General features: G+C 40.6%; 5 protein-coding genes across 7 annotated transcripts in view; 2 read left to right on the forward strand and 3 right to left on the reverse strand.

The window, feature by feature from the left end:
- The window catches only part of snx13 (sorting nexin 13), a 23,582-nt gene extending 4,909 nt beyond the window's left edge, over positions 1–18,673 (forward strand). Inside the window, exons 2-25 of one of the 2 annotated variants that reach the window (XM_067611188.1) lie at positions 5,255–5,367; positions 5,498–5,600; positions 5,736–5,825; positions 8,147–8,268; positions 8,411–8,529; positions 8,705–8,809; positions 8,932–9,020; positions 9,325–9,408; positions 9,586–9,724; positions 9,893–9,981; positions 10,233–10,332; positions 11,130–11,323; positions 11,462–11,566; positions 11,725–11,895; positions 12,062–12,131; positions 12,795–12,973; positions 13,122–13,229; positions 13,334–13,444; positions 13,614–13,775; positions 14,169–14,240; positions 14,341–14,486; positions 14,980–15,048; positions 15,138–15,250; positions 15,902–18,673. In XM_067611188.1, coding sequence (XP_067467289.1) covers positions 5,255–5,367; positions 5,498–5,600; positions 5,736–5,825; positions 8,147–8,268; positions 8,411–8,529; positions 8,705–8,809; positions 8,932–9,020; positions 9,325–9,408; positions 9,586–9,724; positions 9,893–9,981; positions 10,233–10,332; positions 11,130–11,323; positions 11,462–11,566; positions 11,725–11,895; positions 12,062–12,131; positions 12,795–12,973; positions 13,122–13,229; positions 13,334–13,444; positions 13,614–13,775; positions 14,169–14,240; positions 14,341–14,486; positions 14,980–15,048; positions 15,138–15,250; positions 15,902–16,137 — 2,889 coding nt within the window. In that variant the 3' untranslated portion in view covers positions 16,138–18,673. The remainder of the gene's footprint in view (positions 1–5,254; positions 5,368–5,497; positions 5,601–5,735; positions 5,826–8,146; positions 8,269–8,410; positions 8,530–8,704; positions 8,810–8,931; positions 9,021–9,324; positions 9,409–9,585; positions 9,725–9,892; positions 9,982–10,232; positions 10,333–11,129; positions 11,324–11,461; positions 11,567–11,724; positions 11,896–12,061; positions 12,132–12,794; positions 12,974–13,121; positions 13,230–13,333; positions 13,445–13,613; positions 13,776–14,168; positions 14,241–14,340; positions 14,487–14,979; positions 15,049–15,137; positions 15,251–15,901) is intronic. The other variant, XM_067611190.1, reaches the window with a different exon arrangement.
- Positions 18,674–24,834: 6,161 nt separating this feature from the next.
- On the forward strand, positions 24,835–29,193 carry btd (biotinidase). The gene is made up of 6 exons (XM_067611193.1): positions 24,835–25,521; positions 26,485–26,634; positions 26,809–26,960; positions 27,870–28,047; positions 28,145–28,720; positions 28,800–29,193. The coding sequence occupies exons 1-6, from the start codon at positions 25,309–25,311 to the stop codon at positions 29,070–29,072; spliced, it is 1,542 nt and encodes a 513-aa protein (XP_067467294.1). The 5' UTR covers positions 24,835–25,308; the 3' UTR covers positions 29,073–29,193.
- LOC137197783 (serine/threonine-protein phosphatase 6 regulatory ankyrin repeat subunit A) lies at positions 29,172–49,905 on the reverse strand. 2 transcript variants are annotated; one of them, XM_067611192.1, is made up of 29 exons: positions 49,613–49,905; positions 41,123–41,206; positions 40,218–40,296; positions 37,864–37,934; positions 37,102–37,302; positions 36,941–37,028; positions 36,626–36,768; positions 36,361–36,468; positions 36,166–36,270; positions 35,499–35,577; positions 35,185–35,299; positions 34,771–34,853; positions 34,626–34,689; positions 34,430–34,498; positions 34,107–34,247; positions 33,880–33,991; positions 33,680–33,706; positions 33,188–33,262; positions 32,844–33,045; positions 32,563–32,650; positions 32,293–32,410; positions 31,952–32,171; positions 31,754–31,841; positions 31,579–31,662; positions 31,326–31,474; positions 31,157–31,239; positions 30,804–30,886; positions 30,602–30,693; positions 29,172–30,497 (listed from the first exon to the last, which is right to left on the reverse strand). In XM_067611192.1, the coding sequence occupies exons 1-29, from the start codon at positions 49,637–49,639 to the stop codon at positions 30,199–30,201; spliced, it is 3,177 nt and encodes a 1,058-aa protein (XP_067467293.1). In that variant the 5' UTR covers positions 49,640–49,905; the 3' UTR covers positions 29,172–30,198. The 2 variants fall into 2 exon arrangements, with proteins under 2 accessions (XP_067467293.1, XP_067467292.1); XM_067611191.1 differs by lacking the exon at positions 49,613–49,905 and adding an exon at positions 43,196–43,883.
- A 735-nt stretch (positions 49,906–50,640) lies between these two features.
- Positions 50,641–56,913, reverse strand: LOC137197785 (zinc finger and SCAN domain-containing protein 31-like). Its single transcript, XM_067611194.1, has 7 exons — positions 56,653–56,913; positions 54,678–54,776; positions 54,210–54,362; positions 53,395–53,520; positions 53,208–53,240; positions 51,914–52,072; positions 50,641–51,829 (listed from the first exon to the last, which is right to left on the reverse strand). The coding sequence occupies exons 1-7, from the start codon at positions 56,840–56,842 to the stop codon at positions 51,093–51,095; spliced, it is 1,497 nt and encodes a 498-aa protein (XP_067467295.1). The 5' UTR covers positions 56,843–56,913; the 3' UTR covers positions 50,641–51,092.
- A 442-nt stretch (positions 56,914–57,355) lies between these two features.
- On the reverse strand, positions 57,356–60,183 carry LOC137197786 (progranulin-like). The gene is made up of 6 exons (XM_067611195.1): positions 60,031–60,183; positions 59,562–59,705; positions 59,135–59,431; positions 58,761–58,934; positions 58,161–58,304; positions 57,356–57,844 (listed from the first exon to the last, which is right to left on the reverse strand). Exons 2-6 carry the CDS (start codon positions 59,703–59,705, stop codon positions 57,716–57,718), a joined length of 888 nt encoding a protein of 295 aa, XP_067467296.1. The 5' UTR covers positions 60,031–60,183; the 3' UTR covers positions 57,356–57,715.
- Between the last annotated feature and the right edge of the window lie 4,093 nt (positions 60,184–64,276).

The following is a 64,276-nucleotide window of genomic DNA, read 5'->3' on the forward strand; positions in this document are numbered from 1 at the left end:
GGAGAGCTTTAATGGGCTGAGTTAACCTCTCGCCCAATGACCACCACACCGATCAGGCTTGCAGCTAAGCGCTTGTGCACTTGTGCACTTGTGCATGGGTTTCAAAAATAGAAATATCCACCCTTGAGCAGATCTTCCCATAAGTGTGTGTCTGGGTATGTACAATGCTGGAGTTGTGTGTGTGCAGTCGTTTTCAAGTTGTGCCGGGAAATCGCAATCTCCAAGACACTGATAAGAGGCTGCGTGTGTATGCCTTAATGTGGTCGAAGTCAAGGACATCGAACAGTGGAGTACACCTCAAAAAAAACTTGCCTCTCAATGTGGCAGCGCTCTTAAACATTTTGGTTATGCACAGTTCAAGTTGCTAGTCATTGCACGTGTGATAACGGGGAGATGAATATATTAGGAGTTAGGACATTAATCAATATTTTGATCAAATGTTTTAGAGTTATTTAAGTGTTCTACAGAAGGGAAATGAACAGTAAATATTCCTCTACACGATCCTTTGCTGTCATATCAACACAACTGAATTCTTTTAATAGAATCCTTTATCACTGTGGCTGGCGATCAGTCGAATTAATCAAGTATGTTTCAACATACGTTTTTGCATAACAAGTAAAAGGTCTGAACAACAGAATCAAGGTTTTGTTATAATATGAACCCATCTGTTTTCTTATCTGTCTCTCACAAACAATGTTTGACTCACGTCAGTAATATAAACTGTGATATAAAGACATGCAGACAAAGTTGTTTGAAAATGTTGATAAGCTAGTTCTTTAAAGAAAACAATGACAGCCTTGAAAGTTGGTGCTACACAAGTTTTTTATTAAATTAAACATGCATAAACAGGATGTTAACTATATTTATACAGTCAGGAATTGCTTAAAAGTAAAACAATTTTAATTTAAGCCATGTTGTCCAGCCTTATTTAAGAATAAATTCCTTATGAAACGTTGTACTTTTGTGTATTGTTAGGCTCGTGTGTCCATTTAATGTGGGTTGCGTAAGGAATTGCTTAGATGTTTATGTGTGTGTGTGTGTTCCCAACGGGCTCGGGTGTTAATCACTGGAACAGATGGTTCATGTTTAAAACCCAGTGTAAGCTGTAATGACTCAAGAGTGTCGGTTATCATCTCTCCTACAGAGCCAAGCCTCCACAGCCTCATCACACAGCCGTACCGATAGCCTCCACATTCACTGCTGCTCACTGGTACCATTGACGTCACACTGGAATTCCAATTCTCATTTTAAATACTTTTAGATAATTTATCAAGGAATGATTGCATTTTTTGTAGGATGGACTCTGACAATATTTCTTATACGTTAGCCTCCTACAGATGAAAATGAAAAACAAAAATATTTTCTAAAGGTTACACTTAAGCTTACTTAAACTTACTTCTCCTGATATAATTGTCCAAAGAAAAGTGTTTTTTGACTACGATATTTACTGGAATATATATACTAGAATTTGCATACCCCAGACTATTATATATAATATTCATAAAAAATTAGCTGTATTGAATAGTTTCTAGGCTTCATGGATAATCCGGACAGTTATGAGGCTGTTATCATCACACTGTTATCGTCTTTTTGTATAACAGAGTCACATGTTAGCATGTAGCTTTGGCCTGATGATAATAAATGTGTCAGTGATTGCAGTGAGCTGCTGAAAGCATCAGAACATTGCCAGCAGTGGAGCAGCTGCCTTTTTTCAATGACTGCTGCGTGGTTTGGCAGGTAAACAGAGTAGATGTGTTACTACAGGTCACGCTGTTCATTGAGGTTTGCGTGAAAGTCATTACCTCCGTGTTCTTGTAAATGGTGACAACTTTGTGCTGGATAAGTGTGTTATAGTTGCCTTTTAAAGTGTCAGAGTCCAGGACACTTTAAAGACGGTTAAAGTTTGAGGCAGGGTGTAAGCCAGTCTGTGAATAGATTTTCTTTGTATTTCTACCACTCCTCACTCAAATGTAATCATACGCCTCTTTTTTTGGCAAGCCCTATTCTCTTCCCAGAGTTGTAAACCTTACAGCTGGTTTTGACTTGGGAAAGAGGTCTAGTCAAGCCAGTTTGGACACATTCTGTAGCCTGGACACACATTGTGTTGACATCCACTAAATGCTCCTATTGTCTGCTTTATGCAATAACTTGATTTCTTAAACTTTATGTTAACAAGAAACCTGGTTTCCTTAATCTGGCGGGTTAAGCAATTGCCACGTAGTTTATATGCATGACTGGATTTTTTGCAAGTGCACATTTGCATGACAAAGACTTAAGACAAGAAAGTACAGCACAGAGTGATGCAAGGAAACATAAGCAATGCTTCCTTTTTGTCAAAAATAATTACATTGTAAGAAGGAAACTGAGATAAGTAAGTCTAAACAAGCTCATAGCCACAGCGAGAAAAACCTGTGTGCGCTCTCTCACTGTCGCCATCAGTCCAAATGATCTGAGGAAAAAAGAAAAACTTTCCCATTTACTGACCAGCTGCATGTACTATAAATGAGGGTTTTAGAGTAATTGGGTTATTGCATTGCATGTAAACATGTTTTAATATATCCTGCCATTAATCAGGTTAGTAAACTCAGTGACTGCCTACTGTGCATCATAAATTCCAAGGTGTGCTCTGAGATGCTGCTGTTCTCTGAGTATAAACCCATACGTTTAAAACCAGTTCTGCTGTCAGCCTACGCTCTGACAGGCCTTAACCTGTCTAGCAAGATATGGTTTTACAATGAGTAGGTAAAGTCAAGGTCACAGCCATCAGCGTCTGGTTTGAATTTTTCCAGTGTCCTGTGTAATCAGCTGGCGTGGTGACTGAGGATGTCACGAACTCATCTGCGAGATCTGAACGGAAGTCATTTTTTTTAATTGACTGGTACCAGCTATATGAAGCCTGAACTGATTGAGATCCTTTGTTTATTTTAACCCTTTGTGCTCCGGATGCACCATGAAGCAGCACGAACCATAGCGGCCAGTTGCGATAAAGATATCCACACAGCACAAAAAGCTACTACAACAGCTAGACTACAACAGCTAGTTTCATAAATGATGAGTCCACTTAATGTGTGGAATAAATAGGCTAAATTAAATAAAAATGTTGTAGTTTTTGTGGATATCAGGCTACTCTTTGTAGTATTTTAATAACAGTTACTTGCATTAAATTTAAAGTGTTGAAACCAGATGAGATTTTGAGAATGATTTATTTATTTATGTATATTTCGGGAAGAATTTTCATATGGTTAAGACACCTGTCCCATGCGCAGCCCACCAGTAACAGGATGACAGTGGGCGGCCTGACTGTGAATCCCACTGGTATTGGCACTTGGTATCAGCAGATACTCAATATAAAATGACTCCGATCAGAAGTGGACACAAAACCAACTTCAGGACATCTTAGTCATGAGGCTTGCATGTGCGCTTGGCAGGAGCTCAGCTCTGCCTTTAGACTGCCTTGAAATGTTCTCATCATGAACAAAAAACAATCCCGGTGAGTTTAGTGAAGCATTTTAGTAATGAAATTCATAATCATTGTCCTCCACAGTAGCCTTATGCAGTAAGCTGTGTTCAGTGGTTCTTTCAGAGGTATTTTCTAATCATAAATCAATTTTGGATTTGCATGTTGGTAGAGCTGCAAGTCACACTTCATTTACTTCACAAATTTATGTTTGACTGCATTCCTGTTAACCCAGCATTGATTCTGAAGCCTGCCTGTGTTTTGTGGTCATGCTATACATAGTAAGCTGGCTGGCCCATGTTTCTGAATGTGACACAGTTGGCAGCCAGTCTAATGTGTGTCATCCAATTGTCCATAGCTGGCTGTGGCAGAGAAAACACTTGTGTTAGTGTCTCCATCTGTGCCTCTCTGGCTCCGTCAGTGGAGTCGATTATTTAAGGAACTCTAGTATGAACGTATGGCCACCGGAAGATCATCAGCACGGATCATCATGTCATGTCAGCGTCTCTATCCAATGGCTCCAAAGTCTCAGTGTGAGCGTTGCGCAGCGTACAAGTGACTCAGGGAGTTTATCTCATGCCACCATGGGTTGTGAAGATAAATGCATTTTTCACATTATCTCATGACACTGCATATTTGTACAAGCAGCAACCCTGAGCATGTGCACATGTGCAAAAAACACTGAATCACCTGCTCTGGATGTCATGAGTGAAATATGAAAATGCCTGGGATCAATAAAATTTAGCTCATCTAATGCAGTGTAAAAGCATCAGCAGCTACGATGGAGGTCACTGCCAGTTTAAATACCTTCAGCTTGTATTGAGCTGACCTGAGTATTAGCCTTGCTGTCTGTGCCAGTGTTACTTACACAGTGACAGCAGCTTGGTCTGAAGCCTTGGCCTTTCCTCCTGGACTCAAGGATTCAATAAATAAAAATAACAACAAGTTTTCTACTGTTCTTATAAATGCAGTCGTTGCATCTGTGGCATTAGCATGGTATAATGGGATTGAACTTAGAATTGTCCCAAATATAATTAAAGAGCAACTCGAGTAACTTATGTGGAAAACTGGGACAGAGAGTTGTTAGGTGGAAACGAGAGCTTAGTTTCCTGCACTGACAATAACAGGAAAACCATAGGATGTGACACACGAGTATGCACACACACACTCAGTCTTCGTCTGATACTCTCTAACAATACAACACACCAAAGTGTGTGTCTTTTTAAATAATTGTTTCCTGTGCCAACTTCTAAAGTGAAGACCAGTGTTTTTTCTGCTCCATGGATGACGTCATTGTACAGTACAATTGTCTGGTCTGATTTTGTTTTTTTTTATGAGAAAGTTGCTGATTTAGTTCTCCATCACAATGGAGTGAACAGCAGAGTCCAAACAGTTTTATGTAGGGAATTTATGATGGAGCTAGGAGATAAAACAAGCCGTTTTCAGATAGAGTACTGATAGAGCCAATTCGTAAATTACTTTGATTATATAAATTATAGGTTTATTTACATAGATCTCTTGAATTTATCATTAGGATAGCCCCTTGAGATGTAGCATCTCATTTTCAAGGGGGTCTTAAAAAAAAACACAGCATTAAAAGTATAACACGTACATACAAAGACATTGCTACTTAACAAACATAGGCTACAATACAGATACACAGATACAGAAAGCTATCTTTAAATGATCTTCATACTCATTCAACTGGACTGTCATTGTCAGTGAAGTCAGTTAGGCTGTACTGGTTAGTATAAACTGAAATGGATTATTTAATCTGTGTTTTGTCTTTTGTTTCAGGCCAGTCTGTCCATCTGGGGATGGGGGGGTCTTGGAGTCGTGCTGTTCCTCGTCACCTTTGGACCCTTTGCCATATTCTACCTGGCCTTTTATATCTTCTGCTTCATTGGAGGGTGAGCAGAGAAAAGTTTCACGTCTTTACATAAACCTGTTCTCTCTCAGTAAACCACAATACTCTTAGAGCCTTAGATAGATAGAGCAGGTTTTTTCAGGTCTTCTCTTGTTCTCGCTTCTGTTTTCCAGGGGCTTTGCGGTCACTCTGCTCTATGGAAAGATCAACTCCGAGAAACACCTGGAAAAGTGCGAGCACTCTTACTTGCCACCCACTCAAATTGGTATACTGAAGGTAAACACACACATTCTGACCTCATCTACGCAAATGGATTAATTGTTAATCAACTGCCAATTAGCTCATTGATTCGATTACTCACATTTCACCACATGTCTCATCTCTGCGTCTATCTTTCTCCGTCTCTTTCAGACATTGGATGAGATGCGGCTAGAGATGAAGCCCATTAAGATTGACAGGAGACTGACTGGCTCCAGTTTCATAGATGAACCACTACAACAGGTGTGTGTTTCTTTGTTTTACATACCTGTGCATTTGGCGCCTGAGTCAAAGCGCCACCAGCTACATGTTTGCAACCTTGACAGTCAAAATGGGGAAACGCAGAATTGTTAACTCTCTTAACTCAAAATTAAAAAAAGATATCATGTGACTAGTGTTAATCATTTTTATATTTGCCTTTTTGAGTTTTTCTTGCCCCTTTATATGGTATCACCAGCTCAGCAAAAACATTTTTTATACATTTAACATATTGACTAACTAGTAAATTACAAATAAAACCTGAATCATTGGTTGACGCTGTCTGTGTTCACTCAGCTAGGAGGTGACATTCAGTCTGCACAGATGATAATGGGACAACAGCTAAAGAGAGAAGCAAATATAACCGGATTAACACTGGTTGATAAATAGAAACACTTCAGGCTTTTTGGACACCGGCCCACTTTAGTCACTGTCTGACCCATTAGCTGGTCCAGGCCAGCAACTTCATCACTGTCAAACACTGCTTGACCCCTTAAAGCCTCCGTGTCTCATGTTCACAGGAAGTCTGTTCCTTGTGTTTTGTGTGTCATTGGATTAATGCTGTGCAGGATGTCTGGTAACTGATATATACAGTCTGTTATCTGGAAAAACATGCATTTTTTTTTCCAACAAAGGAAAATATAATCAGAAAAAAACTGTAGCCGTGACAAATAACTAAATTGGTTAATAGCCTAATTAAATTATATTGTGTCACAAAATATGTTGCTGGTACACACTTGAAGAAGCATTCCTCCGTTCTGACTTGAATGAATCTCAGTTCCTCTCTGACATGTGTAGTAGGGTCAGGGGTGGGTCACTTTTTACTGGCTTCTGCACACTTTTTTTCTTTTTTTTTTTTTCTTGGTTAATTTCTTATGTTTGTCCTTGTGTTGGTCTGTAAATATCACTACTTTCTCTCTAGACATGACACAAAGAATTTGCTTTCAAAATCAGTTTTGTTAATTGTGTCACTTCTAACTAAGCACCGGACAACACAATGATTATATTTCCAACCTCCAAAAGGCCCAAACAAAATCAATTTTCCTTTGTATTAACTTGATATTTTAAAAAATGCATTTAGTGGGTAATATGTATTATACTTTATTACCATTTAAATATATATTCTCGATTGCTTAAATCATGGTAGCAGATAATGCTGCACTTATGTGAACTTCTGAAATCATATCAGACATATTGTACAGGAAAAAAAGATTGAGTGAAAACTCTGTTGTGACAGAAAGTGGAAGTGAAAGTCCCTGTGCTGTTACACTGTCAGTGTTGCACCAAATCTCTTTCCATCATGTGGTTTAAGTAAAAGACCGTTGCAGCGCTGGTTGCTCACTAGCTGTGAGTGTGATGGGGCTCTTTTTCAGTTTAACACATTTGTAAATAGATCCTCTAAACGGCAGTCAGGCTATCTGTCATTATTGCCGACAGAGAAGACAGGCTTACTGGCTTTTGTCTGGTGGTCAGTTTGTCTTTCCACGCTTTTCTGTGGTCACAACACTTCCAGTAGAAAACAAGCTTTTAGCATGTTGTCCACAGCAAAGCAGCGTAGCAGGCACAGTTAAGTGCAGACACAGCAGTTTGTGATGGTCAGATGACACTGCTCTACTATAGTGTATCTGTTCTCCCTTCCTCCCTGAGAATGCTGATCATTTTCAGCAGCATTTGTACTGTGAGATCTTATACAGCTAACGTGACATCATGTAAACCCGCGTCAAGCTCTCTGAAAGAAATTTGTGGGCTTAATATTTCATTTTGTTTCGTTTCTCATTTCTATTTATGAAATAACTGAACTGAGGTTTTAAAAGGAAATGACATTTTCATACTCTTTAGGAACAATGTCTCCGACTTGCTGCAGATATGATGAGAATGCGGCTCATACAGCAGCGGCAGATAGAGGCGGTTACATTGATTCATGTCTTGACATGATTTAATCATACTACTCAGTCGCATCCCCATTGTGTGTGACAGACTACAGCTACATGATTGATTTATCCAGGTTTCTGTGGACCTAATAGCCCAGTAATCTGTTCCCTGGCTGTTTGTACTAGACGTTGACTATCAACAGATTACATTTTCTTTCAGAGAAGAGTTATTTACTCATCTCACAGTCAACTTTGCTCCACCCTGCCTCTCTGTACTTTCCATCCCCCTCAATCCAGCTCATTGACTTGTTTTTACTAAATTTCCTTTCTATTTTTACCCTTGTTTCCGTTTCTCTTTCTCTTTCTCTTTCTCTCCTCTTTCCCTTCTCCTTCCTCGTCTATCTCTCACTCTCTTCCGACTCCATGTTTCTGTAGGTGATCCAATTTGCTCTGAGAGACTATATCCAATACTGGTACTACACTCTGAGCGAAGATGAGTCCTTCTTATTGGAGATCAGGCAGACGCTGCAGAATGCCCTCGTCCAGTTTTCCACACGGTACAAGACACATGCACTATTACTTAGAATTATTTGGAAAAAGTGACGTATTAACACTTATTTAAAGTTTTATATGAGCCAAATGTGTTCTGTATTTCTGTACTGGTTTTAATTGTCAAGTTTTGTGTTTGTACGTGCCAAGGTCCAAAGAGGTGGACTGGCAGCCTTACTTCACCACTCGCCTGGTGGACGACTTTGCCACCCATTTACGTGTCTTTCGAAAAGCCCAGGATCGCCTCGCCGACAGAGAGGACAAGCAAAGTGAGCACACACATTCACACACGCTTGCTTTCTCACTCATTTCAGAGTTTGGTGATCATTTGATGGACTGCACATTCAAATTTGATCGCAAGTGAGGCGTAGAGGTTAATGATAAAGTCAGATGATGAGATGTCAGCTGTGATGGTGACAATAAAGACGAGTTATGTCTGAACAGGGGACATAACAGAGGAGCTGGTGGACTCGTTCTTTGAGGCTGAGGTGGAGATGGAAAGGAAGATTTGTCGAGACGGAGTGTGCACTTCACTCAGAGATGAAGAAGGTAAACACACTTCTTCAACCTCTTGGGCCTTACATTTCACACTGTCACGTAGAACCCTTCCCACAAGTGTGTTACCAAACATAATCCGTGTGTGTGTGTGTTTGTGTGTGTGTGTGTGTCAGGTTTCCTTCGAGACTTGTGTGAGTTGCTTCTTTATCTGTTACTACCTCCTGGAGATTTCCACAACAAGAACATGAGATACTTCCTACGGGTGAGTGCACATAAGATACACAAATGCAAAATCTCACTCTCACTTTACACTTTACGTACAACGATCACAACTCATGTAACTGAAGTGGTCTGAATGGCAAATATAAAGTGCAAAAATCACATACTCATTCACACAATATGTCATACAACCCGCTGCCACTTTGGTTCCCAGCCAGCGATGAGTATTATTTCCCAACAACAGGCTCCAGAAAAGCCTACACTGCAATACCAGACCATGTGACTGCATGTTTGTATTGTAAATTGTTCTGAGTGTATGTAGAAAACGTGCTGTGATGTTTCTATAGGAGGTGCTGGCGCGTGGTGTACTGCTTCCTCTGATCAATCAGCTGAGCGACCCAGACTACATCAATCAGTTTGTCATCTGGATGGTGAGATTTAACACTCACATCAATCCATACCTCTGATCTATCAGCTGTTATTTGAACTAACATTTTGTGTGAACAATAGAAAACTATCTAAGCACTACTATATCTAAGAAACAATCCTGACAGAAATGGCGTTTGGTACTGGTATGTGGTTAAATGTAAATCTGAATGTGTGTGTAGATACGGGATTCCAGCTGTAACTATGAAGCCTTCATGAACATCCTGAAGCTGACAGATAAGCCTGCTGAGCTGGAGGCCGTTAAGGACAAGGTGCTGGAGGAGCTGCAGTACCTTCGCTCGCTGGACACTGCAGGAGATGGTTGACACTCAGTTTTTCCTCATTTACAAACAGACACACATACACACATGCAACTAATTTGTGATAGAGGAGGCACAAAGGACACCTGAAAATGTTAAAAATGTTAGCATAAATAAATGCACTGCTTTCATCTCCTCTCTCGTTGTCCTTTTGTTCTTTGTCCTTTAGACATCAATGTAATCAAGAACCAGATTAACAGTCTTCTGTTTGTGAAGAAGGTGTGTGAGACCAGGATCCAGAGACTACATTCGGGCAAGGTGAGAGACTGCTGCACAGCTCACATTGCTTATACTAGAGGAGCCATCTTTTAGCAGACCTTAAAAGACATATATTATAATATCATAACATATTATATCATAATATGTTTCTTAGCATGATGGTTTAATTTGTCTGCACAAAGTCAGTTTGTTTAAGTTTTATCTTTTGGCATCAGGTAGACTAAGAATACAGTTGTATCATTTCTGCTACGTGTACCAGACTTCACTTATCCTGTCCCTGTGTTGTGTAGGAGGTGGATGCCTTGAAACTGGCAGCCAACTTCGGCAAGCTGTGCGTTATCCCGCTGGATCACATCCTTGTCCACAACATAGCCCTGCAGTTCTTCATGGGTAATTCTGGAAATGCATCATCACATGTACCACGGATGCCAAACGTCACTGTCGTCATCCCGAGGCCTTAATCCTGAACATTTCTGTTAATCATTTTTATAATCCATAACTTATTCCATTCCTCTAGAATTTATAACCCCAACCTGACTCGTTAGGCGCACTCCTTTCCAGTCTCATATGACCTCGTCAGAATTTTTAAAAGGTCACTCTGTTTTACAGATCAGATTTCGATTTTTTTGTGTGTGTGTGTGTGTGTCTGTCTAAATGCGTTGTGTGCAAACTAGGAGTTACTCCAAGTTGCGTCAGAATTGATGTGGAAAATGAGCTCCGGCAAGCAGCCTAGACAGCATGGCTAGTTCTATCATTCTAGCATTTATACTGCTTTTTAATTAAAAAAAAAAAAGGAAAATAGGTTAAGTACACCAAAAGTCCAAAATTATAACCAACCAAAGGTAAAGAGTGGAATAGGTAAGGCCCCAGTATCATAACCGTATATCTGTTCTGTTCATGCTGCACTTACAGTTTCATCCCAATCAAAAATTCACAGCTGCAGTTTAGCATCACCTGTCAAAGACGAAACACCTGATTGACAAAAGCAAAGTTACATTTATGTTTTCATATTAACCAAAGCAATTAAATACATGTAACATTAGAGAGATATTTAGTTGTAAAATCACAAGCAGCCAAACATATTAGGTGCTAAATGTCAAGGTAGCAGTTCACTTACTGTGTATATATGTAAGAGCTACAGTAGACACAGACTGTTTGGTTCAACCGTTGTGTGTCTGTTGATCCAGATTTCATGCAGGCAGCGGGGGCTCAGGCAGAGCTGTTCTTCTGGCTCACTGTGGAGGGCTATAGGGTCACGGCGCAGCAGCAGCTGGAGGCGATGTACGGCTGGCAAAAAGATGGCAAGAAGCAGCCCAGCGCCACCAAGGGGCTGCTGAAGGCCGCTGCACTGGGTGTCTATGAACAATACCTCTCTGACAAGGTAGGAAGCATGTGAAGATCATCTGAGTATCATAAGTCATTTCGCCCGTAAATGAATTAAAGCACAGCTTTCTTATCCTGTGTAGTCTAATACTATGCGAGATGCACTGACTTCTATCTTCTCTTCTTTCTCCAACAGGCATCTCCCAGGGTGCAAGTAGATGATACATCAATAAGTCAACTAGGGGAGGCACTACAGAAAGAGGACCCCACACCTGAGATATTTGATGAAATCCAGAGAAAGGTACTAAATCTTTTCTGCAGACTTTTAATATGTATATGAGCTATGCCAATAATATGAGAAATGTTATTTCTTATCACATTTGCATAGCTTTTACTTTCTGTGTTTGCAAAATACATTTTTCTGCCTGTTAACAAATGGTTTCACCCGTTTTACCACAGGTGTATGACATGATGCTGCGTGATGAGCGCTACTACCCCTCCTTCAAGCAGAGTCCTCTCTACGTTCGCATGCTTGCAGAATTGGACATGCTGAAAGAGCCGAGCTACCGGGGATCTGATGACGGCGACGGGGAATCTTTCAATGGCTCTCCCACAGGAAGCATAAACCTAGTGAGTCTTGTCTTCACTTTTGTTACAGGGCTTAGAAATGCAGATGTAGAGACATGTCTGGCATTGTTTTTGTAGCTCATCATCCACAGTAAAGCAGCACTATATGTGTTCTTTTATTGTTGGCAAACTGCTTAGTTAATTGATGACTTGTTTCTTGTGATTTCAGTCTTTGGACGACTTGTCCAACTCCTGCCATGATGAAACTATGCACCTACATGCCTTCATCTCTGATACAGGTACGCACACACACACACACACCAAGTCTTCAGTACACAAAAAAAAATCACTGTGGTAGTTTCTCGCTTGGTGTTTGACATGCTTTTGCAAGTGTGAGTCTTAGATAAAGGGTTTTGAATAAAACATTAAGGATTCATGCTAGATCCTGGCAACTTGTGTGCATGTGTCGGATTTATGGACGTTTCATTTGACTTACGCTTGGTGTGGGATTTGGGGTGTTGTAACAGCTCATGTTAAAGAATGTTTAAATTTGTCCTGCACATCGGGTATCTCTCAGCCCCTTCTTGCTCCTCCCTGCACTCTTTGTTTTTTCTTTCAACTTTTCACCTCCAAGCTTCATTTGCATGTCTGTGTCATTACATACTGTTGTAGTATTCTTTATTTCTTTCATTCCATTACCTTCACCGTTGTTCTGTTTCTCCCATTTCCTTCCTCCTCCCTCCCTCACCTTTCCTGTCATTCTGTCACATTTTCCTCTCCTTTATTACCCCTCCACACCCTCTGCTCTGCTGCATTCTTTCTTGTGCTTGCTCTTCCTACCCCCCCCCCCCCGTCCTCTTTGCACCTGCACACACTTTTCTCTCTTTTCCCCTCTTTCTTCTGCTTTCATCCATCCCCTCATCCACCATCCCCCTTTTTGGATGTATTTGCGGGCGGAATAGCTGATGCTTGTCTCCCCGGCTTCTGGGGTGCTGCAGGGGTTTGCAACGACCACGGTAAGACCTACGCACTGTACGCCATCACTGTGTTCAAACGCAACCAAGACGGCAGCGAGGACTGCTGGAAAACCTACCGGCGCTACTCTGATTTCCACGATTTCCATATGAGGATCACTGAACAGGTGTGTGTGATTTAAAGTCTTTGTGTTGCAAATGTACAGAACTTTTTTTTTTTCTTGATCAGTGCAGCTGGTCCCAGAGGAAAGGTGACAAAAGTGATGAAGCATGCCACAACCGTTGTCTCCTTGTGTTTTCTATGTTCTCCTTTAGTTTGAGAACCTGGCGTCGATCCTCAAGCTGCCAGGAAAAAAGACTTTCAACAACATGGACAGAGACTTCTTGGAAAAGAGGAAAAAAGACCTCAATGCTTATTTACAGGTACCAGTTTTATATGATAGTGTTGATTAGGCATTTTTAATGTGCGTGTGTGCGTCATTTTGTCGTATGTATTTCAACTTTGTGTGTGTGTGTGTGTGTTTCAGTTGCTGCTGAACCCAGAGATGGTGAAAGCCTGCCCGACTCTGATTCCTTATGTCTATGACTTCTTAGAGAACAAGGCCTACAGCAAGGGCAAGGGAGAGTTTGCACGCAAGGTCACTTAAAGTTTTTATACAAAAATCTGTATTTCAGTGTCATTTATTTACTACCAGACAATTGCAAAGTATAATGCTTACAGTTAAGCTTTCGGTATGTAGGCATTTATGTTGTTATGAATACATTGTACAAACTCACTATTCTATCTCTGTTTCATTCCCACATCAGATAGACACATTTGTGAATCCTCTCCGGAGCTCCATGAGGAACGTGTCCAACGCGGTGAAGTCCCTGCCAGACAGTCTGGCTGAGGGCATGAACAAAGTCTCTGACAACATGGGTCGCATGTCAGAAAGACTGGGCCAGGACATCAAACAGTCCATATTCAAGGTACCACCATCAAATACTGCAAGTATTTTGCATCTTGTATCCGTGCTTTTGTTCTAGAGGAGAGGTGTCTTTTGTTTGATCTCAACATGTTTTGTTAGCTTTTCACACACTCACTTGGCTGTGGTTATAATTCATGTACTCCACAGGGGCACTAGCATTTTATTCAAGTGTTGTACAGCCTTTCATCCTGTAGCTTTTCAGTTTAACACAATTCAACTATTTATGAAAATCAAAAATCCTGGCACTGCATCTTCTCTACTACCATACACCTGTTTCAAACTCATGTAACCTGATCAAACCTGTCAGGCTTACGATACAACCTCTAAGAATAAAGTCTCTGATGATTTAGTTAATCCAACCTCTAACCATTCAGTGTCTTCTCTACTTTTCCAGGTGCCTCCACTCCTCCCCAAGTCCGACATCGACCCTGAACACTGTCGAGTCTCCGCCCAGCTTGATGATAACGTGAGTCATTGTGCCATCTGGGTGCTTGATGTTTGTTTCTTTTATTTCTTTGTGGCGTTTTGGGTAAAACGGTCATTTACACATGTGTTTGTGTCTCCAGGTTGATGATAACATTCCACTACGCGTAATGCTGCTGCTGATGGACGAGGTGTTTGACCTTAAGGAGAAAAACCAGTGGCTGCGCAGAAACATTAAGAACCTGCTACAGCAGCTCATCAGGGCCACATATGGAGACACCATTAACAGGTCAGAGACACACAAAGTCCTCATAGCAGACTGAAATACAGTCCATAGACTTGCACATGTGCCATATTTTGGCACATGTGCAATGTTTAATTTATTTAAATACCCACACACCAAACATGTCTATAAATTATCCCAAACTCAACCAAACCTATTAATAATCTTGCAGAATCTCATTTGGTTTAAGAGTGATTTGTTGTTTTTTGGCATTTAAATCTAAATATACTTGAAACAAACATCTCATGACCTAATATGCATAGTCTGTAACTCTGTATATTTACAGCAGAACCAGTTCCACTAGAACAAACAGCAGAATTAGAATAAGTTCACAGAACGTGTGCATACTTAAACTGAACACAAGCACACATGTCCATACTCTCAAACAGTCTCTCAGTAGACTTCCACATATCCACACAAAACAATGAGCACTGCATAATTAGCTTCACACACACACACACACAGCACAACCTGAATCATCTTTCCTTTGTCTCTGCAGGAAAATTGTGGACCATGTGGACTACATGACCTCACCGGAGCAGGTGGCAGATTATGTCAAGAAGTTTAGGTAACCCCTCCTCTTTTCTTGCAAATCATTCTCAGTGGTCAGATGAGTTTTGAGTAACCTTCAGTTGCTCCGCCCCCCCCCCCGTACAGGGATTCCTACTGGCCCAACGGTATTCTGGCTGAGACGCAACCCCGTCGGGACAAGAACATCCGCATGAGGACGCGAGTAGCCGCTAAGACCAGCCTGCTGGGCATCATGCCAGGTGAAAACACACACACACACACACACACAATGAACGTTTGTCTCCACCACATTAAATGATTGATGGACTGTTACAACACCTGGACGTTTTTCGTTCTGTCCCTGACAAAGTCTGATATGTTGTATTTTATAATATGTTCGAGAGTTGTCAGTAAACCTGAAAACTAAATAGTCAGTCCTCATCATTGAAGCCAAAAAATCTCACCTTGTGCGGCTTGTCCGAGTTTGTATTCAAGTGTGGATTGGGCTCATTGCTGGCCACTATGACTGCTGTTCTCAGCAGTTGTAATTGCATTGGGTGTTTACTGCCCTCTGGCTTCAGGAGGCAGTAATGAGCCCTTTAAAACTCTGTGGATCACATTCCAAAACTTACTTGGAAAAGCCACTTAAAGGTGAAATGTATTGGAAGTGTTTTTAAATTATGTTTTTCGGTTTTACAAGTAAAAAAGACGTCCACGGATGAGGGCTAAACTTGTTGGTTTGGTCAGTGCACTTAAATGCAGACAAGATTTCAGCCTCTTTTAATAGTGCCCCTCCTGGTCAGCCCTAGTACTGCAATGATTTGACATCAGGGAAAAAATAAAACCCCTGCCTCTCAGAGAATTTTGTGCACACCACTGATGTCTCCATTATTTTTCTCTCTCTGTGTCAGATGAGTTGAAGCACATCATCGGGGCGGACACCACGCGGAAGGGCATACTGCGCGTCTTCGACATGTTTCAGTACCAACCCATGAACCGTCGTCTGGTCTACGTTTTCCTCGAGGGTTTCCTGGAGACCATGTTCCCTCAGTACAAATTCCCCGAGCTCTTTGTCAAGTTGCACTCCCGCTCTCCACGCATACACAGATACAGCCAGAAACTCAAATCCTCCTCCCTCAAGAGGTGACAGGAGAGGACCGAGGCAATGGGACACGGGCCGACGAGAGACACACAAACTTGAGAGCTAAAAGTGAGAGTTTAGGGGGGAGGGGGGGGGCTTGATGTGAACGTTGAGGTATGTGTGTGTGATTTCTGCCCCTACCGCTTCCCTCACACACTCTTTTCGGTGAAAAACACTCCAATTATCCAGCTAATTATTTCTGTCAACACAGAACTGAAAGTTGAAAAACACACACACATGCGCAAACACAAATCCTGTAATTTGCACCAAGACTGAACACGACAGTCTTTCTTTTAATCTACATTATTTTCCCCCCTCCTTTTTGGATTTTTTTTTTTTTGTTGTTGTCGTCGTTGTTGTTGTTGTGCTTAGCTTTGGCTGGGCCAGTCAATGCTGCTTTCTCACGGTCCAGAGAGCAGACCACAAATACTGTATTGTTTTTAAACTGCAGGAGTAGATAGCATAGACCCACACCTTGCCTTACCTTTCCCGCTTCTGTCTTTTGGCCAGCACAGTCCCACCATCTCAGTGAGCTGGCCACTCGGCTGTAGTCAAACTTACCCTCATGCTGTAGACATTTTATCTGCAAAAGCTGCATACTTGTAAACAACAAACAATATTTTTGTTTTCATAGCAACCAAATATGTCAATAGCACTGGGTTAAGAGGCACTGTTTTTAAAATGTGACTGAACAAATATGGGTCGAAAGGATGATTTTAAAAAAAAAAAAATTTTGTTGATTTTTTTTTTTCTTTTTTTTTCCAGCCTCAGTGCTTCTCTTGAGACATGAGACTTCTTTTTTTTTTTCTTTCCAAAGTGTTACATCATCTGTGCCGCTCATGATCCTTAAAAAAAAATAGGCCACATCCCCTTTAACGCTACTGTCGTAACCCTGTGACAACCAAAGCCCATGCTGTTCATACGTGTGCGTGTACTGGTTTGACGTCAAGGATACTCTGAACATTACTGTGCTTCATATCGTTAATCATGTGAAGAAAAAAACAACGCAATGTTGACCTTTTTTAATATAAAAGGTGAGGCTTTGAAGACCCACTGAAGTGTGTTATAGTTGGTCCCTGTGGGAGGCTCAGCTCTGGCTGTCCAAAGCGCACTATCATGTACGCTTCAAAGAATGTACTCTCTGGTCTAGTCTGTATTTGGCTTGTGTAGAATTTTGAGTGAATGGGAGTGTGTGTGTGTGTGTGTGTGAGTGTGTGAGTTAAGCAAGCAAGATGCAACCCTCTTCAGTCAGAAACCGTGCCAGTGTGAGCTAGTGAACCAGCCTTAATACTATATACAGTATATACTGACCAAGAGACGCACGCTAGAAGTAGCTCTCCTTCACACGACCGAACACGACAAGGAAATCAAGATAGAGATATGGAGATATATCCCTAATCACTTTTATTCAGAGAAAAGGTCTTTAATTTTGTGCAATATATTTTTTTTCTTTAATGCATGTGCATTTTGAATCATTGTATACTGAAAAAAAAGTTAATTCATATTGTTTTAATAGTAGAAAACATGAAACGTTTCCCCAGAAATGTCTTCTTACCCCAACAACTTAACATTCCGTTGTTGTAAAAGTACTACATTTATTTTACAGACTTGTTTTATAAGTCTGAGTTTTTTTTGTTTTGTTTTGTTTGGTTTTTGGGTGTGTGGGGGGTGTTTTCCACTCATCCCTTACCCACTCGTGCAGAATCTGTGTTTTTGGGTATCGATTCAGGCAGTGGTAGGGTGTTTTTCTGTGCGGCAGCCTGATGATTAGCTCACCGGGCTAAAGCTAGTTCAGAGGCAGCCTCGAACAACTGCTTCTTTTTAACTCATAAGTGGTGTTTTACGCATTCAAGCCTGTTCTGTTGAGCGTGAACAGACCTTTTGTCATTATGAACTGACAGCCGGAGGGACTCCCCGCCCCCTCCCCCCCTCCTCCTGTCCAATAGGCTCGCCGTAGAGCCATGTCCTGTGACCAATGGAATCACTGCTAATGAGCACTTACCGTAGCAACTATGGGAGAGCTTCTCCCATCCGCTAAACGGAGCCCAATTCTGCTGCAGTCATTGGATGGAACTCCTTCGTCTGCTGTGATTTGCTTGCACTGAGCAGCCCTGGTGGACTCCGATTGGCTGAGTAGGAGGACATGAACTTGAACCTCTCGTACAGGGAGGTGAATATTTTGTCCCCGCGGTGGAGAAGGAGATGTCACCTTTAACTTTCTGCACACCTCTCCATACAGGAAGGCTTGTTTGTTTGTTTTTTAACCCCAGTATATATGAATCTATGATAATGAAAATTGTGCATATCTGTGTACAGTATGTGTTAATAGTGTGCCTAAATGTACTGTCAACTCTATTTTCATATTTTTCTTTAACCTCAAAAAAAAAAAATTCAATCAGAATGTCATGATCATTTTACGCGACTGAAAATGACTTTAGGGTGTTTTTTTGCATCATGCTTATCAAACTCTTCCTTGTGAGCAGTTGTGCTCAGATCAGTATAACACTAATAAAAGGTAACTCAGACTAACTGACCCACAGTGTGTATGGTGTCTTCAGTGTGTTTCTTGCTGCGTTTGCACATCCAATTTTATGGGAAATGTAGGTACTGTATATGTGGATAAAAACACTACTGAAGTGGTTGAAGTTCCTCTAGCAGTTTAAGGAACATCAGCAACATTAAAGGTTGTGTCTGGTGCACAGAGGCCCCGTTTTAGACTGAACTCTAACTACAGTATCTACAGTGCAATCCTAAGGTAGTTAGTTGGTGACACACTTTCTCTTGTGTTTACTCTGTATCAGTAGTTAGGGATGGACATGAGTACTCAATTTAGACGTCAGTATTCGTTCAATGTGTAGAGCAATAATTTTTTGTTTGTAAAAAAGAACATATATAATAAATATAAACATAAATTGACCCTGTTCTATATTAAAATTTTACATTTTTTGGATGGGATGCAGTGATGTAACTGCTATCTATGAATATCTGCACAGATCCATACAGCAAACATGATGGATCTGCACAGCCGCAGATATCGTTTTTGTAAGTAAAAAAAGAACAGTCAGTGTTTTTAGTCAGACATCACTCAATCTAACGTTACAGAATAATGACCAGGCATAAGAGTGATGTTTGGAGGTATTTTGACAAAATAAACAAAATGAATGTGCAGCACAAGCTATGTAAAGATAAACTTGCATACCCACATTTTCGCTGAGGTGTTCGTTTTGGACCCTATTCTTATGTTAGGTTTATTTTTTTTGCGAGTACTCTATAATAATTTAATGCAAGTACTCAAATAGTACAGATACAATTTCTAAGTACAAAGCCAAAACAATCAAAACTATATCAGTCCACAGATGTTCAGACTTTTTGTCGTTGCCTTCCACTGCAATGACTACCTTATATATAACTGCCTTGTGCATTCATCATTCATCATCATTCAACTTTATACCCATAAATAAAAAACTGCAGTACTGTAATTCACTCATCTGGTAAGATCAAATGTTATTTTCTGCAAATGACGGATATCTTTTTGTGGGGCAAATGCTGAGCAAGACCAAGCTGCTGTGAAATGGAGAAGCCTCTTCCAAGAGAAAAAATAATTTTTTTAAAATTCAATATCATGATGATAAAGCTATGTAAAAATGTCATAATTATTTTCACTTGGGTGGGAAGATAGAGTTAATATAGCAGCCCCTGAATAATTACTTTAACTGTCAGACCAGAGAGGCTTTATAATTGTTGTTCTGACAAAGGAAAAAAAAGATACTGTTGTTTTATAGCACATCCCTTCTCTGCTTCCCAAAGGATCTGGGAGGAAAAAACACTAGAGCAACACATTTTCTAAACTCAGATCCAGTTCTCATGATGTCTTTGTTTGACCTTGAAACAGTTTCATTCTATCTGCTGGACTGGCCTTAATGTTTATCACTGCTGTAATGCCTCCTTTTATATCCTGTCCTTTCTTTGTTACTCTTCAATCATATTTCTGTGTCTTTTCTGTGGCTATTCAGTCAGGCTAGTTTAAAATGAATAGAGGGTGACCTCATAATTTATACCAGGATTAAAACTTTTAAGGACTGCAATGAGGCATTACTTGTCTACTTTCATTATTTTAGAAGAGAACCTACAAGCCTCCCTTCATGATTCCCATGTCTCACCACTGTGTTCCTGCCAAACAACAAAAACCTCAGAGATCGACAGGCTAACATTGAACCACAGCAGGTAAGCACAGCTGTCAAATCGATTTATATTTTATGGTCAACAGTGAGCAAAGTATTGGAAAATCATACAGTTAGGTGATCTGTTTTACCATCTGGTTAACTTGTACCTGTATGTTATTATCTCTTTCAGATTGTGGCCCATAGACATTTTGCCACTGTTTGGCAGCGGAAATACAAGGTGGTGGCCGTGAAGGTTATCCCTGCAAGCTGAAAACATCAATTTACCACAGAGAAGGAGGTTTATGAGCTCACATTGATCAAGCATGCTGAGATTATCCACTTCCTGGGCACCAGGAGGAAATCATATAGTGGCAGTTGGCTCACATTCCTGCAATTTGCTGAATATGTGAGTGACAATCATTCATTGAAGGAAAATTAATTGTGCATTTTACTATTTTCTGAGAGATCAAAACCTATTAAAGGGAATAGGTGGACCAGGAAAAGGAGTCTGAGGTACATGCTTTGCAGTCATGTAAGCTCTATGGAGCTTTCAGTTCCCATTCAAATGTTCTGTTTAGGATAATTAGCTTCTCTTGTGGCCCAATAAAATTAGTTGCATGTGATACATTTTCTAGTCTACCACATCCTCTCACACTCATACTATCACTGTACACCTGAAGCTATAAATAATTAGTGTCCCTTTGATTTCAGGGTTCTCTCCACTCCTTTTTGTGCAAGCGCACCACCAGCTGGATGTTGTTGCTAAAGCTTTGCCTTTATCACAGGGACTTTCCTATCGCCACTCTGACCTTTACAGGCATGGTATTGGCCAGAATATCACTGTGAACATGTGTGTGTGTGTGCGTGCGCTTGTGCATGTGGCAACTTATCTACATAGACAGCACTACTGTATACAATCAGCTGATGGATTACAGGGATTCAAAGCCATGAACAAGAAGCAACATTCACAGTTCAGCAGTGCATTTGAATTATTCTGGTTCAGTGTTTCAACTATTGCGTTGTGGCTCCTAACAGCCACTAGCAGGCCGATATTCTAAATATAAGTGCATGAATGAATATGTTAGTCTTTCTTGATCTATAACACCTACTGCATTTCTAAATCCAAACCACAAATACAACAGAGACCTCAGCAGTTTCAATGTGCTTGTTGGAGCAGATGGTACCTGTGCCCTGAGGGATTTTGGCTGCTCCACCATCCCACGTTCATGTTCCGCGTCTCAAGAAACACGATTTAGTATTGCAAGATTAAAATATCTTAGAATAAATGAAAACATACAACATAACAGTTCAGATTTCTATCTGTCTGCAGGGTCATGCTCAGGTAGGAACACTGTGTTATATGTCCACTGAGATCCTGGAAGGCTCTGTAAAACCTACACAGCGGCTGGTGGGGACGTCTAATGCTTTGGGACTGCTGCTGTGGGAGATTTGGATGCACTGCTCTGATTTATTTGCAGGGAAAATTCCTTTTAGGCGTATGGATAACATCGTGGGGTAGCCTTTAGATCTGACCATTTTGAATTTTGTCTTAGTATTTCTAAAGTGGAGCCTGTCCAGCCACAAATGGGCATTTAATCAGGTGACATTATCAGAAAGGTGATAACTCTACTTTATGTTTATTATTATTGAGGTCATAACTGGGGTGCATTATATTGAAAAGTGTCCCTAATATTTCGTCCACCCATTAACATACATGAGGGGAGCAACATTTTAAAAAGCACCTGGTCGCTGATTTCACCATCAGTGTGGCATCACAAGAGGACATGTAGTAGAATGGTACCACTTTCCCATACAGGATCGACTGCCACATCACAAAATGGCCGCCGCTGCACACACTACATCTCCCAGGATGCCTCACCATTCAGGTGTAGGTGCTTAAGCCACCTAATTAAAGCAGGACTTGGGAACTTGACAGAGGGCAGAGGGACAGAGAACGCATGGCTGGAAGTAGCTGGGCAAACGCACTTGAAAAGACCACCTACATTCAGGAAAGTACCTTTATGACTAAGAACTGTTCAAGTGGAAGAAGCTGACACTTTATGTTGAGCATTTTTTGGAATTCTGTTGAATTTTTAAAGATCCTTTTTCTCCTCTGGGATGTTTTAAGTTGGTTCTTGGACTTTGATTTGGATTGAAGAAATGACCTGAGGTACCTGTACATAACTCGCTTACTGGAGGATAAAACTTCAATTTCTTTTTGAACCTTCTATTTGTGCCTCTTTTTTTTCAGTTATATTGCACTGCCCCATCCTAGCCTGCCCTGGTGACCTCTCATGACATTACATCAGATTACTTCTTTTTTTTAATGCGTAAGGAAAGAGATGGATATGCTACGTGCGTAGGTCCTGAAACTATTGTGCTGATAAACTGTTCTTAGAAAAATGTTTAGTTTCTGCATCAACAAGCATCAGGAAACAACAATTTACTGTAACAAGTTTTGAAGCAATTCCATAGTCAGGAACACTGAAAGCAGTAAACTAGAGCACTAGAGTAAGAAACCTGAAAACTCATTAGGTATCTGGACCAGAACATCTGGAGTAGACTAGATGTTGTGGATTCTGTTCTTGTGTCATTATCAGGAGTCATAAACATTTTTGCACTTAAAATGTTATCAGATGATTTAATAATGTAAACCTCAAAACCAGCCAACATCAGAGCAAATCTGATTCTTATTGGCTAAAATAAGTTCATTGCTGTAATGTATATTATGTAATATAAACATACTACTAGGCTTAGTAGGATCCTCGTATGTTTGTCTATTGTGTTACTAATCTTTCTGTTCCAGTTTGTGAATGAACATGCAATGATTTTAAGAAGGAAACATCATCCAATAAATGTGGAAGATTGTTTTTGCATTTCAATTTTTAGATTATTTGGCAGTATAGAACAACAAGCAAAAACTCTGAGATTCAGACCCTGCATGTTATATCTGTCTTGCGAGGATTCTTCAGTTCCATAATAATATATTATCTTGACAGTACTCTTTGTACCTTTTAACAGACATTAAATATAATTCATGACTGCCATCCCTGGATTGTTTTGTGCATAACATTTCAATGATAACACATTTTAAGAAGCAATTTTAACCAAATATATGATTTATTTCATCTTTAATTCAACTACTGAATAGCTTCCAATATTACAGGATGCTTGGTCAGTCCACACAGTGCCGACACAAATCAAACCTCACACACACACACACACATAACAGATCATGTTTTCTTTGACATCTCAACAGCGGCTTCCTTGGCTTGGTGTCATTACTGTCCCATGAATGACATCTTGCAGTCCATGTTTGAGATATTTTACACATTTATTATGCACTTATTTGTTCCAGAATAGTCTTTACGTCTTCCTCTCTGATTTTCCGACCGGGTCAGCGATGATAACAATCCCCCACGCAGCCAAACCTGAAACAGAAACACAAGTTTGTATTTCTTACTTTACAGTTGTTAACAGGTAACATTATCTGGATCATTCCATGGAAACTGTTCAGATTGGAATTTTAAGATTTTTGATCATAACCATGTGCAGAATTTTGTATTTCATAGCATGAAGAATATATTAGATCTGCAACAAATCATATTTTGCAAGCTCAGGCACTCTTAAATTTTACATTAAAAGCCTGTGGGGGGGTGGAAAGATTCAAAGTAATATGGCTGAGATTCTCTCTGTCAAAGCTAACACCGCACTTAGCATGCAGCTAAATGAAAATCAGATTTTATGCAAAAACACTTTGAAAATTTCATTAAAAAAATGTTTTCCCTGCGTTTTTTACGTGACGAGGTGGATATGTTATACTTGTCAGACAAGATTTTGAAAGAAAGATGTTCTAAAAGAAAAACAAAACTCACCATTGTTTGTATTTGTCTTCCTCAAACTCACAAACGAAAATCATGATTTAAGTTGGTTTGCAATATTGCTTATTCACTTTTTTAAGTTATATTTATTTTTCTGTCTTAATTTCTGTAGTATGTGTCTTTTTACATTGTACAATTTTATGTCTTGTGTTTTGTGATTATTTTTCTTTGATCTCTAACACTCCCTGTAAAGTTGTTGTTATTGTAATAATGTGTTTCGAAAAAAACTCTTAAATTATGACATTTCCTCTTAGTGATGTCAATTAAAGGAACAGTACAGTATTTTGGTGCAGAAATACATTAGTATGACAGGTGGAACATGAAACTTAATGGACACACATAAATCATGCTGTTTAAACTGAACAGTTCCACATCACTTTTCATGACTGATCTACATAAACAAGCTACTGAACTGCTGTTCAACTCACATGCAGCGAATGTAATCTGCGCCACGGTCCCCATAGATGTAGGGCCGCCTTGGCGCATCACTTTCCGGGCTGCGTTGAACACATAAGCCCCGGACAGGAGCAAACCACCGCCGGAGACGAGCCGGCAACTCCAGCAGTTCTTGAGCATCTGGTTGGATTTTGACACTGGGGCGTCTGCTCCTCTTGCTGCTGCTTCTGGTGCTGCTGACATTGTACTGCAGGACGTGAGCTAATGCTAATGTTAATGTTAATGTCAATACACTAATATAAGAGCATATGGAAACGTCAAGCGAGCTGGAAGTCTGTTTCTTCAAATTGTCCTTAAATGCTCAAACATTAAGCACAAAGCTCATTACAGACGTTTCTCATGCTGTTATAGTAAAGGTCAGATTTATAGAGTACTTCCGGGTCACATGCTTTATATTTCCTGTTTGGTATTTTCAATATAAAACGCTTTGTTTGTGTCAGCTCTTTTCTGTCCATTAGGCTTTGACAGTGCGACACAGAGAGATGTTTAACTACGACTGCATTAACACGTATGTGAACCCAGTGTAGTTACATCACCTCTAAACCAGGCAATGATTAAACTGAGTCAGCCTTTGTTGACTTCTGCCTGAAGAAGGACTTTGTTCTGACCTCTTTAGTAATGTGGTGTAACTCTAGTCAGGCTGGGTTACCCAATTTCTGTCCCTCAGAGAAGAAACCATGTTTTTCGTCGTCGCTGTGTGGGTCAGTTTGTTTGCCATTGGTCAAACAGAGCCTAGCAATGTGGACTCCTCGTACGTTGCTGCAGTGTACGAACACCGCTTAATCCTGAACCCGGAGCCTCATGTGCCCATATCCCGCCCCGCTGCCCTCCAGCACATGCAGAAAAACCTGGATATCTACCAGGAGCAGGCTGCCCTGGCTGCCCAGCAGGTATGGAGCAAAGAGACAGGAGCAAAGAAATGTTGCTCATTGCAATAACAACAGAGTTCATGGTGTGTCAGGTGCATAACAGCTTTGAAAATCGAGTTAATTGGCTTCCAATTAAAGGATAGGTTCACAAACGTTCAGGTGCGTCCTAAAACAACAGTCAGGAGCCCAACTGAACAATGATACACGTTTTTCTTGCTGCAATCATTCTTCCTCTTCATACTGGCCATCAAGAGATCCCTTCATTACAATGTAAATGATGGGGGGCAAAATCCACAGGCCTTCTTCTGTGCAAAAATGTATTTAAACGTTTATTTTGTATTTTAACGTTTATTATTTAATATGAGGCTACAGTCGACTAAATTATTCAAAATCAATTCAATATCTTTTAAAGTCAATATCTTTTTAGTGCCAAATTCCCTCTTTTTGTTATGGTCCTTCTACTGCAGCTGAACAGGAAAACACTGTCGAGACATAAAGAGGGACATTTTTACTAAAAGATATCCAAGGTATTTGACTCAGACGATTGAAGACTCGTATAATCTTCAGATTAACTTCCAAATGTCCATCTCCATCACCTACATTGTAAGTTCATTATGAAGGGATCTTCTAATGGTCAGTATAAACAGGAGCAATGATTACAGCAAGCAAAACGTGTCTTAATGTTCATTTGGGCACTTTAAAGTAACTCAATGTAAAACTCCTTAGAGTATAAAACAGTTTTTCTTGTCAAACAGTAAAACCACATTCCATTATTGTTTATTTTTAACTCAGCTGTTTCACTGTTGTGGTCCCCAAACCCTTTAAGTAATGACTCGGTTGCTATCTACTATAAATTGCAGAACATTAACTGTTAGCAATTGTGAGGTGTTTTATCTCTCTTAATGTTCACATAAAGAAGTGTGTTTAATACCACAGCAGGTAGGTTAAATTAATCTTTGCCGATCACATCTCTCTCTCTTTCAGGGTGCACAGATCCTGGTGTTTCCAGAGGATGGTCTTCAGGGTTTCAACTTCAGCCGTACATCCATCTATAGTTACCTAGAGACCATTCCTGACCCCCAGCAGGAGAGCTGGAACCCCTGCACAGAGCCGGGCAGATACGACAACACTGAAGTGCACACACATTCTTTCAGATTTTACATTTTAAGCATTTAGGTGATATTTGTAAGGTGGCAAGTATTCTGTCTGTTGAGTTACCTTGACATGGAGACACCATAGTCTGCTCTGTGCCTTGATTCATGCACAGTCAGAATATAAATCTCATTTGTGTGTGGTTGTGTCTCTCAGGTTCTCCAGCGGTTGAGCTGCATGGCTCGTCGTTACAGCCTCTACTTGGTGGCCAATATGGCCGACCTGCAGCCCTGCACCCTGAAGACGGACCCCTCCTCCTCCTGTCCCCCTGATGGACGCTGGCAGTTCAACACCAACGTGGTTTTCAGGTGCAATGCAGACCTTCAAATACACTTTAGAAGCATTTCAGCATGTTCAGCAAGTGCAAAAATGTGTCATTTCCTCCAACTAGTGTGATCCTAAAGCTACAGACAGAAACATGATGAATAATCTGAGGTCAGTGACATAAAGTAACTAAGTACATTTACTCAAGAACTGTACAATTTTGAGGTACTTGTACTTTACTAGAGTATTTCCATTTGATGCTACTTCATACTTCCACTTCTACATGTCAGAGGGAAATATTGTACTTTCTACTCCACTACATTTATTTGACAGCTTTAGTTACTTTTCAGATGAAGATTTGACACAATGGATAATATAACAAGTTTTAAAAATACAACACATTGTTAAAGACAAAATCAGTGGTTTCCAACCTTTTTTGCTTTTGATGTCTTACAAAAAGCAGTGTGTAGTCGGGGTCACATTTGTCTATGAGTTGCTGAAAACAGATTTGTGTATCAGAACTTTGTTTTTTCTTCTTTCCCATTAATCATCTCACGACCCCTCAGATTTATCTGGTGACCCTTTGGAGGGGCTCGACCCCTATGTTGGGAACCACTGGACTAAACTAGCAAACTGTATATAAAGTAGGTCAAACTAGCTCCACCTCCAGCAGCTACAACAATAAAATGCTGCTTACACACTGATGCTTCAGTATTAATGATCTAATGATGTCATATATAATAATATATCAGTCAGAGGGACCAAACCACTACTTTTATTTTAATACTTTAAGTATGTTTTGCTGCTAATACTAAAGTACTTTTACTTAGGTAGGATTTTTCATGAGCAACCTTTACGTGTAATGGAGTATTTTATTTTGCTGTATTGGTCTGAATATTTCTTCCACCACTACCGAAGGTTAAAAATCAATGCTTCCTCATGGTTTCATACAGCTCAGATGGCCTGTTGGTAGCACGCTACCATAAACAGAACCTCTACTTCGAGGACGCCTTTGACATGCCGCCACAACCAGAGATCATCACATTTGATACACCTTTCGCTGGGAAGTTTGGCCTTATCACCTGCTTCGACATCCTGTTCCACATGCCTACTGTTACCCTGGTGGAGAAGGTAAGAAAATATATACACACATCCCTGCTCAAAATGTATAACCAACTCTACACTCCTGTGTTTGGTCTTCATCTGCCCTGATCTAACTCTCTTTCAGGGTGTGCGTCAGGTGATCTTCCCCACAGCCTGGATGAACCAGCTCCCTCTGCTGGACACAATCCAGTTCCAGCGGGCGTTCAGCCTGGGTGCCAACGTCACCCTTCTTGCAGCTAACATTCGTGATGACCGACTGATCATGACAGGAAGCGGCATCTACACCCCTTTTTCTGCCGTCTACCACCACGCCCAGAGAGGAGACCCAGAGGAAGGCAGGCTGCTAGTAGCCAGGGTGCCAGTTTTAGACCCAGTGCCGGTGAGGCAGAGCGTGGCCACAGAGGAAGGGGAAGTTCCGAGTGAGTCCACATCATCTATAGCTACAGACTCAAGGTTCTGCCACAAAGACAGCTGTTTTGATTCTCCTCCTCCAGTCGCTCCCTCCTCCACCTTCACCTCATCCATGATGTACGACCCTTTTAAATTTATCCTCCTTAACGACACAGAAGGAGAACTGAATGTGTGTGATGGCACTTTCTGCTGTCACTTGCAGTACCAGCGCTTAAAGAGCAGTGAAGAGCTCTACGCATTTGGAGCATTTGCTGGAACACACATTGTCAACGGACGTTACGCTCTGCAGGTAGGGAATGAGAATAATTTGGGACATTTAAAACTGCTTTAAGTGACACTTGTCACATTTATCTTATCTCTGTCAACAGGTGTGTGCAGTAGTCCGCTGTGCAGGGTTGGACACCAGTTCCTGTGGACAGGAAGTGGAAGATGCAGAGACCAAAATGGATTTCCTCTTGGAGGGGAAGTTTGGGACCAAATATGTGTACCCGTCAGTTCTGGCTAGCCGTCTAGTCCTGGAGCAGCCACAACATCTGGAGAAAACTGCAGATGGCAGGGTGACTATGAAACATTCAAACATGACAGGTGGCCTGGTCACTGCCTGTCTGTATGGCCGCATGTATCAGCTGGACAATGAATGAACTGAGATACATCTGATTATTAAAAAAAAAAATTGTCTGACCAAAGTTGCACACATTTGTATTCTGTCACATTATTTGAAACCTCAAAAAAAAAAAAAATAAAAACAAATATCTTTATTCATTCATTACTCAATCTTTACAAACATTGCACCAAGTAGCGTTCATCCTCTGCCTGAAAGTTGCTTGTTCCTAAAAAGGCAATATTTATTAATTTCTTACTCTCTCTCACACTCACACAAACACACACACACTGTCTCACACACAGATACACAGTGTCAGCCACTTTTCCCTGTCTCCAGTACAGTACACAGACGTTAAGTAGTTACAGCATTGCAAGTTAAAAGTTCCTTGGGGCCGCTCATTCGGGTGGTTGACTGACTGACTCCTGAACTGATCAACAGTAAATAGTTCTTACATCCACCTGCTGTCAGAATCAGCTCCCGAGGATTCAGTCTCTCTCCGCTCAGAGTAAATTCATAGGATTCAATGATGACTTCCTCTTCTAGGAATTGAGAAGTGGTTCAAAAACAATGACCTGGCGTTACCAAGTCTCAGGCATCAGTGTCTGTCGTGACAGCTTGAAGAAGAACTCAAAAGTAAAGTAGGGAAAAGAGTTAATTTATCACCTGGTCCCATAAGATTGTCCCTCTCTTTTTCCCTTAGACAATCATAGTCCTCTGAGCTTTTCTTCAGTAAATGCTCTTGTATCAATAGTTGAAGAAAAACGGTGAAAAGGCTTGAAACAACTCCAAAAAGATATCAGCAAAGAGGAGCATCATTTAAAAAGAAATATGACATTGCTTTATATTTAAAAAGACACTGGTCATTTTAATGACCATCCAGTGATACTGTCTGAAAGAAATGTAGTGTGTATTCACCTTATTCTATATTTTAGTACATTTTCTTCCCCATGGGTATGCACCTTAAGGAAACAAACATCTGGTTTACAACATGGGTTCATTTCAGATTTGAAGGCTTACTAAAATAATAATAATCCGCACACACTGGCTCCTTTTTCTCCCTCTTTCCTCTCCTTTTGTCCCTTGTCAGTGATCTATTAAGGCTCCTGAGTGGCTGGCTAGCCTGCCAGAATTGTGAGTCTCTGTCCCATGGCAGGGGTGTGTCGTCAGTATGTCTCTGAATCTGAGTCATTCAGTTCATCATCACCAGAGATGGAAGACAGCAGGCGCTCCGGCCTGCAGTAGGACGCGTGGTCAGGCCTCAGAGGAGGCGGGTTGTCAAAGGCCACGCCTTTGGAGATGTGGTTGGAGGTGGGGTGATGGTTGATGACTGTTTGAGTAAGAGAGAGTGCAGGCAAAGTTGCTATGGTGACCATAGGTGAGGTGGGCATCATGGAGTTGAGGATGAGGGCCAGGCAGTCAGCAACATCACGGTTGGGAGCGCAGGCTAGAGCTGGAGTGTAACCTAGAGATGAGAGAGAAGCAAGAAAGAAACACTGAAGGAGTGAGTGTGTGTGTGTGTGTGTGAAGAGTGAAACATGGGATAAAGCAGTAAGAATGAATGCTGACCATTCTCATCCACTGCTAACACGCTGGCTCCTTTCCTCAGAAGTTCCTGGACAACCACCGTCAAACCCTTTCTGGCTGCGACATGCAGGGGTCTGCAGGGAGATGTGGGGAGATATACTGTTAAAATAAGGCCAACATGAGGTCAGTAGGTCACCTTGCTGTACAGCTGAGGGTCTGCCTGCAAACTGACAGGACTACGTACGTCCGGAGAGCAGCGTTGGTGCAGTTGATGAGGTTCCTATCGCTGATCTTCTCCAGAATCAACAAGGCACTCGTCTCATGACCCTGACAGGAGCAGAGAGCAACAAAGTGATGGACAGTGAAAAACGAAGTCTTGCATATCATAAAAGTACAGTCCTCCCTTCACCAACTTGGCCATCATTAATTATTGAGAACCACTTTTAAGAAGGTTCTGTTTTACCTGGAACATTTATCTTACTTTCCTTGTCCAACATGAAGGACAAGTTTGCTTTTCAGAACATTAAGGAATCTATAATTCAACATGACCAGTGAATGAAGGGGCATCTCTCTCCTCGGTATATGTGTGTGTGTTACCTTGCTGCAAGCCAGATGTAAGGCTGTGTTCCTGTTGTTATCCTGTAGTGTAAAGTCTGCTTTGGCACTGCTCACCAACACCTCTGCAACACATGAACAGAGATGGTTATATGTCAAAGCTTTAGAAATCAAAGACTAACAGTGTATTTGTGTCAGTAGGTGTACTGACCCACAGCGTTGGTCTGTCCGTTGAGAGCAGCCATCATCAGCGGTGTCCTGCGCGTGTGCGTGTCAACTACGTTGGCCTGAGCTCCGTGGCTCAGCAGCAGGGAGACGCACTCGACGTGGTCCGAAAAAGCTGCGGCATGAAGGGGGGTCCTGCGTCGACAAGAACATGGTTAACGATGTAAGAACGGAGCTTGTGCTCACCCTGAACAACTCATAAAAACGTGATGTCGTTTGAGTCTGTTTGCATCTCTCACCTGCCCTTGGAGTCAGTGGTGTTGATGATATTAGTGCCCAGGGAGTCAATTAACATCTCAGCCACTCCCTCGTTATCGTTCATTCTGAAACACACAACACATACTGTCACATACCCTCAAACCAGAGTCTATCTGCATTGAAAGCATTAATGAAAAAACAAACACATTGTCTTACACAGCACAGTGCAGTGGGCTGAATGCGTTGCCCTTAATCTTCTTGAAAACCTCCTGGTCTAACAACACCTCCACACACGCATCATATCCTAAAGAGAAAGAGAGGAAAAGATGAGAGAAGTAGAAAGAGCAGAACAGACATAAAATAGATTTCTCCTTCAGACAGAAACCCGAATGATGTTTTCAAGTGTTTCAGTACCGTTGTAGCAGGCCCAGTGCAGTGGTGTGTAGCCCTGGTTGTCAGTGAGGTGTGTGTGAGTGTGAGAGGTGCTGGTAGCCTGCAGCAGGGCACCAAGGGCACCGACCCGGCCGCAAGCAGATGCCAGGTGAAGAGGGGAGCGGCCCTGAATGTCCCTCACACACACACTGGCCCCCCGCTGGAGCAGGGCCTCCACACACTCCTCCTGGCCTGTCGCTGCCTGTGTGGAAAAAAAGGATCATGGAAAATACTCTAAATGGTAAATGATTAAACTATTCTTATAAGATAATAGAATATGACAATATAATTGCAATGTTAGTGGGTATGTTTGACTATCTCACCCCTCGATGTAGGGCCGTCCTGCCCCAGCGGTCCTGAGCCTCTACATTGGCTCCTTGACTGAGTAGGGAGTACACACACTCTGTGTGTCCATTCACTACTGCCAACATCAGAGGGGTCCTTTACAAATTGTGGAAAAATGACAACACACAATAACATTGTTTATTTTATTTACTGTTCAAGTGAAACTACTTTCAAATGAGTAGTAAAATAAACTCACAGAAAGCCTCAAGCTTAAGCCACTTTGTCTACGCACACACATACACACTCACTGTCCGTTGGTGTCCTTTATGTCCACATTAATGTGTTGATCGTTGTTGCTCATGAGCAGGCGCAGGCACTCTGGGTGTCCATTCATAGCTATGGCAGATACACACACACACACACATACACATACACACTGGGTCATGACCTACATTATTAAAATAACAACAGATTTTCCTTTCTAACAGCCACACAATAAAACCCACTCATGTGATGTTAAGGCATTTCAACAAAACTATTGTACGTGTCTGGGGGATTTCCTGCTTATATATACACATTATATGTATACCTGCAGCATGTATAGCCGTCTTTTTGTGTGTGTAGTCACGGGTCATGGGTGAGGCGCTGTGGTGCAGCAACAGGGAGACACATTCCTGATGACCCCTGGAGCAGGCCAGGCTGAGGGGGGTCCGGCCCTCTGGGCTGCGAACGTCCACATCCAGCAGGGAGGACAAGAGGACCTCTAATGCGCCACAGTGTCCATGGTATGCCTGGATGAATGGAGGATACACACACACACACACTTGATTTATGTTAACTGGTTATGTACCTGGTCAAAGATGGCTAGATAAAGAGAGAGTTAACTTGGCAGAGATACAAACAACCTAATACAGACACAATCCTTGAACTCACCGCCAGGTGGAGTGGGCTGATAGGAGCCTGACTGTCTGAATCACTTAGCATGTCTGTTCCTGATGTCTCCATTAACTGAAATAGTGAGGCGATTCACATATTACTCATTTCAGAACAAGGTTTACACAATATGTTTATGTTTACAAATAAGTCACTGCCACAGTTACATTACAGAATAAACTGGTCATGGTCACATTACTCTGCATTATTAACAATGCTGAAGCAGTTGCACCAGAGAGAGACAGTGCTTTGCAAAAGCATGTGTCTCAACTAATTTTAGGTTAAAAAAGAAAAATCTTTCTTGTGATTGTATTGTTAGCTAACCAATAACAAGATAAAAGAGGTTTCACAGTAGCTCCATCTGCCCAGCAGATGATCTGTCACTCTATTCCCCATCTGTCCAGCAGATGGAGCCACTTTCACAAAGAGTCACTATAAGGGCACACTGAGTAAGGTGCATGAAATGAGTGTAAGTATTAGATAAAACCTTACCACATCAAGAGGTGTTTCACTCGCCATCTGAAACAAACACATACAAAGTTTGCTTGTGATATCATGACATTTTTTGGAACCGAGCTTTCGCTACAATTTTAAAACCTTTTAGGACATGGAAGTGAAAATATTTATTTAGTTTGCATGATTTGCAGGTTTTCTAGAAACACATCTCCATTCACGGTGGTAGGTTGACCCACCAGTTCCAGGCAGAGTGTGCGTCCATAAGCTGAGGCATAGTGCACCGCAGTGTTACCCTGCTTGTCCCTCACTCCTGGATCAGCATTGTTCCTCAACAGGTACTCCACACATCTGTCAAATACAAAACAACATTCAGAAACAAACAAGAGAAGGAAACCTCCATCTGACATTGAGGATTCTTTGGGCACTTTACTATTAGTTGGATCAATTAAACAGTAGAACTTACTTTCCATCCATGTCAGCTGCAGCAGCGTAGTGCAGAGGGCTGCAGCCTCTCTGGTCCAGCTCATTGATGCTTGCCCCGGAGCCCACCAAGGCAAACACACACTGGTAGTTACAGTTAGCTGATGCATAGTGTAGTGGAGTCCTGGGATGGTCAGAGGGATAATATCATTATCTGTGCCAGTGAGGATTTCATATTCTCACTCTACTACTGTCTTCAGCTCTTGTTATTTTATTTCTTTTCCTAGCAGTCATGTTTGCACTATCGTTGTGACCGCTGCACTCTATTGGCTTAACATCAAAAGAATTAAACTTTGCTTAACTCACCTTCCAAAGTTGTCTTTCCTGTTGAAGTCTGCACCTATGTTTAACAGCAGATTCAGACACTCTAGGTTCCTGGTCAGAGAGACAGCATCAGTAGATTTTATTGACATACCAATCTATGGAAATTGCAGGGAAATTATTTCATTGAATTAGAGCTTATGAAACAATAGAAAGGTGGTGAGCAGGAATAATGACACACCCTCCAGCTGCAGCAGCATGTAGACAGGTCCTTCCAAAGTCATCAGGGGTGTCTATGTCAAATCCTGAGCAAATATGCAAACAGCGTCAATTTTGGTGTCAACTAGGTGATTCCAGTGAAAAGAAAGGCATCAGCATTAATGTACCTGAGGACAGCAGCTTCCTGCAGCAATCTGAGAAGCTGCTGAGAGCTGCCAGGTGTAGAGGGAACATCCCGTGAATGCCTCTCCTGAAAAGATAAAAGGTATAGAAGACAAGTCATTGCATGACATGGAGGGTATTTTGCATTTAGAATGATAGAAAAAAAGAAAAACCATTGAAAGAGAGGTTTATCCCAAGTTTAAACATGTCCTCAGGCTTTATAATGTTTTCATTCATACGCCAAGAGGAATTGGTTTAACACTAATAAGGCTCATTAGTAGAGCGACAATAAAAAATTCAAGAGTGGAAAGTTATTGTTCTAAAGTGGAAAAATCATGGAAATGTGCTTCTTATCACTGAAGCGTAGATTACATTGAATGAGAAGATTCACAGATGATTAAATGTCAGTTGCTACTAACTTGGCGGTGTTGGCTCCATGTTTGACGAGCGCTGTGATGATGAGCTCATGGCCGTAGCGGGCAGCGATGTGAAGGGCAGTGTTTCTGCTCTTGTCCTCACAATCAATCTCAGCTCCTACACACATATAAATAAAAAAGATATATTTAAGTATTCCCATGAAAACAACATAAGGACCTGCAGCAAAAAAAAAAAAAAAATGGATGAAAATCATTTTGCATATTGTGCCACACATGAAGAACATTTATAATCACTACCCGCACATGCAAATTTCACTTCAGTCCTAAAGCAGACAGCACACTGTAGGAGCTCTCACCATTTTGAATGAGGGCCTGCGAGCAGGAGAACCTGCCATGGGTAGCTGCCATGTGGAGGGGAGTCTTCCCATCCTTACTCTGGACAGATGGAGGGAGAGACGGGGGAGAGGCAGAGAGGGATAAAAAACATGATTATGATTTTTCTATAAAGTCTATATATCAGCGTTGCAGTACATGTAGAGGTACTTTAGATGTTCATTACTCTCGCTGCTGTAGTGTTATAGAGAGCTCAGAATTAGCAAAAGCTATGTGAAGACCACCCTGTGGACGACACACACACCCACACACATATTCCCAGAACAGCTTGCAGCCTGAGGGAGCCACCCCCCCTCCCCCTTCATCTTCCATATGGCCGTGCATCTTGAGGCTGCGGGAACCTCATATCAGATTCCATCTGAGCTACCAAAGTGTTAACAACACTGTCATTTCAACTTTCTGGTAGCTACTGAGCAACAAACAAGCATACATGTAAGTAGGAGGTTTCTGTTGATTACAGTCTATTAAAAATTGGAATCATAGGAATATTTTGGCTTGGAGACACATGCTGACACATGATCACACATGCTTTTATTGATATATTTATATGGCTCATTTTTATACATTCATATAACCTAAATAGAAAGGAAACACAATTCCTGAGCTAAACTTTCATGCATATGGACACACCCGCATGTTGATGTGAGCTCCGTGGGCCAACAGCAGCTCCTGGCACAGTGCCCCCTGACGTGAGGAAGAAGCAAAGTGGAGAGCAGAAAACCCCCTCTCATTCACCTGGAGAAAAGGTAACAAACAGTACAGTTAAACACACATAATTACCACGCTCACTCTATCTCAAACACAGAGACGCACACACACACACACCTGGTTGACGTTAGCCCCCGCCTCGATCAACTCGCTGACCACCACATCCTGTCCGTTGTAACAGGCCAAATGGAGTGGAGTGTTACCATAGGCATTCACCTCGTTCACCTAAGCAGAGAGAAGCAGTCTGTGTTTATGTGTGATTTTTGAGGAACAAGGTATTTTTTGCATTTTAACTTTAATGCTATATTAATATCATCTAAAATATCTTATTTTATATTTTAGTTTAGCTAGGTTAATGCGTGCATAGTATATGTGTACTGACATGGACCCCCAGGCCCAGCAGGTAGTGCACTGTGCTGCTCATGCCACTGGAGGAAGCTGCATGGAGTGGGGTATAGGCCTTCTTGTCCTTACAGTCGACCTCTGCTCCACTGGCCACCAATAATTTCACCACCTCCAGGTGACCTGAAACACATTAGGAAGGGGAGAGTATGAGTCAGATTCAGTCCAGTCCAGACATGTTCATTTTTACCTCAACTAGGGGAGTTAGCACACATAGCGAGCAGTATGTAGGGCCAGTGAGAGACAGAGGGTTTGTCTAGTCTGATAATAGAACCCCACATTACAACAATCTTACCCATGTAGGCTGCCCAGTGGATGGCTCTCCTGTCCTTCTTGTCAAATGCATTAATGTTGGCACCTCTGGACAGCAGCAACTTCACCATCTGTCACACAAAAGCAATTGAAAAAGGTGCTGTCGTGTGTGTCTTTGTGTGTATTTAAGTAAAAGAGACCAACCTCTACGTGTCCACTGAAGGCAGCGTGGTGCAGGGCAGTGCGACCTGCCCGGTCAGACACATTGACATTGCTGAGCAGTGGGACCAGTGCCTCAGCACAGCGTACTGCCTTGTTACTAGCAGCTACATGGAGCGGCGTCTGCCAGTTCTTGTCCCGGGCGTTAACATCCGCACTGTGCTTCAGCAACACCGCCACTGCATCCTAGACGGAGAGGACATAGGTCAGATTATGCAGACAGAAGGTCTATTTTCTAACATGCCTCAGTGTTCTGACAAAGCACATGTGAGGGAGTGCAGGTAGCTTGGTTGTGTGTGTGGGTGGTTTTAAAAGTCTTTGCTATTCTTAGGGTGTTTTCATACCAGCAGCAAGGAGCTGTGTTAGAGTGGGCATGTTGCCCAAGACCGGGCAGGGTAGGTAAAGAGATTTAAAGCTTTATCAAACACCAACACACTGCACAGTGAATACATCCAATTGTCCCTTTTCGGTCAGATTTTACGATTTTCATGGTGGCATTCTTTTCAATCTCATGACTATGAGGTAAGCAGAAAGTAAGCACAATGCTGCAAAGATTTTTTTCCCCACAGTGCTATTTTGATTAGGAAATCCCCCTTAGACAGGTCAAATTTGTCTATCAGATAGTCATAATAACCAAGTTATGAAACTCATTTCATTACCTGTGACAAAGGGAAAAAGAGACACAGGATTGCAGTAGTCATTCGATAGAGTACAAATTAGTGTGTGTGTGTTTGTGTAATTTGTTACCTCACTACAAGAGGCGACAGCTCGGTGAAGAGGAGTCAGCCACTTATTATCTTTGGCATTAACTCTGGCTCCTTAGATGAAAAGAGAGTTTGAGAAAGAGAGAGAGAGAAGAAGAAAGATAAATGTAAACATTAGCAGATACAGCAGAGCGATACAAGGTGAAAACCTGAAAAAATGTCTGCTCTTCAAAAATTACATTGCAGGACTAAGACGAAGAGTAAAAAGCTTAAACACAAATTAAAAGTCTAAAAGGCTCTTTTTTTCATGACTTATGGGAGAGGGGGGAGGGGGGGTCTTGTGAGCCAATAGTGCCTGGAAGATATAAAACTCCCATGATCCTGTTTGGCACAGCTTGGGGGTTAAAATAGCCCTGAAACTGCACCTGTTGCTATCTCTTCACATTATTGAGAAACAGTAAACACACACTAGCACACACACACACACACGCACAACCACCTTACACCCTACGCTTATGTTGACCCCACCTCATAGAAGGCCAAGCCGGTATAGACCCTATCAGATGATTGATAAATCACAAGCAGTGTCACCAGTCACCCAGAGACAGAGCGATAGTCACGGAGGAGTGAGCAGATATGCAGATAAAAATAGATAATTGTCTTGTTTTCGAATTTGTTTCACATTAAAATAGTTGAAACGGGTGATATCGTCTTAAAATAAGGCAGATTAATCCACTACATTAGCATCCAGCTCAAGTTATTCTAGCATTTCTCTTAAGGTGAACTTATCTTAAGATACTGACAAGTATCTTACTCACTCGCAATGGTAGATTTTATCACTCAACAAAAGTGCAATGTGAGTCTGATTGATTCATGAATGAATGTGCAGGAATTAATTAATCCATGAGAGTTTATATGGATGCACAAGTGAAACACACAGCCAGATGAATAGAGGAATGGCTGCTAACAGCTTGTGTGGATGTGGATGGATGAGTAAACTTTCAAATAGAAATAATACTAGAGGTAGATGTGTGTTTGGAGGATATTCAATAGAATGGAATGCTGAACAGGTTGACAGAATGTAGCTAGCGGAGCTGTACTGTAGTATTTCAGGGCTTTCCACAAGGATATGGAGTAACCAGTGGGAACAAGTAGCCAGCTAGGCATGTTCCCCTGGAGAAAAGTTTTGGCCGTTAAGCCCAAAATTGGTGGCCTCTGGCACATTCTAATGCCTCTATTCCAACTTATACACTGTTCTTAATTACTGCATATTTTAACGAGTTTGCCTACCCGATTGTAAACATGTAGTGAATTATTGTAAAGGAGAATTAGGCTTCTTGTGCATTTTAGCTCACACAGTCTGCAAATAGCTATTAATATTTAAAACTACGCCTATTCCTGACTGATCAGAACTTTTATAATTAAGAATCATTAGACCTTGTAATTATTTTTTAATTATTCATTGACATCTTCACTGTAAGGTTTATCAAGACATGTCACAGTGATAGTAATGTATTGTTTTACTAGTAACATAAATGCACTCTCATTCAATGAAAATAAACAAGGTTATTTTAAGGGGGAACATGTTTTTAATCCCATGTCTTATCTAGGTTATGTATTGGTTTTAAATTAAATTATTTATAAAATAAACCTATGCCAAAAATAACTAACAAAACATGTGAATCCCTTGACTCAAATCATGTGAGTCTACTGAATCAACTCAACTTCTAGTCATCTTCGTCTTCATTTTTATCTTCACTATCATCCTGAGTGTGAGGCTGACACATACCTTCATTTTCCTGTTACTTTGACGTCATTGCCTGTTTTAGTGTGTGTTCGCAATTTGGCTTAGAGATGACTCTGCTGTAAAAAGTGCATTGTAAATAAAAGATAATTAATTAGTTTGTTCATTCATTAAGCCCATAAACCTTTGTGTGGCGTTTATGGAAAATGCAGCGCTTTCAGTGGACTTTTTTTAATAGTTACTGCGCAATCATCAAGTTTCTGCCACCGGTCTTTTCCAAAGTAGCCCATTTAATGGGGATGTCCCCTGTCTGTGCAATCAATGCAATTCTTAATGTGTTTTGTCTCTGCTCTTTAGTTGGCAGGACACAACCTCTCAGCTGAGTGCACACACACACACACACACATTCATATTGATCATGTAGGGGTGGGACTGATAGAGACAGATAGGCACATTTCTCTACAATCATGCTTGCATTGTTTTGAAGCGGAAGCTAGTGGTCGTAAATGTACACGCATAACAAATTGCAACTTGTTAATCAAAACTATTTTATTAGAATCAAAATTTAATATAATTAAGTAGCCGGCTAGACTTAAATAAGTAGCCGGCGGTTTGGCCAGCAGCTAGTGCTCATGGGAAGCTCTGTTGTTTACCTGAGAGGATGAGCAGTTCAATGATCTCAGCATCTCCCAGGTAGGCTGCAGCATGCAGAGGCGTCCGCTTCTCATTGTCCTGACAGAGGATCCCACAACAGAGAAGAGCACACGTTTAAGTATGTGTATTATTTCTCTTTTTCATGCAAACATAAGCCTTGTGACACATGCTCATACACAAACAGACACAATGAATGAGTAAAGGCACAAATCACATGCCGAAGCAAAATCTATAGACCTCACACTGCTGCAAACCGCAAGAAACATGAGACTAGACCCACTAACAGAAAATGTCTGTCATCTGTTCACTTGTGTTCTTTCCTTCCCTCCATCACGTCAACACACCCTGCTGCTGCACCCCCGCCCCTCTCTTTCAGTGCAGTAGAGAGCAATCAGCAGAGTGGGGCTATAAACAAATGTCATGTGACTGCAACAGGCCCGGGCCAGTGTTGCTGACTCCAGGAAGACTCAGTGTGATGACCCCAGCATTATAGTCCCACAGAAAGACAGTAACGCAGAGAGAAAAACAAAGCATAGGACAGAATGATGTGTAAACTGAGAAAATGTGTTCTGGGGCCAGAAAGCGAAAGTAATGAGAGAAAAAAAAGGAGCTAAATCAGGTGAAGGTTATGTCCTTAAACAATAGGAAGTGATGGAGTGTCAGGAACAGTTTATGTGCCCTGCCCTGGTTGACAGTTACGTAAGATGGGTAAAGTAAGAAGCTGCCTGAAGGCATTTTCAGTCAGTAAAGAGATGAATAGGAGCTCAGATCAATAGTAACCTTGGTCCTTGTTTATATGGCATGTGTTTGAGGCTACAATGTGAAAGACAGATACACAGGGGTGCAACCTGAACAAAACTATCAAATAAAATGGGAGAAAAGTACCGAGAAGAGTGTGACTCACCTGAATATTGACATCCTCTTTCTTGAATATGAGGGAGCGGACTTCATCTGGGTCCACGTTGAAGATAGCTCTCAGCAGAGACGGCTACAGAGACCAAAAGAAAAGCTGATGTTACACTACTACATCCTAGATTTGTAAGTCAGTAATTTTCTATGCTGACGACTGTGTTATCAGTAAGAGTTATGAGCATTAAAAGTGGGAGAGTTGTCTGTGTGTGAGCGCTTGACTCTCACACACAGATGCTATAATCCCAGGCCCTAGGTCACAACAGGCTGTAGATCACTGATTTCTTTATGACATGTAGCATACACACATAAGCACACACCCTAATATAAATGTTTGAGTACGTGAAGGGTTAAAGCTGTGCTCTGTCGTTAGTGGTGCAAGGCCAGCTGATAACCATGTAAATAGCTATGTAAAAGACAAGCGGAATGTGGACGAAAATGACAGGGTTATTATATTCAAACATTTCCTCTGCACAACTATTTATTGGAGCAATAAACAAGTTATACAAAGAGTAGATGACAAATTCCCCCAGTGGGAGGAGGCTGCAAATGAATAAGAGATACAAAAACAACCGGAGCACACTTTTTTATTATCATTTCTCATCTTAGTCACAGCTATGCTTGTGTGCACGAATGTGAAAAGTTGGCATGGCAGAATGGTGCCGTCTGATACTGAGTGGGACTCGAAAACAGTGTTGCACAACCCTAATCATTAACCTTCAAAAATTGTTGGTGGGCAACACAGCATTCAAATCAAAGGTTAAAGGAAGTGGCACTCTTTTCAGCTCACAATTCAACTCAATACAGTACTCTTGTGATGTATTTATATTTGTGGCTATTTTTATGTCTTTGGGCGTTTTTTATTTTTATCTTGGATAATAAATAGAACCTAAAACATTGAAAATAATTAATTAACTAACATATTGTCACATTAAATCATTATTTGTCACTATGAGGGACAAAGTAATTTTATTCAACTTTTCTTATAGCGTTACTCTCTATTTTATGACTATGGCAGAATATTTCTGTTTTCATATGTTTTGATGAGCAATCAGTCTAAGGGAATAATATTAATAATAAACAGTTTACTGTTATCATTGCTTTGCCCTTTGCTGCGGTATTGGTGAAAATGCCTCGATGAAATACGCAAAATTCCTGGTAGTACATACGACACGATGATGCAGATTTATTGGAGGTCTGAAGAGGCTTCAAATGTCAAAGGCCTTCTAAATTATATTGCCGTTCCCTCATTTGCAGTCTATCGAGCACATTAAGTCAATGGAAGCACTGTGTCCATTCATTGGTAACACTTTGTCACTTATGCACCCTTTTCCTAGCAAGTGCTACCAAGGTAAAGTGAGATTTAAGTTATGCCATTCCGTAGTATATAAGTACTATGATATGGACCTGCACCTTACTCTCAGCCACTCTGTTTTCCCCAACCTTCTCTCATTTGATCCATCCTAAAAATAAGCGGGGCTGTCAGACATGTCGGCATCGGTGTCATGCCTATTACACTGATGACCACAGGAATTGAGTCAGGGATCGGAGAAGGTACACACACAAACAGCACGAACCCTGTCATTAGAGCCAGTACATCTTCTGTCTCAGTTTGGCCTACCCCCTCCGTACTATACACTTCAAAGAGCAGCTTTCATAGGATGAAAAGACGTATTACCATGTTTCAGTGCTAGGCTTGCCCTTTATACAGACAATGCTGGAGACTACAAAGGCCGAGGCTTTGCTGATAATCTACACAAACCAGCAGTCATCTCATATGGCAGGGCTATATTGGTGACTATACTTGTGCTATATTTAGGATGACATGTGTTGGCAGTGCATTGTATTTTTATGAAATGGGCTGTGTAACTGTGTTCTTCAGCACAGGTTTAAACTTCGGGCCAGGTATGAGAAGTGCGGTCGTCTATTTAAAATCCCGGTGAATGCTGTCGTTCACACAAAAAAAAAACTGCATAAACCTTAAACGTGACAAAACCTGAAACAAAGAATTTCAGCAGATTCTAATGCAATCAATCAATGGGGGACTAAACAGAAGGGCCCGTCTCACCTTGTCCTCCTGAGCAGCAGCCCTCCGAGAGGCATGATGGGATCTGCGGTCTGGGGACGATTTGGGCCGAGGAGGTGGGGGTGAAGAAGAGGGCTCATCCTCCTCCACCTCCTCCAGCACCACGATACACACACGACTAGCCCGCTCTGACCGCATCAGGAACAAGCATTCACACACACACACAGCGACACAATCGCTCACACTCTCACACACACACACACAAATACACGCTGTTCCCTCTTACATACGTGCACAAATCAGGAGCACAAAGGTCAGCAATAAATCCCATAAACGCGGTGTTGTCCTTGTAAACGCACGCTGCACATCCCGATGTAAAAATCCAAAGTGGAATCCAGCTCTGTCCTTCATCTGCCAGTGTTGCTGTGCTGCATGTCTCCTCTCCTCCTCTCTCTCTCTCTCTAACCCACACTCGCACTCTCTGTGAGCAGCAGTAGCAGAGACAGCAGGGAATTCCTCTGCGTAATGGTGGCGGTAAGCGGCATGCGGCAGAATGAGCTTGGGCTGCCCGACGGCACACAGGAAGCTACATATCCTCACTGGTGTGCTGCAGCCAGGAACACACGTCAGATGCAGACACACACACACACACACACACTTGCACAGACTGTGATTAGTGTGGACAGGGGCCGTAGCACCGATGTATGTGTGGGTATGTATCGCTCGTTTCAGGCAGACTGCTGAAGCAAGCTCTTTCAAGAAGAGATAGTGAGGGGGGTGAGGAGGAGGAGGGGGAGGAGGAGGAGGAGTGGGTGGGGAAAGAGGGAGAGAGGAGAGAAAGTGAAAAGGTTAGTAGGATTAGGATTAGGGAAAGGGTTAGAGGGAGGGGAAAGAGAGAGAATAATTGTAGACAGGTAATTAGAGCACTACAACAGACAAAGAAGCCTGAGGATGAATGGAGCGAAGGACAAAGAGGAAGGGCTAAGGACAACAAAGGGGCGCAAACTGGTTACAGAAAGTTGACAGACGGACTAGATGACTAAAAGTACAGAATGTGAAGAGACAGAGAGGTAGATAAATAGAAGAGGAAACAAAAGAGAAAAGCGAGAAACACTGGACTATTTTGATGCCAGACTGTTATCAGGTTACTTGCTGGATAATGCCAACGCTGAGTCCCCCATGAAAGTTGCTATCGCTGCTCTAAAAAGTGTAATAACAAAAATGGAAGTGGAATGATGTTGCAGCACTATTGATTCTTGCCATCATCAGTGATCAATGCGATGTTGTGGAATGGGCGAACTTCAGTTCCTGTCTGGATATCTGTATGTGTACATCTGTATCATGATTTATAGATCCTTGTTTTATGGATTCAGTGCTAATCCACTCAAAACAACGCTGACATTTGACTTTGTTGATATATTGTGCATTACAGTAATGGTCGAGCTAAAAAAGACTGTAACCCACACAGCATGGCACAAACATTTTGCACTACAATGTTGTGCTGTTTTTAGAAATTACAAAAAAAAATTTTGATTATAGGTCTGTAATTTCATAAACTTGATACCAAACTAGAAGAAGCCTTTCCTTCTCATAAATGTCAAGAGAATAAAAGAAAATGGATACCAGATCATTGTGCGTATGTGTGTTCCAGTATCGGTGGCATCGCTTCAAAAGTCCCCATCTCCTCATTATAAAACTGGAACAAACTGGCTTTGCCAGAGAATGTGAGGGTAGCTAACAAGACCAGTCTGTACGTGCATGTCTGTGTGTGTTTGTCTCAGTCTCCTTCATATTCAACACAGATCCTAAAAAGAGTAATCTTGCCAAGCCACACAACCCCATTAACTCAGAGGGAGAGATTGAGCAAGGGAGGGCAAATGGGAGAGAGAGAGATTCAGTTGGATGGAGTCTTTCTGCGGGCCTAAATCTGAAGTCTAATGGACTTACCATTTATAATTTTAATATGGAACAACCTCTCTGCTGCTCCAGCAACTGAGATGCCATTACAGAATTGCAGAGGCACAAATAAAATATGATGTTTAGGAAGCAAAACATATAAAACAGACAGCCAATGTTTTGTCTATCCCACTAGCTAACACTGAGTATACTCCCAGGAATGTAGCCCAAAGATATTTACAAAGCAGATTTGTTGTTGTTTGCAATGACTCATTCTGTGAGGTGTGTGTATACGTCCTATTCACGTGTGTTTAAAGGTGTAAACAGAACTCAAAAGCAAAGCCAAGCTCAGCAATCATGTGACAGAACAAGTTTTAAATACAGTGCTGAGTGGTCAACAGCAAACAAGGATGAGTATCCATAAATAAGGACTACAGTCTGACCATGTGTCTGTGTTAAACAAGTTTTTTTCCTGTGTCAGACAAAATGCCTGCTCCATTTATAGCAGTGCTCCTGCAGCGATGGGACACCAGGAAAAACATACAGAAGATAAACCCAATCTCACTGCAACAATGAGAGGATGCAAGCACTCTATTATCACACATACCCAACAACAAAACCCCAGTACAACCTAAGAGCTTTACTCACACATGTGAGTGAAAGTATGCAGCTTGCACTGACCTCTGCTCTGACCCTGCAACAGGATGCAATGGGTGTAATGTAATCCTAGACCAGAAATACAAAGGCCAGCACATGTGGGTGTGTTTGCTGGCACACGTACCCACACACACAGCAGCAATGAAGATGCTGACATCCAGCGATTTCAAAGATTATAAAGATTCAAGAGTGGCTGGTCAGTAATAAAGCTTTGCTGTCATGACATTACATGTATGGTATGCATGCACACTCTGACCATGACAACACATGAATACCCTCACCTTCATGTTGAGACTTTTGTAAATGGTGCTACTTTTTACTTCTTTCCAGGACTATCCAAATCATGTATTTATTATACTGCAGTCTATTAATATAGTGATTGAACAGAATTTGTTGTTACCTATTTTACATTTTAAAAATTTTGGTGATGGCTGATGACATGTGTTGGCTTGGTGGTGTGTATCCTAACTATAGCAGTCACTTAATTCAGAGAATATAAAAAATGGGGACCCAAAGCAATTGCTGCGATTATCAACATATTGCAGATGTATGCATCATGGACATATCTGAGAAGCCCTGAGCATGTAAACAAACACAGAACTACTATACAGTTAGCTCTCTTATGTGCTTGACCTTCTGTTTTTCTTGCATTCTCCACCACCTCTCTGTTCAGGCAGGACCATAGCCTGGCTAGGACACTTCAGCATGCTCCAAAGCTATATGGCGCCCTCTAGAGGACAGTACAAGCCATTGTCAACGATGACATTCACTCTTGTCTCCATTCCTGTCCTCTCCGTGACTATTTTTGCCCCTTTGTCCCATTCTCTGTCAGCAAGCACTACAGAGAACAATGGAGAATAGAGAGGGGGATCTAATCACACACTCTTCCGCTTGTTGCGTGTGTGCTGCCTGCCCGGAAGACTGGTCAGATCAGGCCAGGCCATGACAGGCCACAGAGCTGTACAGTCACTGACCCACTTTGGTTGAAGTTCACATTTTTACCAAACTCCAGAATTACAAAACAGTATTCTACTATGGTACTATAGTATTCATTCTACCATTTAAGCCAGTTCTGAAGTGCATACAGTTGTATGCAAATGTTTGGCCACCTCTTGACAAATAACATATTGGTGATTTTTTAATTGAAAAGATGTAAACGCAGCCTCTTTAGGATATAAAAAAACCAATATTTTCTGCAAACATTAATGCATACTACTGCATGTTACTTTTTATGTCATAAATTGAAAAAAGAAATACATAAATCATTATCGTCATGTTTGGTCACCTTAAGAAATCTCAGATTCTTTTTACAAAGTCTCAGACCTTAATCAGTTCGTTAGGCCTGAGGCATGTCAACAGTTGTCATTAGGAAATATCAGTTGGTACCAATTTCAAAGCTTTACAAATACTCTGACTCTTCAAACCCTGTGCAAACATTCGGCAACAGTGGGTTCCTCTAAGCAGCTGTGTAAGACTCTGAAATTGAAAGTTATTGATGTCCACAATGCAGGGGAAGGCTACAAGAAGATAGCAAAGCATTGTCAGCTTGTAGTTTTCACAGTGCGAAATGTAATTAGGAGATGGTAGTTTAGGGGAACTGTGGAGGTCCAGATGAGATCTGGAAGATCAAGAAAACGCTCAGAGAGAATTGTTCGTATTCTGGTCAGAAAGGCAAACCACAACCCCCATTTGACTGTAAAAACCTGCAGGAAGATTCAGCAGACTCAGGAGTGGTAGTACACTGTTCCACTGTGCAGCAATGCTTCCTTACCTGCGTCCTCATCATAAAATCCAATGTCAGAAGTATACAACAGAACATCTACAGAAGCCTGATGCGTTTGGAAACAAGTGCTGCAGACTGATGAAGTTAAAATAGAACTCTTTGGCCACAATAAGTAAAGGTTTGTTCGGAGAAAAAAGGAGCAGCATTTCATGAAAAGAATACCTTGTCAACTGTTAAACATGAAGGTGGATCTATCATGCTTTGGGGTTGTGTTGCAGCCAGTGGCAAAGGAAACATTGCACGGGTGGAGGGAAAAATGGATTCCACTAAATACCATCAAATTCTGGAAACAAACATCCTACTGTCTGTAAAAAAGCTGAAGCTGAAAAAAGAATGGCTTCTACAATACGATAATGATCTAAACATACCTCGACATCCACCATGGACTACCTCAAGAGAGGGAAGCTGAAGGTTTTTCACAGTCCCCTGATTTAAACATAATTGAAAATATGTGGGTAGATCTTAAAAGAGCTGTGCATGCAAGATGGCCCAAGAATATTGCAGAACTAGAAGCATTTTCCTTCTTTAAGCTGGCTACAAAAAGTGTTTGCAAGCTGTGATATCTGCCAGAGGGGGTGTTACTAAGTATTGACTATGTATGTAGCGTTTGCTGAAGATATTGTGTTTTTTTCCATATCCTAAAGAGGCTGTGTTTACATCTTTTCAATTGAAAAACCACCAAAATATGTTATTTGTCAAGGGGTGCCTAAACTCTTGCATACAACTGTAATAGGATGACTGAGAATGTGTTAGTCACACTTACTTCAAACAATACAACAAACTATTACTGTCATTTGATTGTATTGAATTTTTCTGTTTAATCAGATAATGATTTAGTCTATAAAATGTAAAAGTATAAGAAATTCACAACACAAGGTACCAGAGCACAAACTGGTTTTGAATTGCAAATTTTGACTAGCAATTCAAAAACTATTGTATTAAATTAAGAATTATATGAAATGAATCTGAATCTGTACCCTGAAAATATCTATTTTTACTTTAAATGATTAATAACTACAAATATCTGACTGATTTTCTGTTAACTAATACATCAGAAGAATATACAAATACTGGCACCAAATGTGATGGTTTCTTGCTGAATAGTAATTGTTTTATTTTATTTTCCTTAATGTGGAAAATCAGAAGGAGGTTCTTAAACAAAATGGCTAGTGAGATTCAGGTGCGTCTGATAGACACTACAATGGCTTTATTGCCTTTAGTTCAGTCCTGTTCACAACAGCTGATTTGAGTTTGTGGATAGTGTCTAATTCATGGACTCAGCTGGAGAGTTTGGAATCAGTACCACCTGCTATTTTAGTCTGACAGCTTCCTTATCCTCGGCAACAGGTGACTGCCCGCAGCTGCCCCAGAGAAAACGAGCAGGGAGCTGAAATAAGACAGCTGACAAAGCAAGCTCCCTGGGTAGAGATCGGCCTGCAGTCAGATGATTCTGAAAAGCGCGATTCAATTCAAAATGATACATTTCACCAGCTTTATATTAACTTTACAACGGGAAATCTTGTCTCGCAAGAGCTCAAAGAGCTGCTAACAGTAACAGAAAGGGAGTTAGCCACTATGTTAATCTCGTAGCTTTCCAGCTGTGTTCAACAGTCCATCATCACCAGAAACAGAAACAAACAGCAACAGTCAAAAACACCGAAGAAAACAGACAATCGACCATGTTGCCATTGTTTTTGTTTTACATGGAACTGGCCGTTTTCATTGAACTAAGTTAACACAAGGCAATAGGTGACGTGACGTTAGCTACGCTAGTTAACTGGTTTTCTGTTTACTGGTAACCGCTAGCTAGTTAGCTAACGTGTCAGATGTCAGTTAACGGTAAGAGCTCAACGATAGCTAACCTAACATTAAGTAACATTAGCTTGATTTAGCCATTGGACCTTCGTTTCTAACTTTTCATTTACCAGACTGTTTTAACTCGCCGTAAACTTTGTTGTTTTATGTAGCCTAAGTTAAGCTACCACTACAATTAAGTTAACATTCTGTGATATGGCTACATAAAACACTCAAGCTACGAGCTGTGAACTGGTGTTTATCAAAGTGTAACCGACGAGTTAACATTACGTTAACTGTTGGTTATACAGATGTATAGTTAACATTACCTGGTCTCGTATCTTCAACACGGCCATATTCCCCGTGTTACAGTAAACGGAGGCAGTAACTCGCCCGGTAGTTGCTGATGATTAACCGGGTGGGAAACTGACTGAGCACAGACTCTCCGGAGTGGAGTCAAACGGTGCAGCTTCCCCTCTTCCTTCCTGCCATAGACAAACTCACCACAACATGGGACAGGAATGACAAAACGGGAAAGTTGGGACCATAACACGGCAGTCAACATACTGCACACAGCATACTGGACATCACTACCATCACTACTAACGACATTAACACCAAGGCCACTGATTGGCTGATGGGACAGCTCCTCTCTGCTGCATTAATCTTTGACTTCCAAACCTTTTATCACTAAACCTGTGATAATATTGTTCACTTATAAATAGCCTGTTACTTTATTGTAACTTGGCAGTGATTCCCATAGTCCACACAATATTGATAATAATTGTGGATAAATATACATTTCAGTTCTGTTATCTGTATATTTCTTCCAATGACATTGACAATTGACCCTTAAACATTAGAGGAAAAAAACATTTTTGTGACACTTGACACTATTAATTGTCATGGGAAAGCTCAGTGTAACGAGATATATTTTCTGTGTTTATAATGGTACTGATGATGCTTTCAATACAAACTCTGAAAGGTCAAGTAATTTTAGCCCAACACCAAAATGTTTCTGGATATTATTATGAGAGGCATCTTTGGTCATAAGATTTAATCTTGAAGACAGAATTAGCTTAGAGCCTGTAATAGACTTAACATTAACATGTCCAGAGCATGGCTAAATCTCAGCTCATGGTATTATTATATAGAGTAATATGAGAATATTATTCTCAAAAACTGATTTTGGGGATATGTGGACTCACTTTGACATGTGATATAGCACCACCACTACCGCAAAATATGTGAATAGCCTTAGCTGTGTGGTAAGATGATATAATTGACACAATTAAAATACATGAATAAAACTGAACAAAAATAGAGGAATTGTGAAGTTTCACTGCTTGGCTTCCTGTTATGGTATTTACTCAAGTATTGCACTTTTATTTGGAAGAGGAAGAAACAAAATATAACAGTGGTCAAGGCTGTTTATATGTTTGTAACAAAAAGAAAATACTTCAAATCCTAAACTGAGTTAATCAATTATTTACACTGAAATAAGGTGTTAGTAAGGCACATATAAAACAGTTTATCACTGTTTAAGAGTAATCTGACCTAAAAAAAAACAACTGTTGAAAGTCTACAAAATTGTATCATGAGCCACAATACTGAAACAATTCATTATATGAACGCAATGATAACAAACAATAAACAACAACATACAAGTTATTTGTCCCATTTGTTCTCCACTGCCCTGGTATCTCCCATCGAGTGGATTTACTGTAGTCAATCACATTCCAATATTCATGGCAGGTTTTGATGCTTTTATGACGTCTGTCAGATTTGGCCCATCTGTGGTTTTTAAGCTTATGACACGACATTTAGACCCTTTGGTCTGTGAAATCTCCTATGCCGCTTCAGACGGGAATTATTAGAAAATTGCTTGCCGCATATACCACATTTGTTTCTCTTTGTATGGTTCTGTAGGTGTTGGACTAAACTCTTTGTGTCCTCTAAGTGTTTTCCACAAATTCCACAAATATGGATTTTATCCCCCGTGTGTGTTTGGGCATGTGCTCGAAGTGTGTACATGTAATGAAAAGTCTTTCCGCATGCTTTACAACAATAAGCTCCTGTGTGATTCTGACTGACAGATAACTTTGTTGATTTCTGTATATTTAAACTCACGGAAGGTAAAGATCTTTTAAAACATTTTTTTTTCAGGTTTGAATCGAGTGCCTTTAAACCTGCGTTGTTCTTCTTGCACTCCTCAATCTTGCTGCTTCTTCCGTTCTCAGCAACAGCACCGCCTGCAGTGATGTGCAGAGATTCTCCAGCTGGCTCCCGTATTTCAGTAACCCCGTTATCAGGCTGAGTTTCAAGAGTCTTGGTTGAAGAATTAGGAAGAGAATGTCTCTTTCTGCTTTCCCCGCTGTTGATTTCACTGAGATCTTGGATAAAACTGTCCACACAGATGACGTTGAGTGCAGAGTCTTGGCCATGATCTGCCTCCAGATGTTGTTCTCCTATTTGACTGTTACCTTTTTGTATCTGCTCGCCTTTGCTCGGTAGAGGATCTGTGTACTGCACCTCCTGATGACTCGCTGATGATAAAAAGGGAAAAAAATATTTAGTTGTTTGCATGACAACTTTTTAAACATGCTGCATAGAATGCTCTTTAACCAGACCTTGTCTCCGCATTTCTTGTTCCTGTTCTTCTTTAACTTGAAGCAGCAGTGAGGCCTGTTGGTGCTCCTGGTTCAGACTGCTGAGCTCTTGCTGACACCAGGGTTCAGGACTCAAGGGGACCTCCTCCTCAAAGACAGAGATGGAGGGTTGATCCATCTCTAAGGGGAAGAGTGGTTCACTGTGTTTTATTAAAAGGTATAATATGTAATTATTCCACATTAAAATGTCTAAAAACAACTAGGCCTATGTTATATATTTTGTTGAGTTGTGCACTTAGATTATCTCAAATGTTTCCAACAATTTTCAAATCCAAAGAAATTTGTAATTTAATCAAAGTAACGGACCGTTTCATTTGGTCGCCTGTCAATGCCGTCATACCTCCTCTATCAAAGAGTAAACACACACAAGATGCATACAGCGCTGTGTTTGTCCTCTACAATGGCGTCTACCAAAGCGTAACTTACACACATACAAGATAATACATCAGCATTGTAGTTGTTTCACAGAAACTGTTATAAATTGACTTTTATTCAGTTTTAAGCCATATTTTCATGATAAATTTAGGTCGCTTTTAACTTTATCTTTTAGCAAGAAGAAGGATCTGGATCTTAAGTTATCAGATAAATAAACTGGGCAAACGTTAGCAGCAGCTCAGCTAACAGCCCCTCCAGGAAGTCCGGTGGTCACCAAACATCACTGGAGAAATATTGATTTTTTTAGGTGAAACAGCTTCAATTAGTATTTTTAACGATTTTAATCTGCGTATACGTTTGTTTTTGGAGAGGATGAGACCTCTGCGGATAATTCAGCTCCCGGGAGAAACCAGCCGAACGTCTGGATCTTACGTTATAAGAGAAATAAACCGAACAAGTGTTAGCAGCAGCTCGGCTAACAGCCCGTACCGGACGTCCGGTGGTCGCCGTACATCGTCGGAGAAACACTGATTTTTTGAGAGACCCCTAGCTGCTGAAATTACATATTGTGCGTTTAAAGTGACAGACTGCCAAATATCTATGTTTCTTTCAGTCAATACTCCATCAAACTACTTATCAGGCTTAGTAAATGCAAATATGTGGCTGTACCACCCATGCTGCCTATTAACACAGCACACTGTTTTTGGTTTTTACAGATCTTCACTGAAAACTAACCATATTTTTCAAAAGGAGCAGATGGGTTCCACGCACCAGAGAAGATGTAACCTATGCGATAAATATTAACTATCAGTTCTGTAACAGTGTTAAAATGACACCATTCATGGACAACTGAGGAGCATTAGACATATGGTAAACTAACCTGGATCGTGGCCTTGCTGCAGTATTGCATAACCTGTAAAGTAAAACACACACTAGTCAGTGAAAAAAAATATTAGTGGAGGCACTAAAACAGAACAGATCTGAAAAGGTGCTTTTGAAAACAAACAAAAACAAAACAAGGAATAGTAAAATGCAAAGTTATGAGGATGCCAAGACGCTGTACTTACCATGCTGCTTGGATAGGTGCACCTCAAAGTTACATTTCCGAAATATGATCTTTGTGCAGTACGGGCAGTGCCAGTGACTTCTGCCTTTGATCCTGTCTTTGCACATACACGGTACAACAAATTTTTCTGAAAAGAAAAAAACGTAGCCGACTAACTACAAGCAAAAACCTTAAATGGCTGGACGCTTACAAGAACATTGTTTTAGCATATTTTAGTACATTTCCATGTTGTGGAAATCAGCTTGCATACTTCAACAATGTAGCTAGACTAAGGTAATCTATCATACTTAACATCCTAGCAACTGTGCCATTAGTACATCAACCTTTTAATTGTTAATTACTAAATCAGTTGTTGATTTTGAAAAAATGTACATGGCCTTGTGGCTACGACAGAGATTTTAGAGGGAAAAGCGATGCCTTCATTACCTTTTTTTCCCCGAAAATTAAACCAAAAACACAAAGAATGTTTACACCAGCACTAAAACACAACCCGGAAGACTTTGGCTTTAGTGACATAAACTGAACCAATGTCCACCTGGAAGAAAAATGCATTTGTCTATCTAAATAGCTATAGTATGTTTTGAAAAATGTAGGAGTGATGTAAAGTGGTTTAGGGTAAATGGACTAAAATGTGCAAGACAGCTACCGTATCCAAAATGACACAATAAAAGACTACCCTCATATTATTTATAAAGTTTCCATTGTAAGAATTAAATATGACGAAAGTTAACAAACCGAGATGGTATAGGATTTTAATTCCAGATTGTGTGCTTTAAAGCTCATGTTTGATTGATTTTGATTGCTAATAAAACTTACCAGTGCCACTCTCAGTAAAATGAACAGCGAATAGATAATGCCTTCTCATCAAATGTTTCTCTGAGGCCTGAATTCCCTTGATGCAGTAGGGACAATTGCCATCGGATGCAAACTTGAAAAAGTCAGTGCGCGAGGTGAAGACACACTGCAAGTCTGAAAAAAAGAGGAAGATCTAATTTAGTGACTTTACACCGTATGACATTTAACAGAATTACTAGAGTTCACTTCAACACTGATTGATTAACACATCACAGTCAACAGTGATATGTTTTTCCACTGCAATGACTGACTTATCTTATTTCATTGGAGTGTCTAATAATGGTTATTGGTGTCCATGTTGGAGGAGAGATGACTTCAAGATCTTTATTCTAAATAACAGGATTTTTCCACAAATGAATAACATTTTGTTGAGTTTCACAGAAGAACTTAATGAATTGATTCTACAGAAGGGTTAGACTAAATTCCTACCATTGGGCTGGCTGGAGGTTTCTCTGGCCCTGGGGGTAGGATATGAATCTGATGCACCTGGTCCTGCAGGAGCAGGGGTACTTTTGGTTGCCTGGCTTGCTGCAGAAAAAAAGAGTAGAACACAAAGCAGGTTGGGCCTAAATATGAATGTATTGAGAGGAATAATAAAAAAGAACCAAAACAACAACAAAAGTAGATCAGCTATATTCCAAACATTTGCCATTTTCTTGTGACATTTTTCCTCCTTCTGAGCAAAGATGATGGTGTCTCAGAAAACAAGAGGGACAATGGCCAGTTGGTTCTGACATTTAAGAGCTAGTGAACAGTGACCATAACATGAAGCCACTGTCATGGTCATGGCATGTCAGTTTGATATGGACTGCTGCTGGCAGCTGCCACCTCTGTAACACACTTTTGGGTGGCATGTCACGCTAGCAGCTGCCAGAGTGTGAGCATTTGCTTACAAACACTGCTTGTAACATAGGGTAGCAACTGTTTTCCTTTTTGATGCAGAGAAAAACGGGCATTCAAAACATTCATGTTGATGAAAATTAGTGATATAACACATTTTAAGCATGCCAAAAGGCCTTTTTCACAGCATTCGTTTTAAGTTCTCATAGTCCAAAAACCACAGCTGTTACTAATAACTTTAACGATGGCTCAGTTCTATTCAAGCATCCCAGTAAACCATGACAGTGTGACAGTGAGCCAGCATGCATAAAACTACGACCTTGAAACTGAAGCAGCTAAATGTAATTCAGCCATCATTAAGTTTATTATTTAGGCTACATCTGTGATTTTCCTACTGTTACATGTCAAAAAGTTCTTCTGTGAAAAGGGCCTATTGACGAGTGAGACCTTTTACTCAATGACATGTTTTATATATCAATCAAGTCTGGCAGCAGGCATAATATTGATCAGAAACTATGCCATTAGTCCATATTGTCTTTTCATTGTCAAATATCCATTTAATAGGTGCACAGTGACCCTGACAGCCACTATTATGTCACTGTCATGTAGTTGTGCTATGCTGGCAATTGCCATACAGTAGTTAGTGCATTTGCTGGCAGAGAAACTTTAAAAAAGCAACTTAAAAAAAAAAAGACATATATTATATATCTGTCGAGCCATCCATCTGCAGCTTTGGCTTCACTAAACCTCCTCGGGTATCAAGCTCACAATTCCTATTTGACCATCTATTTTGAATGGAATCAAATAGATGCCAAGGCAAAATGAAAGAAATGTTTTATTTGCCTACAATATGCCTGCATACCTTCTGTTTTGCTTCAGTTTCCAATTACATGTTGTTGTAGTTGTTGTGCTTTATTGGTATATTGTTTATGTTGTGTAGAGTTTTGTTTTTCATTCAAATAGAATAGAGGCTACAGTCTTCCTGTAGTGAAGTGCCAAAATTATTACATCCAGTGTTAAATGTGCAACAGGCATAACTTGCAGCTTAGTTGCCACTTGCACCTGAACAATCAAAACTTACTGCAACGTTATCATATCAACTGCAAATGATTATACCTAATTTGTTTGAGCCGTGTACTATACACAAGCTAGAGAATTAAAACCTAGCGTTTAACACTAATGTAATAGGTTTTTATATAGAGATCCACTCCCTCATTAATAAACATATAACGTTTGGTGACTTCTCTACACCTGCAATTAAGCTAGGCTAACGTTAGTTTTACTTGGCTGGTTTTCTTAATAACAATAACACTCTGAGAAGATAATAGCATTCTCTTAGTGTCTTCAGTGTTGTCGGGAAATCTTTATAAATCTGTAATTCCACTCAACAATATGCACCAATGTAAGAAAAGGCTTGACAAGATTACAATAATGTTAACGTTAGCTTTGTGGCGGCACACTGTTTGAACCGTTATCGATTTTAGAAGCAACAACAACATTTCTTCGAGCACCAGTGACTCGGTTAACATCTGTGTTGGCAGGCAGATTTATCGGACGGACCAACCTTCTGTCTGTGGTAACTTGGTTTTGAGGATAATGTCCAGAAGAGAACGGTGGCGGTCGTTGTCTTCCTTCAAACGGCAAGCCCGCTCCTCGTAGTCCGTTACTGTTTTCTCAATAGCGCCAAATATTTCAGAAGCAGCAGCTTTGAGCCGCTCGGAGACGAATAGTTTTAGTTCTTCCATTTGGTTCATATGTACACCATTAGTAAACGCCTTGACCCGGAACGATATACATGGGAACCACTGGAAATGTACCAGTCGGCGTTATTTTTTTTCCCACCAACATACTGCGAAGGCCCGCCTTACTCTGCCTCTGATTGGCTCTGACCCTGATACCCAATCATCTTACTCCTCATGCATAAATCTAACCAATCGAACCAAAGGAAGGCAACGAGTAATAGCCAATCAGAGGCAGAGTAGGGCGGGTCTTCGCCGAATACAGGTGGGAAAAAATAAGGCGGAATTAAAATGGAATTTTCGTATTTTCCTAAAAAGTATGAGCCTCTTGATGAAGATCACAGTTCAATGGAGAGCAGCAGGCTCACTAGAAGCTGAGCTATGATTCCACTACACCACTAAATCTGTCATAATATCCAAATATAATAACTAATCAAATTATTGGAAAGTCAGGTGAGTGGTCTATGGCCTAGTGACACATCAAGTTCAGGTGGCATGAGACAGCAAAACAGATGGAGAATATTTCACTCACATTTCCATATTTTTTATTTTTTTAAAAAAATCAGTTTATTTGCAATATCATGAAACGATTTGATGCTGGAATAAAGTTAGCCATGATTTGGCTATTTCCAAAAAAAGAAAAAAATGATACTGAAAATGAATGTTGACATACCATCCCTTGTGATAACCAGATATACATTACCAATCATCAAAAATGAAATTCACAATGGATAAGAGAAATCATATGAGGTTGTAAACAATAATCAGTTTGTGATCTGATCAGTTTGTGTTCATTTTCTCTACTGAAGCTGTAATACATGGTTAGATTTGAACTGTACCAAAATGATGACACAGCACTCATGGTGCAAAAACATTAACAACATGCTCTCAGTCTGTTTTGGCATCTTCTTGTGTTCCTGAGGGGATCTGAGAGTACCATTGTCTGCAATTCATGGAGGAGGGGTCACAGGTATATCCATATTCACAGCAGTGCAGTCCATCTGCACAACACTGGCCCTGAAATCAGTACCAATCCTGCCGTTAGAACAACATAATGCCTCCTAAATCACTGCAGTAAAGGTGAAGATTTATGAGCATCTAAGTTTATGGTCAGTGCAATGAAATTCAAATCAGTTTGTCATGTTTATAATGTGGTGAATAAACACAATGTTAAAAGATGTTGATCATTTAATATTTCTCTGCTTGAAACCCTCTATATTCCTGTTTCCTCTAAGCACTTTTACTAAACAATCAGTATGCCTTTCTTTTATGATATCTTTACACACATTTTCACACCTAATCTAAAATAATTGCAAAAATGCACAATCCGTACCAGTGGGTAGGGACAGCAGCTCCACTGGCCTTTCGCTCTCTTGCAGCAAGTTGTCCCCGCTGAGCAGTAGAACTTCAAATCACAGCGAATGACTCCAACCTCAAGGGTGCCGCCATTAGCCTCTGTTAGAGCTGCCATAGGTGTCTGCACAAAAGGTAAAAACAAACTGACCATTACCCTCTAGTCACTATCTAAATATGTAATTATTAATATATATATGTATTTATATATTAATTAACTAGTCCTCTATGCCTTTTTTAAGCCCCTAAAAACCTGGTTTCTAATGCTATGTATTTCTATACAACATTAAATATTCATGACTAATTAAGCAACAATCAAAATCTGCAGTAACTTTTTGTTGTTGGTGGGTTTTTTTGGCCACATGGCACCTATTAGCTCTGTTTTGCACTACACCAACTCCTGAAGGAAATATTTAGCTGATAAGTGCCTCACTCTTTGGGAGAAGACTGTGATCATGTAAGGCCCCAATACATAATAAGAAGCTGATTGAGAAATTACGTTTTCAGGGCCTCTAACTTTATCCAAATGGATTGTCATTCAGATAAAGTAGTGACATACATACAGTGTGATATGTCCTACCTCCTGCAGGTTGTCTTTGTCCTCTGAGGTTGAAATGTGAGTGGCAGGAACTGAAGACAGAGCTTGTTTAGGGGTGAAAGGATATCTCAGGCCTCGCCTCACACAGTGCGTGTAGGTAAGGTCACAGTCAAAGCCATATGGACAACAGTGGTAGCCATCCAGACAACACTTGCCCTACAAGGCAGACATTTTACACAACAATCAATTCAAAAGAGCATTAACACTCTTCAAGATGACAACACTGAATTATGAATGTGATTGCAAGTGAAACATTTGAGTTACAAGCTTTGAATTGATGCCATGAAAATAGAGAATTAAAAATATTACATTACTGTCATGTGTCTTATCGCAGAGTATTTACTGGGTCAACTCACAGGAGAGATGGGGCAACAGAACCAGACACCTCCTGGGTGTCTGCAGCAGGTGGTGCCACCATGACAGTTATGGTAGTTGTCACAGTGGACAATTGAACTCTTTTTTTGGTCTAGGTTGTTTTTGAGCTCCTGAAGGGGAGAGACGGGTATAAGAAGGGTGCTTGGTTTCTCTGCAGCTTCCTTCTTCACCATGGGTATGTTCATCCATGGCTGGTTTACTTTCTCACACATCTCGGTAACCGGGTTACAGCGAAACCCTGAGGGGCAGCAGTGCTCCAAGTCGGAGCAGCACACAGCCTGGAGACGCACATGAATACAGACACGCAGAGAATATCAATGAAATACTGACAACACTTTTCTGGACCAATATGTCAAGTCTACACAAGTACAGGTCAAGTTATGCAGTGTATGAACATGTCTGACTTACTTTGGGATATGGACAGCAGCGATATCCATCTCTAGTCATACAGCAGGTGGAGAGATCAGGGCAGATGTTCCCGTCAGGGCATATGTTGTTGCAAGATGCAAACCCGCACACTCCCACCAACAGCCATACAGTGATCCTCAACATCTGGACAAGAGAAAATTGACATGAAGTTTATTTGATTCAGCTAAATGTGATACATTGTGAGCAGTTTTAGAACAACAACTGCACATTCTTTTCAGTTCCTCAGTCAAGTTGTGACTTAAACTACATCTGAAACTTTTACTGTCATTTCGTTGAGGTGTTGCTGGTAACTTTCAGTTTCAATTCAGCATAAATTAAAGTTGTACTTTTCAAACATATAACCTCACTGTATAGTCATAATAAATAAAAAGCTGTGACTGTTTATAAAACACCATACTGGTGGCAGTTACACCAAGGTTTTGATAAGGATTCATAGATTTTTGCTTACCTTCTGTCTGTGAAGTGATTCAACAGCTTCCTGACATACGTCTCACACCTCCCCCGTACTGAACAACAGACACCGCCTCTCTTTATATGGTAGGTTTGGCCCTCCCACTAAACAAACTGGATGCTCGACTTTATATGACACCCATGTCCTGTGACTGTCAGATTAGGACAGTAAGGGGCTTCTGGAGGAACAACCCTAGTCAGCCAGGGTTGGGTAATCATTGTATGATGCTGCATAAACACACACAGGTTAAACATGAAACAGTTTACAAGCTCACATTAACCTTTGATATCATTACATTGTTTAAATCACAAGACTTACTGCTAAAGTTTCATTCAGGAATATTGTCTATTTAGAAAGACATTAGTAGGGCGAAAGTTTCAAATGTTATGCTAATATGACTTTTAAACCATAAAACCAACTAAAGCATATTTCAAAACTGAACTTCTGATTAGCATAGTTTAAAATGTATCTGTGTTTTACACTAGACATTAAAGTATCATCAAGATTATAAGTTCCCTCTTAAGTCAAAAACACGTTAGTCATAACAGCTATGAGGAAACGTGATATTCTGGTAGGTTGGCTGGTTATGAACTGGTTGAGATCAACTGCACAAGGCAACTGAGTCTGTAACCCTAAACTACTGAATGAGGCTATAAAATAATCTCATGTTATTATTGTTTGGCCCAGTTACACCTTTAGTGTGATATACAGCAGTTTAATGATAGATTGTACATTGTGAAACTATTGAAACTAATTGCAATAGCTCAAGTGGCATATGGGGTTAGCTTAATAGCTAGTGCAAATCACAGCGAATGACTCCAGCCTCAAGGGTGCCATCCTTTGTTAGAGCTGCCATAGGTGTCGGCAGAAAAGGTAAAAACCATTTACCCTCTGGTTATTATCTAAATATGTAATTATTAATATATATGTATTTATATATTAGTTAACTAGTCTTCTATGCCTTTTTAAGCCCCTAAAATCTGGTTTCTAATGCTATGTATTTCTCTATAATATTAAATATTCATGACCAATTAAGCAGCAATCAAAGTTAAACCTGCGGTAACTGTTTTTTTTGTTTGTTTGTTTGTTTGTTTTTTGGCTACATGGCACATATTAGCTCTGTCTTGCACTACACCATCTCCTGAAGGAAATATTTAGCTGATAAGTGCTTCACTAGCTAGTCTCTAACTTTATCTGTCTGCTGTTTGCTGCTGGACAGGTAGTGTACCAGAGGAGGCTCGTCCATAGAGGCAGAGGAGGTTGCTCCTCCTCTATTTTTGGGAGGCAAGAGGGAGATGATCAAAATATCAAAAAGAGTAATTGGTTGAGATAAACCATTACCAAATCATTGCACAATAAGTGTACAGTGGGTTTTTAAACCTTTTTCACTGAAAAGAGCTGTCTGATGTGACCATAAACAAGATTGGTGAGAATGAATCCAAAGTTTTGGCTGTTTTAATTCCATAAAATTGAGTTGAAGTGCTTCATAGAGCTGAGTGGAGCAGAGCAGGGTGACACATAATTCTCACATGTGAAGCCTTTCACAACACTTCAGTCATTACAGCTACGAGGAAGCACATGATATTCTGGTGGGCTGGTGTTTCCTGACTGTTGGTTGAGGTCAACTGCATGAGGCAACTGAGTCTGTAACTCTCTACTAAAGAGGCCATAAAATAATAACGTTATTATTGTTTGGCTCAGTAACACCCTTAGTGGCATATGAGGTTAGTTTAATAGCTATTGTGTTTGTTACAGCGGCTGAACATAAGTTTTAGATAAGACTGCACAGAACGATGGCTTGATATAAGAAGTGGGCAAGATAACAAACAGTAAATACAAACCACAGCGAATGACTCCAGCCTCAAGGGCGCTGCCATCAACCTCTGTTAGAGCCGCCATAGGTGTCTGCAAAAAGGTAAAAAAAAAAACCTGACCATTATCCAGTGGTAATTGGGTCATATGAATATCTGCTTTGTTTCCCCAGAATAATGGAAAAAAAAACAGCACACAGTAAAAGTTGGTACCCAAGTTAACACAATAAAGGCTAAAACAATACTTTATTAATGAATTCCCATTGATTATACATTTACACTGCTGTGTAACAATTCATCGAACTGAACAATTATCCCTTGTATAAATGTTGACTGTATAGCTCACATTTCTTATCACAAGTCCAACTTCAATATGAGGCTGGCGAGACATCAGGTCATCTGGTCTACATGCATCACACAGGCACTAGCATAACAGCCTCATCCAGCAACTAGAAATGCAAGATGTCAGGTATGAAGCAGAGAGAGGAACTCCTAGAGGGCCAGCATACTGAAGGTGACAGTGAGTGCCAGTCACACTGAAATCTATGAGATGAGGGGGAAAAAAACAAAAGACGTGGAATTCACTTCAGTCCTGTCGTTGAGTGTAACTCAAACAACAATTATCTACAAAAAGCATGATGATAAAAAACAAAAGATATGTGCATATAAGGTTTTTTATTAGACTGAACACCTCTATACAAATACATTTTGAATTGAAATGAATAAACTGAAATTTGCTTTGTGCACAGTTTGACTGTCGTTTAAGAAAAATGCTTACTGTGATTTTCTCCTTTTCCTCGCTACTTCTCTTCTTCTTTGCTTCAGCCTATGGGAGGGAAAAGTCAAAATTAAACCATGGAAAGAGGGAAGTCTTGAGCTACACCCACTCCTAAAAACCCATTTCATGTAACAACACTGTTGCACAATAATAGACTTTCTACAAGAATCTTTAACTGCAACAGCTCTTGTGTTTACAACAGATTCTACACCAAACCAAATGAACCAATTTCTGGAATAAATTGTTTTCTCAAAGCTGGTTAACATGTCAAATTTACTAGAAGTTGCTGTGGGAAGATTTCTCCGTTCACTTAAGGTTTTTTCGTGCACCTGCAGTGTTTAAAGTGCGACTGGAGATGTTCAGCGTTTCACTAGTAGATTCATGTTGGCTGGCTACAATTTGAGAATATAGATGATAAAGTGTAAAATTTTGCTTTTCTTTTCTTTCCACAGGCATGGTCAGCCTGTGGTCATTTGCTTGTAGACAAAAAGGAAGAAGCAAAACATAAGGACATACTGCAGTACAACTCACTGATTTGCTGACAGAGCTTTCTTACAACTAATTCAACATGCTTGATTGACTAAAGGTCAACCAGAAAGGGCTGATATGATACACTAAAGAAAGACTAAAAAAATAGTGTCAGTACATTTTGATGTCAGCAGTAAAAAATACTTGCTGTGATACTTAATTTCCTGCCCTCCAAATTTTAAATAAAAGAGGAACAAAGAAGTTAAATAGGAACAAAGAAGTAAAAGAGGAACAAAGACAGAGAAAGCAGGTGATGGATTAATGATCAAGTCTATTTATGGGAGGGACGTTCTACTGAGTGATTTCTGCTTTCTACCTCTTCTCTCTCAGACTCAGCAGATGACGGCTCTTTTAGTCCTGAGAAACACAAGATTTACAGCACATTTATGAATGCTTTACAACACCTGAACTTAAAACTGTTTGACTCAACTTGACCTGCATAAACACAGCACAGCTAACAGCTTACAGCAACTTTATATTTAACTGCATCTCATATTTGTGGGAATATTGACAAGGTCAGTCTAATTGATCACATGAAAAAGTTTCTGCTGATAACTTACTGAATGAGAGTAAATTTTCTTCTTCTTCTTGGAAAATAAAACAAGAACATTCAGATTGAATAGTTTATAAGTAATTTTATGGCAATATTGTTTGATAACACATTTTTACTACTAGAGCCTGTTTCCAATAAAGTATACTGAAAAAGAGAACACATATCTTCTCCCTGATCATTTTATTAGCCTCAAGTGGCTCAGAGTAGAGGAGAGATCATATATCAAAATATGTATTGTTCACAGGATTGTCAATCATGTGGTACCACAATATCTCAGTAATTATTTTTCTCAGGTCAGCGATGTCCACAGTTATCCCACTAGAGGGAGCTCCACTGATTTTGTGCCATGCAGATTTAAAAGCTGTGTGGGAAAGGACTTGTTTTTATATAAAGTAGCAGTTATGTGGAATGTGTTACCTGCAAGACTTAAGTCAATTAGTTCTATTGGAAACTTGAAGTCCTCCCTAAAGAGCTGGCTGAGTAGCAGCTGGTCCTACATATAACTATTTCATCTGTTTCAATAATTCAATCATTTTAATTAATTATTGAATTGGTAGGATACACTGTACTGAA

Source organism: Thunnus thynnus, chromosome 15 (assembly GCF_963924715.1).
Source record: "Thunnus thynnus chromosome 15, fThuThy2.1, whole genome shotgun sequence".
Taxonomy (NCBI): domain Eukaryota; kingdom Metazoa; phylum Chordata; class Actinopteri; order Scombriformes; family Scombridae; genus Thunnus; species Thunnus thynnus.

Excerpts from the sequence above, each read along its gene's own strand:
- btd (XM_067611193.1), top strand. The coding sequence starts at position 25,309 with ATGTTTTTCGTCGTCGCTGTGTGGGTCAGTTTGTTTGCCATTGGTCAA. Across the intron at positions 26,635-26,808 it reads GCAGATACGACAACACTGAA|GTTCTCCAGCGGTTGAGCTG; the intron begins GTGCACACACAT and ends TGTGTCTCTCAG. Across the intron at positions 28,721-28,799 it reads ACGGACGTTACGCTCTGCAG|GTGTGTGCAGTAGTCCGCTG; the intron begins GTAGGGAATGAG and ends CTCTGTCAACAG.
- LOC137197783 (XM_067611191.1), bottom strand. The coding sequence starts at position 43,351 with ATGCGGTCAGAGCGGGCTAGTCGTGTGTGTATCGTGGTGCTGGAGGAG. Across the intron at positions 37,935-40,217 it reads TGAACTGCTCATCCTCTCAG|GAGCCAGAGTTAATGCCAAA; the intron begins GTAAACAACAGA and ends TTTTCATCTAAG. Across the intron at positions 31,842-31,951 it reads GCACTGGGCCTGCTACAACG|GATATGATGCGTGTGTGGAG; the intron begins GTACTGAAACAC and ends CTTTCTCTTTAG.
- LOC137197785 (XM_067611194.1), bottom strand. The coding sequence starts at position 56,842 with ATGAACCAAATGGAAGAACTAAAACTATTCGTCTCCGAGCGGCTCAAA. Across the intron at positions 52,073-53,207 it reads GCAGCAAGGCCACGATCCAG|AGATGGATCAACCCTCCATC; the intron begins GTTAGTTTACCA and ends TCTTCCCCTTAG. Across the intron at positions 51,830-51,913 it reads ACAAGAAATGCGGAGACAAG|CGAGTCATCAGGAGGTGCAG; the intron begins GTCTGGTTAAAG and ends TTTTATCATCAG.
- LOC137197786 (XM_067611195.1), bottom strand. The coding sequence starts at position 59,705 with ATGTTGAGGATCACTGTATGGCTGTTGGTGGGAGTGTGCGGGTTTGCA. Across the intron at positions 58,305-58,760 it reads ACAAAGACAACCTGCAGGAG|ACACCTATGGCAGCTCTAAC; the intron begins GTAGGACATATC and ends CCTTTTGTGCAG. Across the intron at positions 57,845-58,160 it reads GCTGCTGTCCCTACCCACTG|GGCCAGTGTTGTGCAGATGG; the intron begins GTACGGATTGTG and ends TACTGATTTCAG.